Source organism: Bombus vancouverensis, chromosome 5 (genome assembly GCF_051014615.1).
Source record: "Bombus vancouverensis nearcticus chromosome 5, iyBomVanc1_principal, whole genome shotgun sequence".
Lineage (NCBI taxonomy): Eukaryota > Metazoa > Arthropoda > Insecta > Hymenoptera > Apidae > Bombus > Bombus vancouverensis.
The window spans coordinates 4,113,890-4,185,978 of record NC_134915.1 but is presented as its reverse complement, the minus strand read 5'-3'; the positions used below and the strand labels follow the sequence as shown (position 1 = coordinate 4,185,978).

General features: G+C 35.3%; 2 protein-coding genes and 2 long non-coding RNA genes across 9 annotated transcripts; 1 reads left to right on the top strand and 3 right to left on the bottom strand.

The window, feature by feature from the left end:
- Positions 1–4,616: 4,616 nt before the first annotated feature.
- Positions 4,617–9,333, bottom strand: LOC143302727 (uncharacterized). Of its 2 annotated transcripts, none has more exons than XR_013058475.1 (4): positions 9,168–9,333; positions 8,934–9,037; positions 8,710–8,864; positions 4,617–4,768 (listed from the first exon to the last, which is right to left on the bottom strand). It is a non-coding gene; the product is annotated as an uncharacterized LOC143302727 (long non-coding RNA). The 2 variants fall into 2 exon arrangements; XR_013058476.1 differs by lacking the exon at positions 4,617–4,768 and adding an exon at positions 8,219–8,296.
- A 12,583-nt stretch (positions 9,334–21,916) lies between these two features.
- LOC143302738 (uncharacterized) lies at positions 21,917–23,280 on the bottom strand. The gene is made up of 3 exons (XR_013058512.1): positions 23,063–23,280; positions 22,249–22,363; positions 21,917–22,121 (listed from the first exon to the last, which is right to left on the bottom strand). It is a non-coding gene; the product is annotated as an uncharacterized LOC143302738 (long non-coding RNA).
- Positions 23,281–27,574: 4,294 nt separating this feature from the next.
- LOC117159899 (uncharacterized) lies at positions 27,575–32,800 on the top strand. 2 transcript variants are annotated; one of them, XM_033340098.2, is made up of 3 exons: positions 27,575–27,891; positions 30,768–31,299; positions 31,750–32,256. In XM_033340098.2, exons 1-3 carry the CDS (start codon positions 27,810–27,812, stop codon positions 32,171–32,173), a joined length of 1,038 nt encoding a protein of 345 aa, XP_033195989.1. In that variant the 5' UTR covers positions 27,575–27,809; the 3' UTR covers positions 32,174–32,256. The 2 variants fall into 2 exon arrangements, with proteins under 2 accessions (XP_033195989.1, XP_033195988.1); XM_033340097.2 differs by lacking the exon at positions 27,575–27,891 and having other exon boundaries at positions 30,839–31,299; positions 31,750–32,800.
- Positions 32,801–35,207: 2,407 nt separating this feature from the next.
- Positions 35,208–57,940, bottom strand: ChT (choline transporter). Of its 4 annotated transcripts, XM_076618964.1 has the most exons (12): positions 57,760–57,940; positions 55,527–56,675; positions 54,768–55,010; positions 53,451–53,945; positions 52,371–52,523; positions 50,722–51,394; positions 49,673–50,004; positions 46,856–47,226; positions 44,833–45,137; positions 42,623–42,902; positions 40,596–40,813; positions 35,208–39,787 (listed from the first exon to the last, which is right to left on the bottom strand). In XM_076618964.1, the coding sequence occupies exons 8-12, from the start codon at positions 47,127–47,129 to the stop codon at positions 39,071–39,073; spliced, it is 1,794 nt and encodes a 597-aa protein (XP_076475079.1). In that variant the 5' UTR covers positions 47,130–47,226; positions 49,673–50,004; positions 50,722–51,394; positions 52,371–52,523; positions 53,451–53,945; positions 54,768–55,010; positions 55,527–56,675; positions 57,760–57,940; the 3' UTR covers positions 35,208–39,070. The 4 variants fall into 4 exon arrangements, with proteins under 4 accessions (XP_076475079.1, XP_033195950.1, XP_076475080.1 ...); XM_033340059.2 differs by lacking the exon at positions 55,527–56,675; XM_076618965.1 differs by lacking the exon at positions 57,760–57,940 and having other exon boundaries at positions 53,872–53,945; positions 55,527–57,268.
- Positions 57,941–72,089: the final 14,149 nt, after the last annotated feature.

Sequence of the window (72,089 nt, the reverse complement as noted above, 5' to 3'; positions counted from 1 at the left end):
AATCTAAAAAAGCGTAGGCATCTAATGTGAGAGGCACTGGTGTTGTATATGATTCAACCTCGGGATATCTATTTCGTCACATTAATGATAATATAATTGTACACTGTCACTAGGACTTAATAATCATATACTACGAAAGCAATTAAGAGATGATATATCTAAACATATTAGGAAAACAAATTAAGTAGCAAAGAAATATCGTATGGGATGATATATTAATTAAAGATTTCCATTAAACTGAAGAAGGAAAAAATATATTTTGTTAAGTCCAATTGAATTTTATTAAATTTCATTTGATCGAATCTCATCAATGAAAGAAATCAGTAATTATTTTCGAAGTAACAGTACGTAACAGCAATTAATGAAATGCAGTATACGACATGATTATTTATGCTTGTATTTTATTCTGAATGATGATGCGCATTCACGTGTACGTCGTTCACGCAATCAGGCTCACCTGCTCTATTTTTCAAAGAATACGTTAACACAAATTAAAAAATAGTTTCTGCTTTCTAATTACAGTGTTTGATTGTCTAACTTTATTCCAGATTAAAATTTATTTTAGCAAGGTCAAGATCTGGGAATTACGTGGAATAAACAGAGGTACATCGAGCTAATAAAATTGTAGATTACAAGATAGTATGCTACAGTAATCCCATATCGTAATAGCATATACATAATCATATATAGCGAACATCCTATCTATAGTACAGTCAGCTTTGAAAATACCGTTTCACTTGCCATCGCTATACCAAACAGCAGCTCTATTTTTACACTAATGAGAAGCAAATAACGTGTTCTTCGTTGACATAAAATTTAAGGAAATAAAAGTTTCTCCCGGTATACATCGCTAAATATAGTTTCCCTCGCGATTTCGTGCTGGAAGTACCAGCGAAGTCACGTAATTTTTTATTCGACGAGAACGTAGCACAGGACGAACGAAGATCAAGGATACGAGAAATACTGAAATCGCACAAGGTCAAAATAACGATGCAATTCTATCGCACGACTTCTTCGATGACGCGTGTGACTTCATCCATCTAGACTTCGCTTCGTATTTTATTGCAGAGTAAGAAAATTGCATGACTAAACGCGATCCGTGTGAAATCTCTTGCGTAGAAGCACAGAGAACGAGAAGCGTTCACGAACTCTGAATAAACTGTTAGCTCGGAACGGACGTCGTGATTTGCAGAATTTCTCTCGACAAAATAATCGAAGATCAAGAAAGATCGAAAGAAGATCTAAAAGTAGGACGCTTACGTGGATAAATAAATAAATGCAATAAAACATGATTTTTTAAGTATTACTGAATTATAATATGTCACACGCGTAATTCGGAATACGCTGCCGCGTCAGGACACCTGATCCTTCTTCGTCTTTTGAACACGTTATAAAAGTACTAATAATCTTAGTTACACAGATTAATGTCGCTTAAATCAAACTGACATAACAGCTACGTTAACATTATTCGTCTCTCCGAATGAAACGTCGTTTATTACTTACCTACGTATTTTCAAAAGATTTATATCTTCGAAACCATCGGATTATTCCCATTTCTATTTCTTTACTATCTATTTTACATCAAAGTACCTTTACTTAGCCAGCAAGCGACATAAAAGCCGGGAAATAGGTAAAAGCGGATGATAATCTTCCTGCATACTCTTCCATTGAAATATCAATCAGATGTTATGCAATCGAACGAACGATAACAAATAATTAATGCTGCGAGAGAAACAAAATAAGGCGCAACGATTTCAACGGAAACGTATACATATAGAGGACACGGAAACAGGATAATAACGGGCACGGGGAGAGTTTTCACGAGTCGGCTGGCTCGAGCGACTGCGTGTGCAGACGGTTACGTGACTGCGTGTTACGAATGAAGTCTCCTGCGTAATTCCAGAGGCCATGGTACTTTCGACGAGAGCTCGCGGAGAAGAGAGGATCGCAGAGCGAAGAGGGAACAGCGGAGGGATCGATATGCTTTGGCAGAGTCCATCCACCCCCACGTACTTTCTACCCCTATATCGCCACTACCACTGCCACTACCATCGCCACCTCCACGCCGCCGCCACGATACCGAAACCGCTTTTTGGAGGTGCTCCGTTCGCGTTGCAACCCCCAAACGACTCACCTCCGCGCCTCCGAACTCTACCGCCAGCGGGGGTGGTTTATTGATCGCCGTTGGCCACGCCTTCCACCCCTTTACACCACGCCTACGCGTCTCTCCTTTCATCGGAAACGCGAACACGCTGGTGCAGCCGGGTGCACGGCATCCACCACTTCCCCTGCATCGACCTCCACGATTATGAAATTCAGCCGCCAGCAATTTGTACGACCTGCGCCGGTAACTGATCGAATCCCATGCTCCGGCAGAAGCGCCTGCTCTCCACGCACACACCATCTCCCGCACAGTGTTTAGAAACAGCGAACTCCGGCTCCGAGGAAATCGTAATTTTCCTTCTTTTCTATTGCGCGATTTTCCTTTTCCCGCAACTTTTCGAAACGAACGAAAGCGAAAGAGGATAAGAATAAAGTTAGCTTCCGAACGAGCATTATTTTTTTAGTGCAATGTCCACGTGGAATTCAGTAACCTCCGTTTGTCTTAAGATATTCAACGATCTCTTTAACGCCTCTTTCGTAGCAGGTGATATTCGAAATGAATTGTCTTGCGTATTAAACAATTGTTTTGTGTAAATTTTATAGACGAAGATACGTACGTCTAGGTTTCGCAGTGAATAGATTGCAAAAATTCGATGACGTTTTCGAGTAGCTACATGCACTTAAGTACAGTTCACTTTTCACTGAGTGTAGTTGATTTTTTTTAGTACAACTACACGAACTGATAGAAATTGGATAAAACTTCTATCTCACGCAGGGTTTTTTTTAACAAATCCTAGTTTCATTCTCATAGTATCAAATTTTTGTAGTCACATGAAACTATATATTGTTAAAATTATTCGAAAGTTGATATAATTGAATCATAATTAATTATGTATATGATATCTACGATAAATAGTTTTTATAGTTACTATATATCGTTTGAGACCGGTTTTAATTAATACAAGCTAAAGCGATATTGCAAATGTGATGCACGATTCGAGGTCGCAAATTGCAGGTGCAGGATTGCATCGATTGGAAATTTACGGAAACATCGATATGTCGAGGAATAGTAATAACAATAATTAAGATCACACGTCGAGATTTCGAACGTCCCGAGTATTATGTCATCCTATAAATATGCAATGCGATCGTTTTTCGTACATTGCGTAAAAATAAAAAATTTTCTGTTGGCGATTGGTCAATGACACAGTCTCTCCAATTTTTTTATAGTTTTTTTATTACTTTTCTACATTAAGTTTTTTAGATCAAATCTCCGATATTAATCATTTGCACTGTTGTACAGCTCTCGAAAAAACCACATTACTTGCAGGATATCTGCTACCTGCCTGGCAATGCATTCGATTGGGAATATACTGTGTCGAGTGGAATGATTAACAGCATGTAAAACAGAGTATGATCGATGCGAAAAGTCGATGTCTCGATACTAACATCGTTATTTTCCTACCGATATTCTGAAATTTGGCGGTAGCCAATTTCGCTTGAAAAATATCCAGCTTACCAATCCTGCGTGTTTTACCTACGAGTGCTTGGTCAACGATCGATGTATTTATAAACTACGAGATATTTCTCGAACAACAGAAATAAGGTTATTGAGAATGCTGTTTCAGTGACGGAACAAATCAATACACGAGGTAACATAGAAGCAGATTGCGCCCGATTAAACATCAGAGATAAAACAAGTATTTCAATTCGCGAGTATTTTCAGAATAACAAGAGATATTTGAAAGTACGAAGCTACGAAATTGATGTTACATGTTTAAAAGAAACATAATTTTTCAGTACTTTCTCATCCTACTTCACTGACACCATTGTCGAGTACTTCGTGACAATTTCACAAATTGTAAAAGTAGAATACGGAATACCGTATAACATAAAAATAACAAGTATAATATAAATATAAAAAGCATAGATTAATAGATAAATATCTTTAAAAAATTCCATAATTGTCTTTCCAAATACCACTGTACCGTTCCACTTTACACAACCATTTCTCGTGTATAGAACGAGATACCCGACGTTTTTCTCACGAAACATTCGTGATGATTTTTATCTTAATAACGAGATCGTGCAATACGTTTCCTTCTGTGTGCGTAAAAATAACCCGAAGGTGAAGGTAACGCGTCCCCCCGAAGTGGCAGATATTCACCAACGTCGACATCGTTAGCGAGCACGTTGCCGAAATAACATTTATACGTCCGAGGATTATGGCGATGTTCCGCTAACACAGCAATAGAACGTCAGATTATAGATCAACTGTCATTACTTATCTAAAAGAAGAAGAGCCAAAGTTTCGCGTCATCACCAACTATTACACGGATCTTCGTTAATGCAAAATCCGTAATAAAAAATTTCGTGAAATATTCAAAACGGAAGACGGCATCGAGTTATTGCGCAAAGTGTTTCTGCGAAGATAAATATTAAATGGGATGGAATAGAAAATTATTTGTAAATTAGATAATAAGTAGTTTATTTCCGATAGGAGCTCCGCATTTGTTCGAAACGAACCAAATGGCCGGCAGAAATATTTTAGTTCTTACAATAGAAAATATTTAGTTATACATGTATCGTGTGCGTTATATAAAATATTTCGAAACATCATCGCCACTGTAATGGAACGCAACTACCAATGTTATACTGGCAAAATCTGAAACAAATTAGATGATGCATATAGAAGTTACAAGATATTTACTGCAGACATATATTTATTAAAAAATTAATATATAGCGTAATTGCTCCACTGAATAATCAGGTTTATTAATATGATGGCTAAATGACTATTTAAATGCAATTGTGATCTGTACAACATGTGCACTTATATTAAATATCTTGCAGCCTCTATGTATATTTTCACACTGATTTCGAGTTTTATCAACATAATCATGATAGTCGATTTCGTTCTCATTATATTGCTAAAGAAACTTCAAAACGTCTCGTGTAATACACGTAACATATTCGAACCTAAATACAAATTCAAATACAAGTGTTTGAATACTTTCATCAGGCTTATTAATATGATGGGTAATTTACTATTTAAATATCATTCATGATGTCTGTAACATGTGTGCTTACATTAAATATCTTGTACCTTGTATGTATATCTTCATTTTTTCATTCCAAATTTTATCAATATAATCGTGATAATCGAGTCTCGTTACACTGTCTTAAGAAATTTCCAAATGTCTCGTGTAATACACGTAACATATTCGAACCTAAATACTTCTACAAGTGTTTGAATACTTTCGTCAGGCTTATTAATATGATGGGTAATTTACTATTTAAATATCATTCATGATGTCTGTAACATGTGTGCTTACATTAAATATCCTGTACCTTGTATGTATATCTTCATTTTTTCATTCCAAATTTTATCAATATAATCGTGATAATCGAGTCTCGTTACACTGTCTTAAGAAATTTCCAAATGTCTCGTGTAATACACGTAACATATTCGTACCTAAAAGACTTATACAAGTGTTTGAATATCATCCAGGAGGGGAGTTACTGTTTGAACGGCTTAATTTATCCTTTGACCTTTAGCATAATACAACAATCTTATCTAAATATCCCAAGTTTAAGATTTATTATCTTGTTTCGCAACTACAAGCCTTAAATTTCCAGACGACTAGGAAAATACGTTTTGCTACAGTTTTCGGATTATTTTGCTGCTCCAGTTATCGGACTTACATACATACACACATACACACATACATACCTATGTATCTCAAATCCATCTCCATCATTACCAAACTGGGCTGAATCAGCGGTGCAATAAACTTTGATAATAACGAATGGAACGTCATTAAAATTGAATGAAAGGTTAAACCGATTCCACGAAGTAATTGGGTCATACATTTATTCGACTCGTTAAGAAATAGAAACTTCTGTGTAATTATTAATAGTCTCGAACAAGGATCGTACGAAACTATAGTCTATATTTGTTGAACGTTAATCATCATAGGCTGTGCCGTACGATAGGTGAATATTTCTTAAATCCAATAAAGTACCTCTTTTACTATCGTACAGTCGAATCTCTGTAACTCGAAAACTCTATAACTTTACAAGATTACAATTTTGTTTGGTCCCTTCAGCTTTCCTGCGAACACCTCTAAAAGTCAAAATAAAACTCGCTTTAACTCGAATTATTTTCCATGCGTCCAGATGTGTTATTTTACCCCTGTATCTCGAATTTGGAATAGCCAGACATCTTCAAGTCGAAATATGCCTATAGCTATGCCACGTGTCACAAAATGTGAGAAACTAATTGTTCGATATCGTCTCTTGTCTTTTAACTTAACTAACAGTTAGTATTTTCTCTAATATCGCAAAACGACGCAAGCCATGTCGTCCGAAAAGTTTCTTGCGTTTTATAAGGAAATAATGAATGCACAACATTTTCCGTTTTATATTATTTTATCGAATTACGTATGATCCATTTTGTGCTATCGAAATAAAGGTCACAACATTCGACAGATTAGGTTTCATGTTTGTATGAAGATGCATCGTTGTAAAAGACGTGTCTGTAAAAGAAAGACACTTTTCGGACAACCTGACACTTCTTCGCCCTTCGATCACGTGCATATCAACGCAAGCTAATCGTTCTTCATCAGTCGAACACGTAAATGCCATTATCTTCCACGTTTGTAGCTTCCGCATTTGTGTACGTTGAATAAAATGAGTTCCAAGAGGAAGCTTAAAATAATAATTTTTAAAAAGGTGTAAACGTAATTCTACCTTCGTACAAAGCTTCTGTACGTCGAATCTTCGATTGAAAAGCCTCCTTTATTCGGGAATTCAATTTCAACAAGTCGAAAGCTCCGTAACTCGAAGATTTCAATTGAAACGCGTTATGTTATATTTGCATTTGCCAAAATTAAAATCGACTTAACTAAGATTGATTCTTTTTTGATAAATTTTTATCTAATAAATAAAAAACACTTGCGATTATTACTCTCAAATTCGAGAAACTAAATTTTCTTATCTGGAGTTTCATTTGTAGCAAAGTTTCAAATATATCTGAAACTTTCACAGATTATTAGCACAAGTTCTGTGAAAGACACTAGGGAATCGAGACTTATAATTGGAGTGTTTGTCAGAGATACCTCTATCCACAGCTTTGGATATCTGACGGTGTTTGCATTCAACATGAAAATCGGAAATAAATCAAAGTTTGTCGATATCTGGGTCGGTCGATGGGACGTCTGTACGAGGTGTGCTTTTCTTAGAGTGGATGTTATTTGCAATGGATTCTTTAAAGCGAGAACGATGGGAAAACTGTGTAACGGCAAGCCTTTGTAAATTTATTCGTTTTCGCCAAATATTGAAACAAACGAATAAAAGTCACAGTAACCGATACGCTGTACTTGAGTTACGTAAAAATGTAACACTCCGAGCTTTCGGATTTCGTGGATGTAATAAATAAGGAGTGAGACTGATATTATAGTATGTATTTTTATCTATAATTCGTATCTACCTGTAAAGGTCGATTAAATCATTTAATGGCTTAAAACATTTCGTACTTACTGATATTTGCTGTACCAAAAAAAAAATTTTGGTGTAACATTTTTTCACCTGAGACTTCGTTTTCGAGAAAATCGACTTTAAAGATTTGATAAAATTTACTTAAACGTTTGAAATTTGCTTAATTCCAGTCTCAATAAGACTAAATAATTCACAGGTGTATAAAACATGTTTAAACATATGAAAATAAGTCGAAAAGGTAGAATAAATTTTTTCACATTATGCTCTATTTTTGAGCCAAACAATCTTGAAAATGCGTGTGTACATATCAAATCAGTAATTATACATGTTTAAACTTTATTTTCTTCAAACTGAGGCCATAAACGGAGAAATTCTAGTTTACATTTTTGGCTTATTTTCACATAATACAATAAAATATAATAATATATAAAATAATACAATATATAAAAATATAATAACCTCCTGTTGACTGTTTATTCATACCTAATCGATACTTAACCAAGTATTAATTATATCACTTAACCAAGTAGTAATTAATAAAAAATTATATAATATTCAAACTCGATTTTTTCAGAAACCAAACGTAATATGGCAAAATTTTATTGCATATTTTCCACTTATTTTTTTACGTAGGAAAAAGTCCCTGTTCAATTGTAGTACACTCGTCCTGTATGCGTTAAAACGAACGTCGATCCTATATAATATTCAGTTTTGTTTATATATAGGGTGGTTGGTAACTGGTGGTACAAGCGGAAAGGGGGCGATTCTACGCGAAAAAAGAAGTCGAAAATATAGAATAAAAATTTTTCGTTTGAGGCTTTGTTTTCGAGAAAATCGACTTTGAATTTTCGCTCGGTCGCGTGCACTTTATCATGTCTCGTTATAACGGATCTCACTGTAGATCGTTGTCTCGATGGAAAAATTAAAAAAAAATGTTTATTCCTTTCCGCTTGTACCACCAGTTACCAACCACCCTGTATATACATGTAATATAATGTAATAATACAAATAATGTAATATGAAAATACAAGCAAATAAATATGTACAACATATGCAAATTATTATAATTCTGTGATATGTATCATAGAATTCTGTATATATACGTACGCTATGGAATTCCAGTCATCAATGTCAAAACACGTGATCCACGCAGATAGGAAATCATATGCCAATTGCCGTATTGAATCATAGGTATGTATTTGTGGCCAATTATGGCATACTTTCTCCCTTGATTTTTGACCGCCAATGGGAGAACATCCCAGCTGGAGAAAGTAAAACGTATTCGTAAATTTCTGATTTATTGTTAGAATTGGCAAACAGATATTACTTACACAAACAATGCTTCCGGGCAGAAAGAGAGAAAGAGAGAGAGAGAAGTCTGGCTGTGTGATGTCGACTTTCCACAGAAGGACCGTCTAACACGATGTTGCAACACCTAGAAGAGATTTTTTTCATTCATCGAATTTTACACGAAGTGAACTCTCTTCTACGCAAAGACTACCTCCTCTCTGCACAACATAATAAAGCGATCTTTCGAATATTTTGAAATCATTTGTCGCACTCACACGGATTCGAAGTATACAGATTTAATTCGTCTGCAGATCAATGTGCATGGTAACCGGGTTAACCGTTTCCATACGTCGATCAGAAACCAACAAACACATACTTCAGAACTACAGATTTACACGTTTCGCAATTAAGAACAGTCTCGTATAACCATGTTACTCTACCCCGCTGAACGTTGAAACATGCAATCTCTGCGTTACTAAAACTTATTCCTCATTCCTTTTACAACCTATAAATTTCCAGCAGTGCATCGTAAAATTGAATTAGACGGACATACGTTACTTAGAATATTGTAATCTCCATGAGAAACTGACGATTCATCGATATTATCTTCGATGTAAGACAGTGGCTCGCGAGCATATTTGAACACTTATTGGTAGTCTGAAAACTTTTATGCGTGTATGCATTGCACGTGTTAAATAAAATAGCGTAATTTGCAAAATTTGAAATCGATTTATTAGATTGTCCGAAAAATGTCTTTCTTTCGCAAACGTGTTTTTTACAACAATGCACCTTCATACAAACGTGAAACCAAGTCTGTGAAATATCGCGCTGTTTGTCTCAACAGAACAAGATGGATCGTACGTAATTCGACGAAATAATATAAAACAAATAACGTTGCGCGTCTATTATTTCCTCATAAAACGAAAGAAACTTTTCGAACAACCTAATAGATATGTATACAATAAGTGTTAAAATGGTCCCACTGAATATTAAGGCTTGTTAATACAATGGATAATTCACCGATGTTTAACCCTCGCGTTTAGTCCCTCGTATCAATTTCATATACTTTTTCAGTAAAAAATTCTTTTGTTCATTGTCATTTATGAAACGATGTAAAGCATTTTGCCTTTGAAATATAACAGCTGTGAAGGAACGTTAGGATTAGTGCGAATGCGTGTGAACGACAAAGAGAAAAATGAATTACTTGTCTTTTCGTTTCATCGATGCGTTACCACTGTGTCAATTTGACAGCCGAGGGACACATCATCTTGCGAAAATGACGGTTAAGTAATCTTATAGTCTCTGCTATATATACGTATACTTGCAATAAATATCTTCTGTGTATACATATTCCCAGAAATTGCTTCAAACCGTATTAATATAATGACGATAGTGGCTAGAGTCCATTTCGCTGCTAATGAAATTGCAAGATGTTGTGAAATGCACAGAATATATTCATACAATTTTTTAAATATAATTTTTAAAGATTTCTATAAGTATTCAAATACTTCTATCAGCTACATATTGTGTAAGGTACAGTTAATGAAAATCTAAATTACTTCCTGCATTTATTAAGACATTCTCTAATAGTTTATAACGTATAATGTATAGAATGTGAAAAACCTGTTGTAATAAAAAGTATCAAAATTCACAGTCAATAATTCCGTTAATAAATTATCACATATATCAATATATGTATGTTGTGCAATAAATTGAGCGAAAAGAAATGTTGCCTCTTTCTATAGAAAGGAATTGCCTCTACCGTTCTTAAGCTTACCCACTTGCAAATCCTCCGATTTCAACACGCGTGTTTCTTAATTACGCGATACAGGCCAACGACTTGCATTACGGGATTAGCTTTTTTAATAAAGATCAGCAATGCACGTCACGCTCATTGTCACGTCACTGTTCGTTGTACGGTGCACGATCGTGAAAAATCATACGTGCTTCGCGTGCAATTATGTACATCGTCGCTCTTTTTACTGGCGAAACAATTTACCACGAGCGTGTACACGCGGTAAATTGGCACGTCAAACATGACGAAGTTGCAACACATCATTGGCTATTATTGCTATTATAATTTTTATCATATCAAGTCAGTAACTTATCGGGCTACGTTAAGATGAAGGGATAAAGTCGCCTTCGATACAGACGAGATTTTAACAATTCCAGGATTTAACGACTTCTCTAACGCTCCTTTCGCAATTACTTTTCATTTTATTTCCAGACGATGTATCCATTGAAAAATTGCTCGCGTATCTGAAAAAAATACAAAAACTTGTGAGTACAAGATCGCAAGAATAGGAACGATGTTGCAAGGTTTCACGTTATAATGCTTCGACTTTTTGTACAGTCATTTTCAACACACATGCTATTGCGTTGTAGTGCAGCAGGATTCACTTCCATTTTCTACTTCTGCTTTTCTATTAATTCTGCATTCGTTCCATTTAGTTGTTTATATCTTCATTTCGTTTCACTTGTTTACATTTTCACCTTCCTTTAGCTGTTTCCTCCTTTCGGCTTCGAGTAACCTGAAATTGTGAGAAATAGAACTAAAGAAATCCCGCGAATCGCCATCAAAATAGAGTCATCGTAAGCTTCTTCTCTATTATTTATATTATACTCTCCTTTGTTGATATTTTCGATTATGCATATGATCAGCTCGTTGCCACAAGATTGAAAAATCTATATGTTGCTGTTCATTTCTTTATCATTTTGATAGCTTTATCTATTCGTCCAAGCTTTTGCATATCGTTTAACTCATGCGGAATTTATTCGTTCATCTTCCTTGCTTTTCTCACTCGAACCGTGTGACACACTTTGTCCGTCATTATTTCTGGTAATATTTTTACAAACATTACGTTCGATGGCGTTTCCCGGCTTTTTCTCTCGGCTTCTTTCCAATGAAAAATGACCAGCCTTAAATTTCCACAAAGCAGCGTACCGTCCTAATACTTACGTAATATTTCCTACAGATGCTGATTTACATAATATCTTCAGCAGCTCTTTTGTGACACTTTTTCCAAATAAGGCACACACGAACAAATTACACATAATAATGCGCATCTTAGAAGTTTTTGCACTTTAAAACAATAGCGTAGAATACGATGAGAATGTAATAATTGATTTTGGTAATGAATACGGTTCTGTATCAAATTAGTTGTTTCGTGTAATTTGGCATATTTAACAAAACGTAATCTCCCGCTTAATGAATGAAAAATGAATCTCGCTATTTTTCATGAAATTGTTGCTGATATTTTTAGTGTCGATTCTGAAACAATTTCGTTAAGAAACTTTTTCGTTCAAACTTTAATACTCGATAAAAATTATACCTCCGTTTCAGGAAGTACATTTTCCTACGTCTAACTATTATTATATTTTATTTACGATTGATATCGGTATAAAAATAGCTTTTTATTATCATTGTTGTTTATAGTATTTTATTATTACTTTATGCAGTTAATATTGCAGTAATTATACAATCAAACGTGCATTACAGTATTATGTGGTATCATTAATATTAATACAAAAATATCTAAAAAATGTACATAATTATTGCGATTTCTATCAGAAATTCTCTACAAATGCGTAAACGATCGCAATCTTCAATTATAAATCTTTAATTTAATAACACGAGCGCTATAGAGAAGATATCTTCTTTCGTTTAGATGCCGCTAATGCGATATCGATACGCTAGAATATCAATTCCACGACATTTCATCCGCTCCAAATGGCTCTTATTACTGTACACGCTCTTATTAAACACATCCACCTGGAATCGTTTCGCGTTCACCGAATTCTATTTACTTCCTCCGTGATCGATGCTTTTACAACGCTCGGCGTTGATGCTCAGCGATATTTACAAGTGCAAAAGAAAGTAACATCCAACTAACATTCGCTTGACTAACGCTTCGGTGAAAGCTTGAAACTTTTTACCGTATTTTATACTTGTTTTAAGATATAAACTGACATTCTACTGACTCGATGCTTCGAATCCTCTTTTAATGATAAAATCGTGAAGAGCATATTAGCTTAAACGTGGCAATTCGTTACAGCTGCGGTCTATTAACGGCTTAAAATTTAATACTTTCTGGAAGAAGATTACTATCCTAAAATTTCAAAGTTGTTCGCATGCCTGGTTACTGTACCTTACACAAAAACCAAGTTTTATTTCAATAAACTGCATCCTTCACTTTCGGTATAATTTATTGACGCTGTATATTTATGATGTATGTATATGTTATAAAATAAATATGTGCGTATCTGCATTGTACGAGCGAGGAATGAAAAAGAAGAAGACAAATGAAAAACGCCATGGGACAAGCGTATCACGTATGTGTCGAATGAATGAATGTACAATAAAACAAATTCATTCCTATTTGAGATGTATAAGAGAATAGAGCGGTGTGCGTTAATACTTCAAATTATTCTGTCACGTATAAAATGTTTATTCTGTTATATATAAATTTTGTATTTAATAAAAGGTTATATTATTACTTTAACGGTATATAGAGATGTATACAAATTATTATAAAGTAAAGTAATTGCGAAACTTACTGTATTTGCTACGAAGAAACATAAGAAACTTTCAAGCTCTTCGTCGTTCATCAAATTACTTTTAGTCGATTTTATAGCGAACTTCATACTGGTTGACTCATTTGCTATTAAATTTAATAATAGTATCATGGAAAAGTCTGTGTGGTTTACAGTCAGACACAGTATAGTTTTATTATTAGATTATATATGTATACGTATGTGGCAAGAATAGTGCAGGTTGCGAAAAGCGAAATGCATCAATCCACGAGGATGCAACGTCATCCACATCAGGGAAATTTCCTTTCTCCTTTGATCTCATTATCTTTCTAAAACAAGCAATGCAGGTTAATCTCGTTCGTGTCATTGATCCATTAAGCATAATGAATGCTCAACATACACAGACAAGTATGCTACGATTCTTAGTAGTAAGTAAAGCAGTTACTAGTAGTAGTATTTAATAGCAAAGAAATGTATTGTCGGGTTTAGCGTAGTAGATATATGATCGCATAGTAACCATAAGTTGTGGAATACGCGCTGAATTTTAACAATTAATACGCTAGGGCTAGCTGCTAAACAAACTGTCAACAGCATTTTTCCAAGTATTTCTGTAAGCCTCATAGCATACTCTTTCAATTCGTATTACAAAATTACCTTAAACACAAGTGTACCTATTTTTCTTTCGCTCGAGTCAGCGACCTTCCAGTTATGAATAAATCAAGTCTGGAAAAGTATAACGATGTTAATAAAAATTTGTCAAAAGACGGTTTCCACTGTTATCTCGCAATTTTCTAGGCGCAGCTTTCAATTTAAACATCGTATTCCTTCGGCTTAAATATGCTACTAGTACGCCTTTATTCACAACGACACAGTCTACACGGCGACATACAACTTTGAATTATTTTACTTGACCTGCAGTCTGGAGAACCTTGTACCAAAAAAGGTTGCAGCGCGACTTTCGCGAAACGTGAATTACATTCAACGGTTAACATACACGTCAAGCACCCTTGTAAAATTAAGTAGGAAATAATTAAAATTATTAACCATTATAGTAACGATGCATATTAGAAGACAAATTTGACACAGTATATAATTAGCATAGCTGATACTTTTTATTAAACTGTAATTTTTTCATAATATTTTATATTATTTAATAATATTATGTATCATATATAATTCATACTATATGTAATGTACTAATTATATGTCTATATGTTCTAATTGTATTATATCAATTTTTCCTATTATTTATAAATCACATGTACGTATTATCTTAAAATTTCTAAATATATAATATGTATAACTCCTTCCAGATCTTGCGCGTAGAATTCATTGAAATGCGTAAATACCGAAACGTAACAAACATTTTGTAGAGTTAAAACAGCACATGTTTAACCAAGAATAATAGTTCGAACATTTTACAACACAAAGGCAGATTTTCAAAACCCTCATCCTCTTCATAATTACGCATGTATAATTAAAATAAACGTTTTCACGCTTCACTCTCTTCCCTTTTAAAATCTACCCATATTTGACTGACAAGAACAGTGTTTCAAGTAACTAATAAAAATAACATAAAACGTGCATATATTAGCATTTAATCGTATTTGTTAATAAGTTAAATAGGTCTATACCATTAAGTACCTTGAAAAAAGAAAAAAGCGAATATACGTGTGAATACTATTTAAAAAGAAAAAACATTCCAATCCATTTATTACTTTACCCAAATTGTTATACGATGGAACCTGGATTCATCAAAGAAACAACTATTAATTTATAGAATTTCATCATCGACTTCTACTCGCGATTTTTCTAATGCCATTAAACATCGAAGATTTAACATTCGAATAGATATTTTTCGCATACAGAATTTTTTTCATAAAGGAATTCAGCATTTCGTCCTTTCGAACATCGGAGAGAAGATAACATTAATTTCACATAAAGTTAAGCATCCATAACGAAATTATTCCTCCTCTAACTCGCGCATCGAACAAACGGGCGCCAAATAATTTCCATCTTTGGCTTAAGAAAGATATGGTTTAACAACGTACATCGTGTGACTAATTACAGAAATATTTTGATTAATCAGAATTAATTAAAAGGAAAAGTGGAAAGCAAAAACAACGCGAAACCGGAACTACGCACGTAGCACGCAACACGCGCGTTGCACGTGCATAATCGCATGTGGTTTGGATGCACCTCGTGTACACATAGTCGTGGAGACGCATGCAACATGGGAATCGATCGACCGCTTGGCGACGGGGTACACTTCAGGTGGACATTTAATTACGAGTTTGCCATCTGCCGCTGACACCGTCCCAATCGCCGTAGTGACGTAATCGTTGCCTCAGTATGGATCGAATTAGGCTAAAACGTTTAGTAACGTACAGTAAAATTCAATTTATGCGAACAAGTTGATAATCAGTTTTAAAAATACTCTCATATACACTTCGTTCGTAAGTATATGGACGGTACGGTGGATTTCTACTAACAGTAAGTATCTGAATATTACCTTCAACGTGAGTTAAAGATTTTTTACAGACAACACTGTAGACGCGAGGATTAAAAAATATTGGTTTCTTTTATGATATAATGTCCTATGTGCCAATGGAAACACCGTTGCATAGAATTTGAGGGCAATTTCCGATTTGTAAATAATTACGTATGTGTTTAAAGGAGATACCATGTCCAAAATCGCCTCTGTGTAAAACTGTGAGTTAAGCGCATGCACGCAAAATATCATCAATTTTCTAACAATTTTTGCTCGAAACACTATAAACACGCTTTTGTAGTAAAAATAAACATCTTGAACTCTAGAAAATGTATTTTTTGTTTTTATACAAGCTATTTGAGGATAAGCAGGATTGGTACTTACAGTGCCTGCACATTTAAACGAGTGGCACATTCTCTAGTTTAGTTTTCTCTACGACTAAAAGCCATGTAGAGATTCTTCAACGAATGCAATTTCTCTGATGAATCTAAATTAGCGCAAAAAGCAGAAAATTTTCCGACGCATTCGGACTATTGTACGTTTAAGATCTTATAAATCTTATAATTAATCAATCGATTAATCTTCTAATCTTATCTTATAATTAACATTTATTTTATAATTTATTTTATAATTATAATTATATGATCTTATCATTAATAAATCAGAAGAAATTTTGGAAATAATTTTAAATCAGAGATGCTATTTTCTCTCTGATGCAAAATTTAGTGTTTGACACTTATGGGGCTGTCTATAGGAAGTCTTCACTTGATTAGAATCACGAAACTTGAATTCAAAATCTTGTAAGCTCTCGAATCTCTGAAACTTGAAACGCTTACTTTTCCTTCCCCTTTTTAAGCAGCCTAGTTTGTCAGAAACTAAAATCTTAAAAAAACGTATTCGCAGAAAATCGAAATTCTTTGAGGTCAAAGTCATCGATACTAACACTAAAATTAATCCAATACTAACAATAGTCGCTTTTCAGGTTTATGAGAAACTAAAATCTTAAAAAGCTTTTTTTCAGAAAATCGAATTATTTGTTAATATGAAAATCACCAATACTAACATTAAAAGTAATCCAATACTAACAATAGCTGTGTTCTCGGCTTTATAAGAAACTAAATTTTTATTTTTTCCCAATAAAAACGATTGCAATGGATTGATGAAGTCATACCAATTAAAACAAGTCCAAAGTGTAAATACGAACTCGGTTCGATCGTTATTAGTCAAACAAGAGCAAGTTTGTATCGCCACAACATTCTCGCAAGTAATTTACGCAAATTATCATTTACTCGAGTTTCGAGAGTTTAACGTGCCGTCCTTAATACGAATTAATGGCAAACCAATGATCAAAAGCAACACCTTCACTATCTTCATGTTTTATTATCACTGCCATATCAAGTTATCAGAACTGTTCTATTCTCCGATATGTTTCAATAAATGCAATTCCATTAACACTTTGAATGCCACGCTGAAATCACATGTTTCGCTGAAATCACAGGACGCCACGGGAGTATTTTTATTATTCAAAGCATATAATGGCAAAATAATAATAAATTGATGATATAAGACAACATTCTTCATCAATGGACCGTTTATCTTATTGGTGGTCACTGGTGACCACCGTGGCGCCTTGGTAACAGTTGATAGCAACATATCATAACAAGCCTTCGTTTATTTCAATAAACCATTCGCATTCGTTATTTCGTCGTAAGCAAAACGTCCAAAAAATATTGTTGAAACGTGTAGAAAATATTAGTAAACATTATTTGCTTATTCTATATATAATAATAAGGTATATTCACACTTCTAGCTTCAATTATATGATTATAAAGCAACATTTACAATTATTTTCTGAGGTGTGTTTATAATAATATTCGTAGATTACCCCTCAAAGATATGGATGCAAACACACTGCACCGTTAGATGCAAGATTTGTCCTCATTTTTTTTACTGGTGCTCTAATAAAAACGTTTAATTGTTCAATGGGGTACTTTTTATTTCAAAGTATCTTCTATTTATCGGTTATATTCAAAATGCTCTGTCAATTTTCATTCAATTTTTACAACTGTAAGAAGTTCAAGCGTGGCATCACAGGAGAAACCGTAGCCGGTCATATATGACCAACGTGGCAGTCAAAGTGTTAAGAAACACCGAAACAGCTAGAATTCGTGTACTATACATGCGAGTGGAAGAAATGTTTAAATCTGCACAATGTAGAAACTTGTCAAGTTGTCTCGAAATTGAGATACAAAGGCGCGACGCTAACCTGAATCGAAATGAAATTAGAAATAGAATGGAGAATAAAGGTAAAGTCGTGGCGCATCGAGCGAGTTCGCTCATCGACCGGAATAAATCATACTGACGCTTTTTGTTTCTAGGCCCAAAGCGACACGATTATTATGAAGCCGACCTTTCGAATTAATAGACGCGGATCGTACCTCGTCGACCGTATCGCACAGCCAGTTACGACTTCGAAGAGGTCGTCGCGAAAACGCCGACGACGACGACGACGCGTCACCGAGTTCTCGAAGAAAATTACGAACTTTCTCGTGGTTCTCTCTAGTTTAAGGTGTCCGCTGATGAGACTCGTGGGAGTCGACCGATATCCCAGCTACCGTTCATCATCGAGCAGACATTGTCTGCAACTACTGGATCTTCGATGCGACGAATAAAATCGGAGCAACGATGGTGCTAGTCTAAAGCTAAATTGCCAAGTTACATTCTAATGTGTATATGTACAGTGACTGACGCAGATGTTTGAACATTTAGCACGGAAAGATTTAACGAATATGTTACGCGTTCCACGGGGATTTTTACAATTCCATTAGGACTATACCGGGAGATTATAATTAAATAATAATCAAAAATAAGATAATAATTTGAAACCAGTACGAAGTCGTTCGTAGAAGTTACAAGATTTTTATTGCAAACGTGCGCTTGGTAAGAAATTACCACGTGAAACGTGAAACGTACAGTTAACGTTAAAGGTGGTGATTCTTCTCAATATGGAAAAAACTTTTTTAATTTAGAATTTCAAAGATCTGAAATTAATACGCGATGAAGAGGCTAGTACGAAAGGATTCGCAGATGTTAAACGTTAATAATACAAAAATTAACGTAATGACAGCTTCTGTAGTTAATACGTTCTACGTTGCTTTTGACAGCGAAATTTCACTGAAATTTCCTGTAAAGGTTTTTATTATATTATCAGGGAAGTTACGTAATTAGGTAGAATTTACAGCGAAGTTTTCTCGCTGAAACTTCTTTTACAGACTTCTATTAATTTATAATAAAACGTAAAAATGAGGAAATTTCCAAATTACGTCAAATTTCTCTGGAAATGTGGTCTTCATGGGAGATAACTAACATTGTTTAAGAAATTAACAAGTTAGAATTGCAATTAAATCAACTTCCAAACAACCAGGTTACACAAAACTTCGAAAAAGTAGAACTTTTAAATTTCATCGTAGCCATAAGTTAAAGTAATATAGTAGGTGTTACGTTACAAAACACACGCTAATCGCTTTTATAGTAATCCTGACTCTTGGCAAATAAAAATGCATAATAAAAAAAAAATACTTAACATATCACTTTAATTTAACTACATGTGTCTTTTAAACATTATGTTCGTGAGACAACTTTTATTACATTCTGTTTTTCTGCCATATACACAGGGGAATTATCTTTTAAGAAACAATCTCGTAGATTTGTAATACCCATCTTCCTGTTCAATAACAGTCACTTTGTGCCACCCTTAATGGATTAAGACAGATTTCGATAAAAACGATCAAGTACGAACAATCCCATAATTACAGCGAAACTGTAATGTAATTTAGGAGGAATTTTTTGTTCGTACAGCTGTTTCTTCAGCTGAGCCGTAATTTCCTACTTCATAAACGGAAAGGTTAAAGAACATAGCGGCCAAGCGAGTAAAAGGATCACCTTGGTTTTCACAGGTAATTCTTCCGATCACGGTCTGCGATTATAGAACATTTTTTTTATTTTTTAATAACCCGCACAGCCTTGAATAGATGAAAACGACCGCGTCGACTTTCTTATATCCGTAATGGTATTCCATACGACAATGTGTACGGCGTAAAACGCAGATTATTCTTTATTAATTATACCTTGAAACGATCAACGGTTTCGCCATGTGACGTACGTAACGTAAAAATGTTACTTAACATGCTACCCATTCATGATCTAAGGAGAAGGGAGAAAAAGAAATCGTTTTCAAGATCGCTCATCGATGATGTTCACGGCTAAATACAATCGACTGTTTCGATATCCATCGCTATAGAAAGGCAAGTCGTACATGTGGTGACAATAGTAATGGCTATGTAGTTAACGCTATGAGACACATGTACTACTTCTAGCGTCGTGTACAAATGCGTTATACTGCAAAAGTTTCGCATCAGATCCGTTGCTGAATTTGTAACGACAACTAAATACGTTTTTACGAGATCGTCTCGAATTATTGGAAATTATAATCCTCGAACGGACACATAAATACGAATTGAAATTTTTGAAATTGAATTATTGGACTTCGGATGGTCATGCGAATTAATATTTTTGTAAAAATAAATACAGGAACGTGAGCGAAAGGTGAATAGAAAATTTTACCTTCTAAATATCATAACGCTCAGTTTACTTTGAATATTTTGCGAGTTTTATTATTTTCTTTGCTATTTATTTTCTTTTGTTTTTTATTTATTTTATTTATGCGCGTTATATGCATCTCGCGTATTCGTGATATTTGTTACGTTATGTCTATTTCTGGTTCGCGAATTATGCGTGTTGCAATAAATAGACAACGCTGACTTCGATCTTACTAACATAAGATTGATCTCTGGAGAAATGAGCGCTGTTAAGACAGCAAAAGAGCAAGACGTTATTCTTGAGAAATAACGATGAAATAAAAAGGATGAAACTAATAATGAGAACCTTAGATTCATTCATAAAAACTAAATTGATTTGTTATCTGGCAGGTGATCTGGTTAAGTAAAACTTTTACACGCTATTGTATGGAATATATGTTTAAGAATATATGTTTAAGTAGCTTAACTGATTCGAAACATAACTATGAATTGATACACTGTCTAATAAAATTATTACTTATTTTGTCTTGACTGCAAAGTAAATCAAAAGTTTAAAATATCGTACAATTTTTCTATTTTAAATGCAAAAAAGATTCGTGGAAAGATATTTTTACTCCATTAGATTGGAACACAAACGCATTAACAACAATATTAATCTCATCCATTGTTGAATTATCAGATAGCTGGAGCATTTACATTCTACAACTTACATTAGTTTTGTGAAAACAGTAGCGTCGAATACAATGAGAATATAATAGTAGATTTTGGTAATGAGTACAGCTCGGTACCAAATTAATTATTCTACATAATTTAGCATAGATCGTACGATACTTTAATTGAATTTAACGAAACGTAATCTTCCAGTCGACGAATGAAAAATGAATCTACTATTTTTAACGAAAACTACAGCCTGACATTTCGAGCACAGATTCTGAAACCAAATTTCACTGGGGAATTTATTCGTTCAAATTTTAATATTCGTATTTTAATATTTCAAAATCGTATTTACGTTTCAGAAAGTACATTTTTCCGATGCGTAATTATTACTATATTTTGTTTGCAATTAATATCGGTAGAAAAATGACATTTTATTATCACGCAGTTAACGTTGTAGTAACTGTATGATTAAACATCTATTATAGAATATTATGTGGTATTATCAATATCAATACAAAAATATCTACAAAAAGTACATAATCATTACAATGACTTCTATCGGAGTAATTTTAAGAACGAAGAAGATTACAGTTTGTTTAACTGACGCTCCATATTGCATATTATAAATAATATCGTGCAATATTTCTATTCTTTAAGAAAAGATTGATGATTTACTGAGATAAAACAAGGCAGGTGAGGAAATTACTCAATTGACCAATTTTCACTTTTCAAACTTGTATTTCCATTAATGCAACCACGTACAGATTGTGATTTCAAACTTTTTCTCCATCTTACTCACAGAATATGGCATCGCACTAATTACTTCGTTAGTTTGATATCTAATACTGATATCGAACATCCGATCATCTTCACAATTACGAATCCTAATGAAAGTTAAAAATACAGTGCGCGTATCTTTCAATATTTTCCGTATGAAGATCTTTCCAGGCCTGAAATATAATATGAAAGAAAATAATGAAAGCAGATATTCATTTCACCTATGTTGCATATGTATTAAATATCATAATGAAAATACTTTACTTTGTACGTTTTTGTATCTTGTATAATATTACGTACATTTTATGTATTTTGTGCTCTCAAATTTTTCACAAATACGTAACAATCCGCAATTTATATATTAATTAAAATTTCGCATCCGAATTGACACGTAGTAGCTTTATTTGCTTCGTAACTGCAAGGCAGAAATAAAAAAATTTCATGGAAATTCGTGTGAAGCTACAAATATGAAAAAGTAAATGCAGGACAAACTACAAGCCCTTAATTAAAAGTCCAGATCAAATTAAAACGAAATGTTGGAAAACGTCGTAAGAGTAGATCATAACACAGACGTACATAGCTTATAACACGGATAACGAAGACCCGGTCAGCAGCAAATACAATTTGTATCGCAGCTTGCTTTCTGTCTGATTATTGAGATATCCGGTTTTAAAACGTATCAAGTTGTTGAGTAAATCAACGGCGTTCTTGGCAGTCGATATATTCTTACTTGTGACTCGTGAGATTAAAGAAATTTATTACAAATTTATTCTATTTGCTGTTTCATCTATTTTTATTTAGTCTATTCTTCTAGTCTATTTATTATTACTCGCTACAAATTATACAACGTCTGTCAAATGATAAGATTCTGATAAAAATGACAAGAATTGCGATCAGATAATTAGTGCCACGGTTGTGAGTCGCTGAAGAATATACAAAAGATTTTGTTCGTACGTTGGTGTGCTCAACTGTATCAACCATTCACCGAACACCATAATTCTCACGCGTTCGAAAGGCGTCGTGAACGCTCGTCGAAAAAGAGATTCATGTGCGTAGCGAGGTGATCGGAACAATCGAGACAAAAAGGGTGGAAAAATCAGGCGTTGCAACACACCGGCTGTCATAAACGAGAGTGGCGACGAGGCGAGGAAATCGGCTGTGTGCCGGTCGGCGGAGCATCCTGCTCACGGCGTCGTAATAATAATCCCTTTAATCAATTAGCTCGACGGGAAAATGAAGCAATCGACGTGGCGCGGAGACTATGTCGGCGCGATGCACCGCGCTTGCCCGCAGAAAACTACCGACCACGGATATTAATTATCTAGGGCAGAGATGCGCACAATGCTCCGTCTGTCTCAGCTGCGATTGGTCTGACATGACTTTCGCTTTTTCCTACCCCACGCTAATCTAGCCTCCTTTCCATCTCCACTTCTTCCTACCTAGTCCCTGGGCCGTTCATCTGCTGCGTGCTATGGAAATCACGACGCGCCGAAAACGAGAACACGGCGAGCGCTGTTCGCTTTTTCCTGGAACGGAGACGTCGTCCTGCTCGTCTCTCGACAGAATTCCCCTGGCGCCGTGCCGCGGTTACCATTGTTCCAACGATGCAAATCGCTCAACTGGATCGAAAGGAGCTCAACTCGCTGGCGATCAACCGCGACTCGGTAAACGCGATCCTTCGCTGTAAAATCTTTCAGTTCGTTTGGATGACGGAGGCGAGGATGATCGATAATTGGCTGGAAAGTTTTATCGCTATCGTTAGCTTGGCAATTAAACGTTGAATCCTTCGGGCGAATTTATGAACCGTCGCATTCGCATCAGAGTATAAATTAGGATTTATCGATAGATTTCTAGAGGCTGTTCGGAGAAACTGCTTCGAAATCCGTAAAATTAGCGTCGCTCGGACATGATGAGCGTGATGAATGAAGCGTATAGCCTGGTTGATGTAAAGTAAGCATATCGATCGACTCGATGATTGTTTCTTAATTGATTCCTCTATTGTGCTCGAGTCTGTACGACTCGATAATTTAACGTCGATCAACGTAATTTCTTTGTACCGAATTCTAATGGAACTAGATTTGCTCAATACACGTACAAATTTTTCGTTATATGTATCAGGAAGGTACACGTTCGTAACAGTTGCGTAAGTTTTGCTGCCATAATGCACGATCAGATAGTTAGCAAATACGGAATTATAAAAATATGTTTTAGGAATAAATATAGGGATACTCGCTATTGGCTTCATTCTATTTCTCGTAATTGCTTAAAAAGATATTAAATAATTTAAAGTAAACGATATTTTATATACTCTTTCTTTGTTCCCTTGACGACAACCATTTTCTCGGAGATATCGTCAAGTTTTAGAATCGTGTATTAATAACAATTCGGAATAATTTAATCTAATTTTTATTTATTAATCTTAATTTACTTTCTGTCAACCTCTCTCCAGTATTTCAAGAAGCTCGGTTACTCTCCAAAGGATCGCAGCTCTATCTATAACGGTAGTTTTTGAAAGTTCTCTTTACGAGAAAAAACTAAAATATCAGTTCACGTGAGACTAACGTTTAAGCAGTTAACACGAAACTTTTGCATAGCGCTGTATCGGTAACGCTTTAAGATCGTTAACAGATACGTATGTCTGGGTTCAAGAAACGGAACGTTGGTAAATTAGCCGAAGAAAAAGCGCAAGCTTTCGTTCTTCATCACGTGAGAGATCTTATCGATCAACGCACGCTACAGCATCGACTACTTGGAAGTTCAATTTTTGTTCTTTTTTTTCTTTTTGGTTACGCGGCGGCCGGTGTTGCAACGGTCCAATCAATGACGTGCCCCGATGATAAACACATTCGAATCTGGGCCAACAATTCATATTACCGCAACGTTGTCATAGCGGGTGCATCTCAGCAACTGTGGTACGCTAGCATCGGCTACGTTATTACTACACGAGCAATAATAAATCGTCGATTTAGCAACGTTCTTTCAGCAATCAGTGAGAGCGCGCTAACTGCCGCGAGTGTTTCGCGAACATCGCCGTGTACGTCGGCGTAAAAGGGAATTAGAAAAAAACGGAAGGCGGAACGATATAGATCCGTCGAACGTACTTACGTGGCCGAAGATCGAGAAGCCGAACGTTTATCTAGAATCGAACAGTTAAACAGACTCGTGTATGCGGCCGCGATTCCCACGTTCGTTTATTTCCAGCCCGGCAAGGAAAACTGAAAAGGGTAGGAGCAACGAAAAATTCGCGCTCCGCTGAACGCGAAGCAAAATCCACGATGGTTGGCACGTGGTTGCGGGTAAAACGTAGAACCGTGACAGAAATCGATGCATCATATCGTTCTTCCAATTTGCAGCGTCCAACTAGGCGAATAAATTTGCACGGCACAGGCTCAGATGCGATCTGCCGCTGTACATCATCGAGACAACGAAGATCGAGTAAGAGGGTACGAAACGTACGAGCGACGCGGCGGTAATACGTCGATTTGCTAGATTGCGCGCTAGTCGTTCGCCTCGCAGGAGCATCCAACTGTATCTGTATTCCATCGACGATATCGTCATTTTCACGAACAACTTCGTACACGTAGGCAGATCGTGTCCTCGGCCTAGAAATCATGCCCATCGTCATCCGTGCTCCGTATATCGCAATGGGTCAGAGCGAAACGTGTTCCGGGCAAATGCTTGCCTAAGTAGCGACGTTAGTCGTGCTTACCCATGCAGCCGCTAAAGTTCTTAATCCTAATTTAGCGGGACTATGGCTAGCGATGAATCTTTGCCGGTTGCGCAAAAAATATGGTGTAACCGGCGCTCCGCCATCGCCAGGCAATTTATATTAATCGAGCGTGATTATTAAATGAAACGAAGATTCTACATCCGACCGCCTTTATCGTGATTATTCGCGTCAGCGAATCTTTACGTTTGCGTCTGTAGGAATTGGGAACGACGATCGCTTGCGAATATCATCACGCTGTTGTCTTCTTCGTGTATTATAAAAAAATAAAAACCTATACCAACGTACTCTGTTTGTGTCACGTTATATCTAATTACATCCTAGTTGTACCCTGTTATGAATTATAAATATCTAGGTATAACGGTAGTCGCACGGGCTTAAAAAATATCAGATAATGTTATTAATTATGGCTTTATCCAATTCATGGAAATATTTATAAACCTTGAATAAAAAATGAATTTCCTATGTGCTTTACTATACCTGATTACGTATTATACATATTATGATATGTTATAAATATATAATATAATATAAATATGTATACATATTTAGTAGATGTATTAATATTTACTGTACTTGTTAATTACTATTGACCAGTCAATATGAATAATGGAATTATACGATTTGCAATAATTGAGTTTCATAAATACATAAATCAAATCAAATCATGCTTTTTTAATTTATTACTTTATATTAAGTGATATAACAAATTCGTACACTTACACTAATAAATGTTACGATTGTCTTATGTATAATAGTATAGCACACGATCGTTTTCTGAAAGACAGAGGAAGTTCCTCGATTTGATTAAAGGCTAATCGTCAAACGATATAACAATCCTACGATTGTTTCATACTGAAAATACGTTAATATAGTCTTTTAAGGAGCAATGGGAGCCAATGACTATCACACACACGTTTTGGAGAAACTTTAGGAGAAACTCGTTTTAATGAAATTGAAACACATAGTTGAGAATAGATTCCCGTAATATTTGACACGGTATTGGCCAACTACTCGGTTACTTATAATTCAAAATACACAAAGCTTTCTATTAAGAATGCAACTACTTTCCTATTCGATAAATCAACGTAGAGGAACTTTTGACGTCGTTATATTCGCATCACGATTGAAACAAACGAGCGCCCAAAATTTGACTAACAATAGGAATTAAATTCTCACTCTGAACAGGCCAGCGTTTTCACTTCCGAAGCAAGCTTGTAAATCATTCGGAGAATACCGAAAATTACGCAAAGTCGTCCGAAACTAAGATCAGTCGAACTGTCCGGTCTTCTTCTCTTCCTTTTAAAAGCTAAACTTCTGATTATCGTATAAATGAGGTGACAGAAGCCCGAGTCAAAGGGCATCCTTTGAAAAGTTCACGTTCGGCGAACGTCGTTGTAACCAAAGAACGCAACGAATAATCTACATAGATATTTAATAAAATGACGAAACGTCGAATAACTGGCACGAGATGAACAGGCATGTCGGTGCCTCGGGTGATCGTTACCGTCGTCATCATCTCCCGATCTCTGCCATCGGCTGTGACATCAAGGCCGCGTCTGCGGTAATTTATCATAACAAGAGCTTTAAATTCGTGATGCGACAAGAAAAGGCACGAACAATACGAAGATCGAAAAGGAAGAACAGAGACGAACAGGTTTCGATGTAAGAGACAAAGAAAGGAAAAAATGGTAGAGTAACAGCCTGACCAGGGTCAACCACGATGCCAAGACGCATCTCTTACCGATCCTCCACCCGAGGTCCTCGATCCCCTCCTGTCCTCCACTTCCCTCACTGTCTTTCACCCCACAACTCGCCCCCCTCCCACGTTCACCAAGAAGTCTTGCCTACCTGGTAGCATCCTCTTGCACTCGCGCGAGGACTTTCTCCGAAAGACGGTTAACTATATAAGCGAGATCGACGATGTTTGAAGCACGTTAGACGAAATCTTACGGATGCGTCGAGTAGGCCACATCGCCTCCGCGCCTCTAGCTCACAGTTGATTCTATTTCTTCGTCCTATTTCCTACGTTACACACGTGAGCGTATCGAGAAGTCCTCTCGGGGTAAAAGTTCGTGCATGTGAATCGGCTTCGGCTGTATCTTGAAGCTACATCAACCACTCGTCAGGGATCATGAGGCCCGCGAAAACATGGGCTCCCCTGGCAGCGACCGTGCTCGCTACGGCCCTGCTCTTGCAACCTATCTACGCCGAGGGTAAGAATATTTAGAAAAATTCCATACCTACGCGAAGAAAGTAAAAACATCCAGAACAATTAAACGAGATCGATATTTTTGTTACGTAGAATTACGAATACTCGGCTGAGAATATCCATTAAAAGTAAAATATAACGCGACATTTAACAAAGTGTCGAGCTATATTAGTTACCAAACTCGAGATAATAACTTCAATCGACGTAAAAGTTGGTACTTTCCAAGTGGCAACGTTGAAAAACCATGTCACGTTGAAACAATCGGTTCAACTATACTTCTCTGGCTGTACGCTAGTTACGATCTGAAAAAGTCTCGTAAAAATAAACCCGATTTACGATTAAAAATCGAAGTCGCGAAGCGAAAGTATAATAGTCGAGGCGTTTTATTACCCTTCGAAACTACTTGACGGAAAACGTGCCGAAGCGCGTAGAAAGTCGAAAGCCACGAAAAAGAACTAGAAAGTTTAAAAAATTGACAGAAAGCGACATACATGATAGCACGATGCTTCTGATTAGCGTATACGTAGCGGAACTATCACTTTGCACTGATTGAACCGGGTGAAAGATAAATTACACGCGGTCGCGCTGCTCTAAGTTTCTCCTCGTGGTCGAACGTCGTGCGTTCGTTACTGAATGAAAATTGAACGTGAAATTGAAAAATTAGCACGCGGAAAAAAATAGAAATCGTCGTCGCTGCTTCGAGCAACTGAGAATGAAATATTCAATGGACGAGGCGCTGTGAATTATCGATACGGCTCATCGACGATGTCGCACGTACTAGTAAGCTAATGTGAAAATTGAACCGATATCTCGCCATCTGACACACTTCTTCTATAGTTGCGAACGAATATAAACCATTTCGATAAAATCAGATATTCCGCACCGGGCCATTTCAAAATTAGATTCGTCTTTTAATCGATCGGATAAAGAGAGGAGACTTTTCAGCGCGACATTAAACAAAGTATACTTGCATATATGTATAAACAGTATGTATGCACATATTTATGTATATGTATACAGACATATACTTTATATAAATACATACATGTATACATAAGTATATTGTATATAGTACAATAGATATTGCACAATATATAGATATTGTACACAAGATGATAGGAAGAAAACTCGATAATATATTTCTGTCCCTTGATCTTTACGTCTCTCTATAACTAAGAAGAAATATTTTAACGTAAAATAGCTGTCAGTGGAGGGAATCTGTTTTGTAGAAACCAAATAATATTTTAATATCTTTCAACAATTGAATATCCTGACAAGCAATATTTTAAAAATTACGCAAAGCGTGGAGAGATACGCGTTAAGCTGCAAAATTGAATAGAAGAACAATTTTAGGATCAATTGATTAATTTTATTAGGTCTTGAATATTTTACCGGTACATTAATCTGAATTTTAAAGCTGCTCTTCCATTTTTTTCTTCTTACAGTCTTCATATAGTTTTCGCAGTAAAGAACTTGTATTTCTCATCTACGGCAAGATTCAGGAAATATTGTGTCATTATGTAGCCATGATAAAATATAGAGTAGGAAACTTTAATAGTTCTTCGTTTTGTTTTTACGAAATCAAAGGCCTCGATGCAATTTCTATTTTGATATTGCAAGCGATGTAATCATTATCATTAAAAGTATTACACGAGACAAGCAAGTTTCTGAATAGGAACCGTTACAATCTACTTGCGATTTTGTTGCAATCAATTCTGTAGTTTATTTTATCGAAGAAATCTTAAATTATGTTTAATGAATAGTAATCACGTAAGTACTTCCGTGCTGGCTGAATTAAGTATCAAAATTTCACTTTACGTAAGAAACTATTTATTATGCAATTACTTTTGAGAAATTGAAATTCACACATATTTTGATTTACATTCGTTTTAATATACAAGAATTATAATTTTCGTTTTGTAAGAAGATTAACTGAGAATCAATTTTGTAACAAAATTGCCTAAGAGTAAAAATTATTTAAGTTTAAATTAGTTAAAGTACAAATATTTTGTTGTTATTCGTATACTCGGCGAAAGGCATCGTTTCACTTATTTCATGACATGGCCTGAAAACAAGATTGTAGTTTTTAAATAGCGAAATAAGTCATTAAGCGAACCTTGAATATTCAATTACGAATATTCTTCCGGCAATGCTCTGTCAGGCAATGAAACAATAAAGGACAGTAGGGGAAGTTCAGTCACGAACTTGATTAAAGACAATGCGAACAGATCGTGGCTCTTGACCTCGGCAATTTCAAAGGTAGTGGTATCTCAGTAGATTCGCCGAGAAGGTTGTAGATGAGTTTAGAGAACACTGTATGAAGTTGTAAACTACGATCACACGACATAGTTAACAAGGCGAAGTCATTTAGAGATCTCCCACACTTTCACCGACTAATGACAAAGATAAGAACAAAAAGACACAAGGAGAATCATGATCTCGTTAACGTTGTAATGTAACGTATGTAATAGAAATTTCGGAACCTACAAAGAAGACAGGACTTCTTCCATACAGTTGCAATATTTATATATATAGTTATGAGAAGAAAATACAAAAGAATAATTGCATAACAATAATAGGAAAATATATTATTTGTAACGTGATATAACGAAATTCACATATTAAACAGAACTCAGATCAGCAAAATGCTTCCGATAGAAACGAAATAAGAAATACTCGTACAAACAAATCTAACAATATATTTGCGACTATGTTTACCAAATATGTTTACGTCATTAGTGCAACATGTTGCAAATATTAATATATCTAAATCTTATTTTACTAAAAACTAAAACAACGGCGTGAAACTACCTGGGGATCTGCTTGAAGGTCGTGCGTACAAGTTGAGAACTCCTGGTGTGAAGAAACGTTTATTTACAGCTCCAATTTCGGGTAGCTACTTACCACCATCAACAAGCTATGGGACACCGAACTTAGGAGGCGGTGGCCCATCCTCCATCTACGGTGCACCGTCTGGTGGTGGTGGAGGCGGCGGCGGCGGTGGTGGCGGTCGTCCTTCCTCGAGCTACGGAGCACCATCCAGTAGCTATGGAGCACCATCCAGCACCTATGGCGCTCCATCCGGAGGAAGACCATCTAGCACCTACGGAGCACCTTCCAACGGTGGTGGCAGACCATCTTCGACCTATGGTGCACCATCAGGTGGCGGAAGACCGTCTAGCACTTATGGCGCTCCTGGAGGCGGCAGCGGCTTCGGCGGTGGATTGTCGTCGAGCTATGGCGCACCATCGCGTGGATCATCGATATCCGCTAGTTACTCAGCACCTATTTCTGGAGGTGGTGGAGTGTCCACCAGCTATGGCGCGCCTACTGGAGGCGGCGGTGGCGGCGGATACTCAAGACCATCTTCCACTTACGGTACACCTAGCACCGGTGGTGGCAGTTTCGGAGGGTAAAATATTTTTTTTACGATATTTTTTTCATACTCGAGTAGCTCTAAGTGAATTAGGATTAAATCGTTTCGAACGAGCACAGCACGTATTGCACACATTAATCCTACTACGGTTCTCCAGCTTCTCTAGTATTCAAATCTCATTCTTATTTCAAGCGAAATGGATTCGTAACATTTTATGAGAAATTGTAGCGCAATATCAGACGAAAAATTCATTCCTGTCAATTACGATTCTTTCGTATCTTCTTTAAATTTGGAAAGAATGCAATTCTATCGGAAATGGTCGAAAGAACGCAGCAGGCTTGAAAAATTTAGCGAGACCAGCCTGTTTTTAATTTATTCTAAAACTTTCTTTCTCTTTTTCGTTGTATATAATTCCATGTACATAAATATGTATCGAGAAACTTTGACAACCACTAATCGAAATGTTGGAATCGTTACCGGTTCTAGTTCCGGTGGATATTCTGGAGGCGGTGGTGGTTACTCTGGAGGCGGAGGTGGCTACTCTGGAGGTGGAAACGGTGGATATTCCGGTGGTGGTGGCTACTCCGGCGGCGGTGGAAACGGTGGATACTCTGGCGGAGGTGGAAACGGAGGCTACTCCGGCGGAGGTGGAAACGGAGGTTATTCCGGCGGAGGTGGAAACGGTGGCTATTCCGGCGGAGGTGGAAACGGTGGCTATTCCGGCGGTGGTGGCTACTCTGGAGGTGGCGGAGGTGGTTACTCTGGAGGAGGCGGCGGTGGCTACTCTGGAGGAGGTGGTAACGGAGGTTATTCCGGAGGTGGTGGCTACTCCGGTGGCGGTGGTGGCGGTGGCTACTCCGGCGGCGGAGGTGGTCAAAGTTACGCCAGCAACGGAGGTTACCAATATTAATCGGAAGAAGTTTTCATCTCGCGCGACGACCTTCGACCATGTTTCACCAATCATCAACCACCATCGAACGGGCCAAAAGAATTTTAACACATCGACATCCTCCATGTCACGATCCAGACACAACAAACTCATTCCAAACGTTGATCTTAGCCAGACCAATGGAACATCTGCCGATGAAACGAAAAGGAAGGAAGCGGAATCGGAGGTCATTCTCGCGAACCTAAAATCATCGCCCAAGTATTCAGGATCCGCATTAAAAGTTTAACAGTAACGCGGTAACGGCCGCTGCCTTGCGAGAACTTCAGTGTGTATCGTAGCAGGCGTATTTCTGAAAGCAAACGGAAGAAAGGGAATACGAGAAACTTAAAAGATTCGAGACGCTTTTGCTTACCTCTCTTCCTATTTGCTCTTAGGAAGCCGTCCGCTGATAATACTTACCATCGCATCGAATCGAAAGGAGCGAATTTCGTACGCACGAGAGTCTCTGAAAAAGGCAGGCAAATTGGAAAGAAAGAAAGAAAGAGACACGAAGATGAATTCGTTCCTCGTTCAGAGCCTGTAACTTATTTATTTTGTAAAAATGCTTTTTGTACTAATAAAGCCGCTACGCTGGAAAAAGAAACGTAATCACGGATAGAAGTTCATTGCGACACGACCTACCCTTTGTAGCTAGAATAAAGACCAACGACTATACATATACGTAAGGCGATTGAGCTCGTCGTAGGGTTAGTTGGGCGACGTAGTCGGTCGGTCGATTTATCGATTCCCTAACTCGAATACCGGGAAGGCATGAATAAGTAAGAGTTCTTTCTATTTCTGTCGTAACCTAGCTAAAAACGCGTATCGATATCGGGACCTACGGCTCCTACGTTGATTCGCTCAAATTATAACGGAATGTATCCTGACCTATTTGCCACTCCCTTTCTGCAATGGATGTTCAACGTTAGGTAATGACCACGTTTCTCGAGAATAATTGTTAGCCTCGTTTCTTCAAAAAACGAAGGTCTCCTCTTTAAAATCCGTTCAGAAACGCGAAGACGATGAATTTAATTCGCTACTGGGGATGCTTACGCATTTATGGGAGATTCAAAGGCATTAAAGCACAAAAAATGCATATATACAAAAATATACGAAATATGCAAAATATTCGTCATGATATCTAACGAGTAAAACAAATCTCCGAGTAGGTTTCATTTCTCCAATTGGGTTTATAAAAATATAAATTTTCATATATCCGCGATATATTAACCCTTTGACTACGGCAGACTTTGAGACGTACCAAGCGTACCATACGGTAGTTCTGTCGCGACTTACACCAAGAACAGTGAAATTTTTTGTTAGGCTTACATTTCTGAGAAAACATATTGAAATAATTAAAAACACTGAATTCCATTACGTTAAAGCAATATTGTTTATTCATTCATATTCTCATTTATTCGAAATCACACGTTTCCACAGAATCAGAAATATGAATTATCGTTGTTTCATGTTTGCATGTACTTTTCCTGACCTTTCTCTTATCCCAATACTTCGTTTCAAGAATATAAAAGACATAACTGGAAAATAAACATATTTAAATAATATATGACTGACGGAATATGTAATTGTCGAATTAGCATTCACTTACATCTGGTTCAAGTGAGATTAGTTGGAATTGCGGTCGATAAAATTTTCCGAGAGCCTATAGGTGTCTACAGTACCATAAGAGCAATTCTTTTAAGCGCCTTTAGGCGCCTGCAGTATCACAAGTGCAAATGTAATAAGTGCCTTTAGGCGCCAACATTAGTCAAGGGGTTAACCGGGTTAACGACTGTTAATCAAAGTGAAAGTTTTCGAAGCAACGTAGCGTTTTCAATTTCGTGTTTACGTGGCCGCAAATGCAATTCTTTCGCTGCTGGGGATAATTATTAAAATAACAACTCTGACTTTTTCGTACACTTTTTATTTTTAACATTTACGATCAACATCGCGTTCAATTTCTCAATTATACACGTATAATATGTCGTATAATACAGTATCGGTAACGCTTTCGTAATACATATACATAGATATGTTCTTACGGGGTAAGTCGGGCATTTTTCTTTGTTTTTACACATAATAATACTCTATGATAGGTAGGCGTCCCAGGCTTGCGAGATAGGACGAAAGTTACAATAACATTAGGTACGCGATTCCGTTTCAAAGCAGGTGAGTAGTTATGGAACACTGCGTTTCCGTAACGCTGCGTATTATTATAGTAACGAGTTCGCATCACTAGCTCGATTGAACCTTTCGTTTCGCGTTCGGCGTTCAGGCAGCCCATCGTTCGCACATTTCTTCTTCGCTTTTTAATTCGTTCGCGATACACGCGAGCGCTGGTTTCTCTTCTCCTCTGGCCAGATCGCTGGATAGTACACCCGAAATTAAAGAGAAATTAAGGAGACACTCGTCGCTCGCAAAAAATGAAGAGGGTCTCCCTAATTCTGTGGAGTTACGAAACCATCGATCTCTTTTTGCGAGAGGATAACCACGCTATATATATATATAAATATATATATGAATATATATATAAATATATATATATAAATATATATATATAATTATATATATATAAATATATATATAAATATATATATATAAATATATATATAAATATATATATAAATATATATATATAGTACGTATATATACATGTCTTATATATATTTTTTTATCATGTTTTTCCCTTCTTACGTACTTTCTTACCTTACACGCTAGTGTACCTAATATGTGTATGTATAATGTAGAGCACGCATCATGATATGTATAGATTTTCCGTTACATCGTTGATTACAATGCATGGTATTTGATATGTACGTGACAGTGGCTGTCTCACAATTAACACGTACGCCACTAGAAATACATCGGATCTTATCATATAGATTTATCTACGCAACAATATTCATTCGCATATCGCGAGATTCTCTTTCTTTCCCCTTACACGGTATGCCGTTTCAATGGAACAGGGTGAATTGACGAACCAAGATATGCTATAAATTATTACATTAACCTGTCGTCTCAAACGAGATCCTTTTTATATAGTTTATACTAGATCAGAAATTTAGCTTCTATCGAGAATCGAGATGATATAGAGTAACTATTATAAATTATAAAATATAACTTTGTCTATCGTATCATTAAAATACTGGCGATGAAATAATATAGGCAATTCTGAACGTGTAATTCGTATTCTTCCTCACTTGAAGCATCTTCGGTTTCGCGTTGCGGCGTAAGTATCTCATTGACAGAGTAAAATCTTTTAACGATGAGCCAGCATGAAACCAAGCAAACTCATTGAACCCGGAATTCTTTTTTTCTTTTGCTGTTTCTCGCCTAATTGTTCCTTCAGTTTGAGCTACGTGCAATTCCAATCATCCGCGGAGGAACGTTTTACGATCGTCTAATTCTGTTTCTGGTTGTAAAAAGGAGATAGCGAAAAGAACGCGGTTACCAGCTACAAAGTGGCCACACTGGCGATATAATAACGATAATTCCGCTCTCCGTTGTCTGCGAATAGCTTGACTTAACCAGCCAACTCATCGCGGACTTAATAGCCGAGTGAAAGTCTTCTGTCTGTTGACAGCAACCGAATGAAAACACACAGAAGATGCGTCTGTGTATACATCGTGATGTACAGGAAACATTCTCTTTCCTCTGTCATTTGTCTAGATGTAATTTCACCACCGTTGGTCGTGCAAAGACGCCTCGCTTAACGAGCGCTATATCTTCTACGCCAGCGTACGCTTAAAAGCTACTTCCGTACGGAACTAACGTCGTTATTTTCTTATACCGTTACCTCGTGATTAAGAAGATGCTTCCTAAGATCTGACAGGTTAAATGAATAATCCGCGTGTAACTTTTAACCCTGTGGTTGGTATGGCAAAACGACCACATTCTAATGATTGAATACCCCTAGTTGGGAAGGAGGATGGTAAACGATAACGACGAATGAGAGTTTGCTTATTTCCAACGACGATTCGTGTCTACTTTAAAATAAAACTGCTACGATTTCATTGTGTGCGTTATTCGCTTGAGTCGCGTAAAATGATTGCGATCGACCGTGACGACCAATGAGAAGGTTCGAGACAAACGTCGAAAGAGCTTGGACGTTCGCGTGACAGGTAAGAAAAACTCGCACACGCTTCGTTTCGCAAAAAAAATTAATTTTCACGCGCGTTTTTGTAGACGTAACGATCATACGTTTGTCCATGAATATTCATTACCGAAAACGGTAAATGAGAAACTCGTTAAGAGGTTCCGCTTACGTTTCTCTTCAATTACGTTCACCGTTCATCGTCCAACGAAACTTTCGACCGTCAAAGAAGGATATTCAGGGACGTGGGAAAACATTGTGAAATTCGGAGACTGAGTAGGAACTACTCGCTTAACAATTATACACACACCACTTGCTCTCGATTTCTCTGTTACATTTTTTCTTTTTTTTTTTTATTTTTCTTTTGGCGATAAAGAATGGGATGAGCAACTATAACGAGCAATAATTCTACTACATAGGCATTACCGTGTGGCCTTCGTGAACAACGTAACGGCTACGTTAAACAATAACCTACCCGATAAATCAATCATGAGAATTAACAACAGCGGCGATAATTCGCATCAGCGACATTAAAAACTACGACTTTAGTTTTCGTGTATGTGTGTGTGTGTCTGTGTCTGTGTCTGTATGTGCATATGCGTCGAGAAATCTGATTCTTTTTCTCTTCTGTTCGATACTGCTAATTCACTCGCAATTCATTTTAATCCCGATAATGTTAATTATATTATACATTTTATATATATATATATATGTATATATACTATATAATAAACACAACGAATCTGTGCTACGACCGATTTGTGTACACGATTATCCGTTCACTCACGCATCGTGTTCGATCGTTAGTTTATTCGTTTATGTCGTTTATGGACGTTTAGAAATGAGTTAGTACAAAGATGTGAGTTAATCAGTGCAATACTTTATACAAGAACTTTTAATCGGTATGATATTTATCAACTCGAATATTTTATTTTTTATGTTCAATTGATGTCTTTTAATAATTACGATGTCGTCTTACATCGTGATCTACATTTACGATATTTACGATTTCCTATAATTTTTGTATCGCGTTTATAGTTTTACGATTCATTGTGCTTATCAGACGAACGTAAGAATTTTATAAAAATCGACAATTTATCGAGGCAAAATGTTATTTAACCCTTCGATCTAACTCCGAGGCCAGTCGTACATCGAATAAATAAAGGACAAAAGCTGTGGTTTCGAATGTAACATCGGGCTCTATATCGTTGATTGAGTTGAGATTTACATGCCTTCAAATCACCGTCATCGATGCAAAAGAAAAATTCGAGTTGGCTGACCCCGGTAGTTTTAACGCGTGAGTCACGAAAAATCTCGAGAAGTTCTACGAGCGGCTAAGTGACATGCTAATTTATAACGCCTAACTCCGCTTCGTTTTTTTATAGTATAAACGAACGTGCATACATCGTGTGTATTGACTATGTTTCCAGTCAGATTAAGCAAGGGAAGAACGATGAGTCGCAAGTACAAAAGCCTCTTAACGTCTTTTTGTTTCTTTCTTACTTTTATATTTTTTTCTAACATCGAGATTCTAAGATGGACTCTAACCGATGACGGTATATTATTAAATACTAATACCATGACAATGAATAAGACGAAGAAAGTGGAACGATGCACGTGGAAGAGGACTAAACGATAACGTGATCCGTCTAATTTAACTCGTTCTAAAAACTTTGCATGTAACGTTCATCTATAGACTCTATCCTATCCGACGATAGCCGCTCGTCCAGAGTCAGTGTCTGATAAACTGTTTCAACCGACATTGAAACTCTCGATGATCTCGTTGCTTTCCCCTCGCGTTCTCACGATTTCTGAAATACGCTTGATGGTAACGAGAACGAATCGGTCGTGCATCAAGACGCTGGTTTTCCCAAGCTGGTTTGATAAACTCTAAATTTCTTATATGTCTATACACAATTACATACGTACGCGCACATATATAATTGCATATAAATGTAATTTATATACGTATAAGTGTATGTGTGTGTGTGTTTGTGTATGTGTGTTTGTGTGTATATTTCTCAAAAAGGAAACAGATTACTAGGCCTAATTGGCGGTACAGGCAGAAATTACCTCGCCCAACTATCCAAGAAGCTCCGATATTTAAGAGTATTGCACTTTCCTTCCAGTTCCATTTTCGCGCTCATTCAACCACTTTTATACATTTCCTTTCTTCTATTGCTTTCACTATTAAAGAGAACGCATGGGCATTCTCAAACAGGTACACATCACTATAGAACTGTAGCTACGTATAAACACAACCATGAAACAAGATTCGTGAAGAACTTGGAGCAGATTGGCATGTTTCGGAGCTTCCTAGACGTGGGGAGAGGGGGGGAGGGAGAAGAAGCGTGAAAGCAAATTGGGAAACCGAAGCAACAGAATCAGGATTTCTATTCTTCGACAAAGTTCTCTTCAACGAGGAGAATAATCGCGCGAAATAATACTTAACGATCATACGTTCGATCTCGTACAAAATTAATCTTAGCAACGAACGCGATCGATAAAAACTGTTCGCTGTATATTCATTTACATTATAAAAAATCTAAATTGACGTTTCAGGCAATTTCACAACGAATGTTCTGACACGCATTTGCGCTCTCCCTTTATCTGTCCATGCAAAACACCGTTCCCAGATATAGAAACTATCGAAAAGAGTTGGAAATGACGTATAGAAGGAAGGAACGAAAAGAACTAAAAGACTGAAGGAAAAGAAGAAGAACAGAAGACAGACCTGTACCGCCGCACTTATTGTTGGTCACAGCATCCGATCACGGAACCAGGAATTAGAACGCGGTGCTGGATTGCGGCTGTCGTGGCACGTTCGGTCCATGAGGCACTAGGTGCGCTCTACCTCCGCCTCCACCGCTTCCGGCCACGACGCCATCCGATTCCCCGGCTATCTTACATCCCGGCTCCATGTCGTAGTCCGGCTCGAGTGCAGGATTAACTCGGCCGTTTGATTCGTCTTTGCTTCCGTAAAGTCTGCCAATACCGGCAGCTAGGACAGCCATTTGTTCGCCTTCTGCCGGATCTGGTCCGACTCTTTCGACGTCTTCCGGTATGTTGACCACGCATCTGAAGAAGTCGTATCCAGGCGCCAGCCTGCCCGTCAGGAAGGCTACTTGCGTGCCGTACGACACGCTTATCAACGTCACCAGCGATATCAGCATCGCCATTGTCCTGAAGGGGAACCCTTGAGTGTTTGTCTCCTCGTCATACCCCGGATAGTGAATGAGCGCGGGTAAACCCATTAACGGTTCGCCACCGCTAATCCTCACAATGAAGGCTATTATGTAAGCAGCTAGACTGCCGTAAGTGTTGCAGTATTCTTTGAAGTGGACCACCATCAACAGCTGAGGGAAGAGGATCACGTAGACCAAGTCCGAGCACATCGACCAGAGGCCGTAGATCGAGGGTATCGTCAATGCCATCACTGTGCTCAATATGCCGACCACGCCTATTCCCACTCTCATCACCCAGATGATCTCCATTTCCGACGCCTGTTTAACGGGGAAATGGCTAGTAGAGAGGGCGGACGTCGATTCGATTCTACGATCGGCTGCATCGTTCGAGGAAGTGGATTGGCGGGTGAGCGAGATAGAAAGGAGATTTGAGGCAAATACGAAAATATGGGATGATGAGAGCGCGATGCTGGTGAAACATCGTTACGCAAATACGAACCAATGAAGACGTTTTCTATGGTCGGGCAAGATGTTCTATGACACGTGGAAGTTTTTGACACGGTTACTTTTACTCGTGAATGCACAACTAAAAATTATGATCCTGAAGGAAATCGATAACACGTGATCCATATTCATGCGTACGTGAAATTCTACGATTCGAAGAATCTGCATCTCGCGTTGAATACTAGAATGCAATATCGAAACTGCATGATCGTTGCGTTACTCCGACGGAGCCGTCCGATACCTAAAGCATCGTTGTGGTACTGTCTTTGCTGACTTATTTGTCAAGCGACGAATAACTAATGCAGATTCCAATTTTGTTACGTTCGTCCCCGTTTCAAGAAGTAACGATATATCGCTCCTCGAACAATTACTCGAACGTGAAGCACGTTCGAATTTTGTAACCACTTTCCTATAAATAGTCAGAACCGAAGATGGAGAACGCATGATGGTAGTGATGACGATGGCCATGATGAAAATAATACTGATGATGATTCGTGCGACACATGATGTCAAATAAAATTTAAAAGCGATGACAGGCGAGATTGCCGAACGATTAAATGCATGACACAACACGAAATTAAAAACAGAAAGTCGACCATCTACGTAAGAACGAAGAACTTACCCTCTGACGGAAGATTAATTTATAAACGTTTCTGGCGAACATGGAACTAGCCGAAAGGATGCTACTATCCGCTGAAGACATCACTGCTGCTGATACTGCGCCTAACCCAAAAAAGGAAACGAAATCTGGCGTCAAATACTGCAAAACCATTGGTAGAATCATGCTTGTTTCTGCCTCGGTGAAAGGATATGGACCGGTGTATCCTGTCTCGTTCCAAGCTACAACAGATTTCGAAATATTTTTCGTTGTTATATAAACGAATTGATAGAAAATTATATACCATGTAAATATTTTATAAAAGGACGATACCCCAAACAGTGAACAAATCAACTTAATTTAATACGAAGTTCAATTCACGCGAAACGTCTAATAGAGGGGAATTTAATAATTGAATTATTGGCCTTATATTTCTATATCGATCTATTAACAATTAAATCATCCAATGCTACAAATGTTTCAGAACGAATAAAATTTCCTACAGGTACTGTATCATTTCCCAGTTTATAGAATATCTTGTTTTATCCTAACGGCTTATCTGCCCTAATATATTTCCCCTGTCATATTAAATGGAAGGTGTTGACGAATACAATGTCCATTATATAGCAAAAGTACAAAACAAATACGCTATTTGACTAGCAGAGAATTTTGATGGTAAAATATGATAAATTAGATAGTAAAAATATTGTACCATATTTGAACAATATTTTACGTTCGAAGATTCTCACGTATAATATTTCTTCACTCATTCTCTCAAATTCGTCTACAAATTTAATCTTACATATACACGTAACACCTATATTATTACTATACATGTACGTATACGATGTGACATCATGTCTGTGCTTTTTGTGTCGACGTATACCTCAACCTGTAGACACGTGTAGATAAGAAATTATTTCCTTTCATGCCTCGGAATAAAAATACACAAGATACCGATACAGCGTATCGCATTAGTTCCAGCGATTCTATTGTGCTGTGCGTTAGTGTACGAGTCGCATTATCACCCTCACCCTCGTTCCGAGAACACCATATGACAAAATCCCACGCTATTGTACACGCTGTGGGATATCAAGGCACCCTTCGCCCACACACCCTTCCGTTACAACACCGACCTGCTTAGCCCTGGAACCTTGTAAATACCAGTAGTCCTCTCTCTGCAGTACTACCAAATGTCAAGTAGCCTAGGAACGCGAATGGGGAGGATGACGAGCAAACCGGGTCTAATTCAATCCCCTTTAGATTCGGGGACCCACGAAACATGTTTCTCTCCCCTCGAACGAAAGCAGAAGAGGTTGCTCGTAGGAAGACGCCCGAACCATTCGTACAACGTCTCGTTTACTATTAATACGATGAGATTGGAATTTTCTTTATTCTAGCAAACCATAGAAAATGTACAGCTGGGTCGTGTTTGCGAATGACGAAACAAGTTTGCAAAACTGATGCACTTCCTATGTGAGGAATATTCTACGATAGAATTTAGATTTATAGAGTATCTGGTGGTATAAATAATTCCGAAAATTATAATTCGCTGTTATAAAGCACGACGTCGCACAGAAGATACAAGAATGGTGCAGTAGCGCCTGTAATAGTACGAGCACCTTCGACTCGAAAGAGAATTCTATACATAAATACGTATATGAACAGATAATGCAAGGACAAAGTATAAATAAGGATTATAGAGTGAACTATTATAATATACGTGCATCACTTTATAAATATACTAGCGAGAATTTTGCGCATGATTTATCACGGTGTTTTAAATACTTCGATTTCTTTAAATTTCACAAAATTGTAGAATCTAGTTGAGAAAAACGGTAACGAATTTTTGAAATGTTCTGTCTTAGCCGTTATGTTAAAGAAAAGGAATTTGATAATGTAATCAAATAGATACAGATCGATAACATAGATTTGAAAAAAGGTGCAAACGAAATGTTGTCTTGTCGTAACAATGACCTTAATGGGTTCGTGCATGTTTAAGATAAAAGTATTCTAGATGTGTATCTTTAGATTAATATAATTTTACTCACGCGTTGCTTTGGCGATTGCACCAATTAGAACAGGTGGGATTGCCATGAGAATACAGCCTACCGCAGCTACGTAACTCAACACTTGCGCCCTTCCAGCCGTTTTCGAAGATAAGACCCGTTGAAAGTACACTTGCCAAGGGATGCCACCAAATATCAACAAAAGCCCATAGTCTATGTAGGACCAATATTCTCCTGGTTTCACTTCGCCAATCCAATCCACGTCCATGGATTTAAGGGATTGTACCTTTGGATTGGTCCAAGCGAAAGGAATGCACATCCACTGCAATCAAAATTATATTATCCTCTTTAAAAACTGGATACCACATGACACAGCATATTACTTTTCGTTAAATTTAAATGAAAAAGTAAGAAGATATGTTCTTAACGTGAGAGCTTCTTCTAGTGGTTCATTGTTAATCAAATAACTAGCATAAAATGTAAGATGTAAATTAATATTTGTATTTAATGCAATATGTTTTCTGTATGAAATATAAATTCCACTATTTTTTAATTTGAAATGTGATTAATTAAATAACTAACATAAAATGTAAAATGTAAATTAACATTTGTATTCAATGCAACATGTTCTTTATATAACATATAAATTCCACTATTTTCTAATTTGAAATGTCGTTAATTAAATAACGAACATAAAATGTAAGATGTAAATTAATATTTGTATTTAATGCAATATATTTTCTGTATGAAATATAAATTCCACTGTTTTGCTAATTTGAAATATTTCCTTCTTTGGAAGCAGAGAACGAAGTAGATACCATTACTTTGCTATTAAAATTAATTGGATGCAAATTAAATGGAAGAAAGATAGAAAATCTTGCGATAAACTACAAAGGCGGCTTTAGAACGATTCTTATCATTGAGTAAAGTAATTACAAATGAATGAATACAGATTACGTTATCCATCCATTGACTTGTAGAAATATTAAAGACAATTATTTCCAGGAAATCTGGTACTATCGTGATTAATTATACTTAATGGACAGGTATGAAAGAAGATTATACAAAAGAAAGTAAAAAAAAGTAAAAATATCTGTAAATTATAGATTTCAATAGCACATTTTACAAATCTAGTGAATGTACTTATTACAATTTTTAGTAGGTGAAATGAATCTCTATTTAGGTTTTATTTCTTTAATCGTGTTTATAAAGATATGAATTTTCATAAATATCGAATGAAAAAGAGATATTTAGGAAACCATTTAAAATATCAAAATATAAGGAAGCATATCTTTGAAGGACGATAAAAATAAATTGCAACTCTAAGACAAAAAGTTCTAGGTTACTTGCAAATTCTTTAATCTGATAAAACTTATAATAAATGATAGTTTGATAATATTCTTAGGAGAAGAAGTAGGTCACTACCTACGTAACATTGAATGAATTTGGTAATATAAATACTTGCGGTACTTGAGCCCTCGTATCGATCAGCAAAGCCAACTTTACCACAGGACTCAGATAATCGAGCGACTCAATAACGTAGAACTTTCTGATCTAATAACGCATTGCCTTAAATAGAAGTGATTTATCAATGATACTTTGCAAGTGCGATACAACGCTATATTTGTCTTACGGCTAATTTTATTTCGCAGAGTCGAAAATAATACGGCAATGTAATGATATATTTAGAAAATTGTGTTTAAGGAATGAACGAACACGTTTGCTTCTAAGACAAAAATATGTAATTATTACAACGTACTATAAGTGATTACAAAATACTGAACACGTTTGTAAAAGCAGAGAATAAAATCGATGATAACCTTCACGTTGTAACCCTGCATGATAAATTTCCCCTAAGGGCTTTATGAAACAAAAGTTGCTGTAAATAAATATAGCAACCTATAGAAAGAATGATTTCATTCCCTGGCGAGCAAGGTAGAAAGATATCGCAATAAATTCAAATCGAAATGTACCTAAAGAATATAATAAATATTCTTATCGAAGGATATGTTATATATCAAATTTCATGGAAAAAACTTAGCGTATGTTGTTATGAAATGAAATCGAAAAAGAACACCCTAATAATATATTATATTCATATTAATAAAAATATTTTTCGCTATTTTATAAGCTACAAAGAAGATTGTTTTCTTAATATATCAATATTATTGAAAAACACGTATTATAGTGGTATGAAAGAACGAGAAGTGTGTACATATTTCATGGTATACGTAAAAACATTCGCAACTCACCAAGCCTATGAAGATGCAAAAAAGTTGAATAACATCGGTATAAGCAACAGAGTAAAGACCACCAAAGAGTGTGTAGAAAACTGCGATACAGGCACTCAAAATGACCGAGGTTCCCTGATCCATGTCGATGATGACCGCTAACGTCGCACCCAGAGCTGCCAGAATACCTGCGGCCCAGAAGACCTCGCCACAGAGGGCAGGAAGAAACAGAAGACCTCCCATACGTTCACCAAACGCATCTTGAAGAGGATCTAACATCGTGACGTACCCCTGTTCTCGCATTTTGTTCGCGAAGAATATACCACCTGTAACACCAATCAACGTGATACCAATTAGTACTGATAACGTGTAGCAAATTATAAGAGTATGAAAAATAATTATAAAATATATATATTTATTAAATAAAATAATTATGGCAATTATAAAAAATATAAAAAGGAGATACAAGGATGCACACTACCATTCGTAAGTCACAGGATAATTAATATATTATAAGAAGTGTTCAACTATATATAATATAAGCCCATTTTATTAAAGTTAGTATTTGAAATTAGACTGTGTCTCATGATTTATCCAAAATACACAGAATATCCAAAGTGTAGGATTGATTTTACAATTTAAGGGCTGACACAAATGTTCATTTCTTCGACTCTTTTACTGTCAAATATTCCTTTCGTCTTATCGATGAAAATTCTTTTTTGCCAGTTATTAGCAATCTAAACACGGATTTCGGATTTTCTTGTACGGAAAATACATATAGTACTCCGATATTAGGATCCATTTTAGTGCAAATATATACATTTGTTATTTAATTAGTCGATAATATTTGAAAGTACACAATGTTGCTTGTAGGCAACGTCGAGTGTGAAAGGAAAGATCGTATTCATAAAAATATGAATTTGCACAGAGAGACTATAGTCTACATTCTACATCATAAGTCGGCATCATGTACATATAGCGATACATTTTTTATACAATCATTCAGTGAATAGACGCCTATAGTTTCAATGGATGGTTATACACATGTTTATTCTTTCTCGAGGCCATTCGACTACGTTAAAAACTTATTACGCGTAGGAGTCTTGATTACAATCTATTACCTTGCTATACTACGCCGTAAGAACTAGCAAGTTTTCAAACGACCATAAGCTTTCTCCAACTATGAAAAAATAACTGTCGAGAAATATCTTCAATCGAATCAAGCGGTATACATATACTATATATTGTATATTGTGTATTAGTTGAGTCCTTATATGTATATATATAAACAGATACATCGGAGTCTACCTTTATTATAAGTTCAATTATCCATCAATTTCTGAGTAGTTACAACTCGAAATGCCTAAGCTTTTGAGAACTGGTACGTATACATTGTAATATACAAATAAGTAATAGCAACAATTTGATATATTCTTCGTATTATATATACATATATTTAGAGTAGAGTATCATCGTGGTTGGAAATCAGAATACCTCGACTTTTCAAAGTATCATCCGCCTAGTTTCATAATTGAAGAATATTTATAGAAAACATTGTGAGTACCAAACTTGAAAAATTTTGATTTCTTATTGAAAAATGTTCTACATACCAATGAGAATACTGTAGTATATATAAATTATTTCTTACACTTTGTTTATGCCATCTATCTAAATGAATGGAGCATTGATTTCTCTTTACAACTAAGAGATACAGACTTTTCTACAGATGCATTTTCCTTTTTCATGAATTTGGACTACATAAAAGCATAAGATTTCTTTTCCTCCTGGAAGACTTGTTCCTCGGCACTTACAATGTCTTCTACGAGCACTCTTCGATTGATTGAATTATAACTTTATTCTCTATCGTGATACATTTTCGTAACTTTGACAAAACGCAAGAAGTTTTCTACAGCAATAGAGTGCACTATCTTAGAAAAAGTAGCAATAAACCATTATGATTCACAGACATTGAGACCAGGATGAACGTGTTAAGAAATCGGAGGAAACGAAGAGAATTGAAATTTTGACGAAAATTGTAACTTACCAAAAACGAGGCTAAGGGCGTATCCGAACGGAGCCTGACACCAAACCAGACCTCTCGTGTAAATAGCTTCGGCAGTGCCGTTGATGTATCCGCCGCCGACCCAGGTCGCTGTCATCGTGAATATCCCGACGAACAGACCGATGGAACGACCTGCCAGCATCACTTCCTCCTCGGAGTCGTTGCCAGCTTCCTTTTTCCTGGCCGCCCATATTCCTACGGCTAGGATAAGCGCGTAGAACAGGATGATTGAGACGAGACCCGCTATGTTAATCATCTTCGGAGAGTACGGGTCCACTTGCGTGAACTCGAACTGACGGAGACGCAAGTCCGAGAGGTATGGCGGTCGATCTGATTTTGGGAGATTCGGATACCTGTTTACAAATGGGAAATAGGTTCCATTCGTAAAATAATTCCAGGAATTGTCGATATCGATATTACAATACTAACGAACCTTAGGCAAACTGGCTTACTTACGAACAAACTAAATCTTTTTGCTGTTGCGAGTTTTCAAAGAGTTTGAAGAAATTCTACGATACTTGTTAGTAAGCTGCTGATAGTTGTTTGTGTAAAGTTATATTCCTATGTACGCGGCTCGTAAAATTGGAACTGAGTGGAAATTTCTTTCGCCGGCTAATCCTTTCGAGATGAATTTTTTTTTAACTATGAACGCAATGTTATATAGTAGTATAAGATTATAATACGCTCAAATTTGAAAAAATATGGATTAATCCTGCTTTTTTAAATGGGATGTGTAGTTTCATTCATAATAGGATTTTATGTCCAATGAACTTCACAATGGTATCAGGACAATTATAACAATCCTCTTAAAAGTTGCATTGTAACACATCACGACATTAATCTCATGACGGTTAGATATTACGTGAATACTGTATTTTGAATATTTCACGTATCTTCCCACACTGTATACACATACTCTGCAGTTTTTCACCTTTGAACTCGGAAATGCATAAAATTCCACGGTCTACTTATCGACGTATTTAAATGCAAATGTTCGAAACTCTTTCAATACAGATGAAAAGTTGAAAGAAATTTAAGAAGAAAATTTCCCTTGTGTCGAGAACCATCTAGCTCGTCACGAATTGAGCACGAATTAAAATTAAAATCGAGAAAAGTAAGAGAGAAAATGAAAAGCGATATATTATGAGAAAGTAGCAATTATTGAAAATAACTGATATGAGAATTAGTATAGAAGTTCTTAGGTTGCTATCAAAATTACATTAACTGCGCGGTAAATGACTCGATTAAATTAATAAATATTAAATATAATATTAAAAGATCAAATATATTAAATACTAAAGTCGATAAATGAAGGATACCTCTACCAATTTCCAGTCTCAACTGAATAAATATAAAGTAAAAGAGTTGCATAGTTTGTATAATAAATCAACGCCGTATTGCGAACTTATTGCAGAAGGCTATTTTTCATACAACTGAACTCATTTATCCATTCATGAGCTTAGTTATAACTAGATCGTCAGATTAGTCTCAATTTAAACAATTTTTGGAAAGATCCCCGAATCTCGTTAACTTAAATTAAATAAAATTAATCAAATCCAACTAATAAATTGCTTTAAAGCATGAGTTAAAATCGTTTTAATAGGGAACACTACTGATTAATTAGATATGTAATAATTAATATCATAACATTCTCAAACGTTACGCGTTATTAGGTACCCCAGAGAATCTATATTTCGCTTTGAATTCAATCATCTTGGTGAAATTGCACTTTGCTTTTCTAGTCAATTAATGCGGCGGTCGATCCGCTCGCACCTAATGCGTGCAGTTAAGTGTAAATTCCATGTTCCTACCCAGAAGGCATTTAAATCGCCCGGTTGAGTTCACCCTCTAATCCCATTAGTCTTGCTTCACACTATATAGGGCTAACTCTTCTATTAAACAAGAAAAAAAAACGCATAGCTTTACTAACGTAAAAAAGCAAGAAGACGTAAATAAAACACAAAGGTTCAAGGCCTTGTCAATAAATGCAGCGGAATTAATAAACAAAGCTGGATTATTTGCATCACTCTGTTAACACGAGGTAAATATCTTCGTTCGAAATGTTGATACTACCTGCATATTACATTGGTACCAAACATTAGTTTGCACGGTAGCAAATTGAAATTGAAAGAATGAAATGTCGTATTATATCTGCTATCTGTTGCATTTCTCGTCAGTACAAAAGCAAAGTTCGGGTCGGTGTTACCACGACTAATTTTTTAAATTTACATCGTAACACAAAATTACTATAAATTTACCGTGTATCGTGAACACAATTTAACACCACATAGCAATAATCAGATAAATTATAGTAACTTCATAAAATGTAAATTATTGAAATGTAAATTACTTAGAAGTGAAATATTCGTAAGACTTTAACAGGAGAAATGCAAAACTGATATCGTGTTTGCATCTATTCAAAGAAGAAAATTCCGAGGATTAAATAACAGCAAGATTTCCAATTGCGATGGCTAGCCGACGTTTGATATCTCACGCGATTTACGAGAAAATTTCATAACGAAGTTCCAACACGTCTGATCGATATTCAATTTATACTTTGTACATTCATAATTTCGACAAATTCATTTTTCACAAAATCATATTTCCCAATTATCCACAGAAACAGCGTTAAGGTATATCTTCTTTCAAATTCAAATCTCCGATAAGTTCCTTTTCACATATACACGAAGAAGAGATGAAAGCATGGGGAATCAGAAGAAAGTAAAGGAAGCTTATGCAGCAAAACATGCATGTCGAGGAATTTTCGTGCGTGGATCGATAAGAATAAACTACTGGTACCTCTGAAGACCCCGCGGGGTACAATCACGAAGTAGTGGGGGACAGCCTCACACGGGTACCGGCGGCATGTCCTGATGACGGTCCTTCCAGACGGCCGACGACGACGGAGGGTTGGGATTTGGGGGGCAGCAGTCACCCCACCGGAGCGAGGTCTTCTGGGAGGGGCTATTCCTTGTTCTAAACGCGAGGCCGCCCATGGGCACTGATGGCCATCGATTTTCACCCAACTCACCAAGCGTGCTGCTACTCTGCTGCTGCTTTTCCTTCCTTCTCGAAATTTTGCTTCGCCTATGGCACTGATACCGATCGTGTCGATCAGTACAGTTCTTCACCTGAAATACATTGAGCTGGATCCTCCTAGGTACGTATACGCGTTTCTTCCAAAATAAAAAAAAAAACGAGACAAGTGTGACAGTGGAGAACGAACTTCTTCTGTCGTCCAATCTGATCTGCTTGAAGAGCTACCGAATAATCGCATTACTTTTACTTGAGAATATTCTTAGACGAGATCGGTTTCGCACGGGACACCAAGATATTTTATAATTTCAACGTTCCAATAATATCTGTAATAATTTGAATAGCGGGTATCAATTTTTCATATCGACTTATTATTAACTTATTTCGATTTATTTTACTGTTAAACGGCACCACGATAATAAATGTTATACTTGTACGAACGTAACCAGAAAATACCATAACCGCGTGTATATGTAGAGAGTACACCTCATGTAACACAGATAAAACCAGGCACTAGTCGGTAATTCTTTTTTCCTTCTGGAGAAGCCGGATAGACGAACGTTTCTTCCTTTTGCGTTTCATAAATACCTACAAGGTACGGAATCGATAGATCGCACTACCTTGGCCGGTAGGTAACGGTATCACGCATTTATGTCACCAACTGAACAACAACAGCAGACAACGCGGAAATGAAATTGGTCGCGTATACACAAAACAACTCTACCTCGGTTCAAAGCCATCAGCGGGGGTCTATGAAAACCTCATTCTTCAAACAAGCTATTGAACTGCAGACTTGAGAAAAACGTACTTACAGGTGCACCAAACGATGTTTGTGATCTTCGAACGTCTTTCTACCACTCGCGCACGTTCCAAGCGTCGCAGGTGAAGAGCGGTCCGTGAACAATTCGACGGCTTCTTGTCGATCACTGTCGCGCGTCGACCATTCACAGTTACGTGAAACTTGTTCGAAAACGATAGAACAACCATGAAAAAGCAAGGAATCGCGCAAAGGAAGATGATAAGGTGGATACGAGAACCTAACGAAGAAACGTGACGGAAGTAGCAGAGGATGACGAGCAACGAGTGCAATGCCCGTGACAGTTGTCCTCGTCCTCGTCTTCCTCTTTGTCGTCGTCGCCGTCGTTGCCGTCGTCGTTCTCGTCAGAACGACGCGCTCTCGGTGTCCTTAACGGTCGTGGAAGCCACCTCGTACTGAACAGTCGGTATCTTTCTCGTAGTCAAGGACCGACAGCGGAGGAATGGTTCCGTGATATTGATTCGACCCTCGTGACGTCATACAGACTCACGGGGGTGCGTCCTACCCTCTTTCACTGCCTCCATCTCGCTCCCTCTCGGCCTGTTAATTCGCACCCCTCTCTCGTTCGTCCACCTCCACTTCCCTCTCCGTGTCCTCACTCCTCTCTCGAACCCCTGACGGGATCGAAGCCGGGGGCGTGGACTCGGTGAAGAACCGCGAGTCTGCGCCTAAAATACCGCGACAGACATATCAGCTCCCCATGGCTCAGCCGTATCAACGGAAATCTCGCTGAACGGGTCTCTCTCTCTCTCTCTCTCTCTCTCTCTCTCTCTCTCTCTCTCTCTCTCTCTCTACAGTGTATAAGTATCTCGCCATATGATTACGGGCAAGGTAGGCTAGTTCGACTAATTATGCGAGTTAAAAAAAGTCCAGGTAGGTAGAAGCGCGCCGAGCACCATCGATTTGACCTGCCACTTCGTTCGGGTCAGTAAAAATAAATAAACCCGATTTGACTAAAAATTGTATGGCTTGGGACATTCTAATTGTTGAATTTTCAGATAGGATATTTCGTTTCGTGGAGAAATGTATTGCAAATGTTTTAAGGTAAGATCGTTTCTGAACGACTGCGCGATTTCTTGAACAGAAATTAACGAAACGTGGAAAATTATACAGAGTTCGCGATACGATATTAAGAAACACCGATATACGGAAATTTGTTGCTATGCGTTGAAAATAAAGTTTGCCAAGTGTTTGTTTGCAATGTGAGTCTCGTGTTCTTTCATTCACCCTATTTATTCTTTTATAGACGCCGATCGATCGAAAGAACAATCACAGTTCTAGATTTGTACAATACATCTTGAACCATAATTTATGATATCCACGAATAGAGTTAATGAAAGTTCACAACTCAAAATAAAATAAAAACCAAGAATAATTGAATTGTGTATACGTGAATTACTAAAATTGTTACGTGAACAAATTCAAGTATTTTATGTGCAAGTAATCACGCAACATTTTGCTATAGCCCTATTTTTATTTTTAATTAAATTTTATAGTTGCATTGACTATGATCGTGGGCGACTTGGGGGAATTACATATTTTGTTATATTGAAGTAATTATTTTGTAGCAAATGCGTTAAAATATTCGTGAATATTTATTGACACAATTATTCATGACGTAAAAAATGTGGGTAACGTAGGTACCATTGAGCAGCTGTACGGGAGAGAGATCTACCGCGATGTGTGCAGGTCTTCCAGGTGAGACTGCGCGTACACGTAGGCGTAAACTGGAGGAAGGTAATGGTCGAGCATCGCATCAATGAAGGTGGAAAGGCGTATGACCTCACAAACGAAACACTATAAAACGCATAAACCTTGCGTTATAGATTGTAATCGTTGTTGTGCATAATAATGAATGAATTGACGTATACTATGTATAGTATTATTCAGCACAATTATATTAAAAAAATGATGGAATTTTAGTAAAGAGGATGGTTTCGATAAAATTTATAGAGTTTATGTTTTGCCTCGCTTTTCTTAATGCGATATTTGCTTTTAATATTAAAATCTTTATGATTTATACAGATACCTAGCTGTGTATCACGATTGGAAATAAATGAATACTGAAAGACATAATACTCGTATATGAAACGTTCAACAAATTCAATATTTTTCATGATTTCATTTGAGAAAGAAGATAATGCGTACATCTGTACTATATTTAAAATTCTTTTGTATTGTGAGACTTTTATAAAACCTTCTTGAAAGACTACAAACGGAGTAATATAACAAACTCCATCGGGTTATTACCTAATATAGCGTAATTGTTCTTAAATAGAGTAATTTTATGCTATTTCCCTAGAAGTTACATTTATACATTTTATAATTCGCAATACTTTCTATAACATTCTTTTAGGAAGACTATTTACGTGTTCTTCATTGAATAAATAATTTTATTAAAATGTAAAAACATTTTTTGTTTAAAAACTTGATTATCTTAAAACCGTTAAAAAAAATTATTATTAAAACTTAATTACTATCATTACTATAAATCTTTCACAAAACTTTGATGTACTATATGGGGATCAAACATTCGTTCAAAGAATTTTACTCACGAAATTTTCACAGAAATTTTCCATTCGCGAGATTAATTTATCACGGATTTGGACAAGTAATTAAGAAACGTGATTGAACGAATCAATCGCTAATTGTATGGTAAAGCCAAAATCCGTTTATAAATTGAAACGGTATCTAGATAATTGACGAACATAAATCATTTCTCACATTCTAGATTTGTGTTCTGATTCGTATACGACTTTCGCATGACTCGTGTACTCGAGACGAATCATTCGTCGTCTTAAATAAAATGCATTCTTCGTGCAAGTTCATCCAGCAAGATATGGCCAATGCTGACGTCAAAGATGAAAAAGGCTGAATACGGGAAAAGCTATTAATGGTTGAGCAACGAATTGCGTCGCTGCCACGCTTGCTATAGGTCAACAGAAAGCATAGACAAATATAGTTGGTCTGTCTCGACCGGTAGACGACACGCTATAGTACGACAAAAAGCAAATATAGCAATTGGCTGTTCAGGCTAAACAAAGATACTCCCAGAATGAATCGCGAAACCGAATCTTTCTATATCTCTTCTGCTTCTGCATGGTCGATATCACTTGACCCACTCTTTCGGATCTAGAAACTGCACCTTCGCTTTTATATCCCGACTCCAGTACCGAACCACCCTCGATGTTCAAGAACTCGATTTTATCACAGAGCATCCTATAACACAAGACGCACTTAATTACAATAAATATATATAAGGAGAATTAAAGATATTTTTGGAAAATTTATTGCTTAAGCTTTTAATAAGAGGTCGTTGCCTTGTAATAATGAATAAGGAATAATCAAACATTCTGTTTCGTTAGTAATTATAACGTGCTTTGTCAATATATGTATATGTTACTGGCAATGTGTAAAATACAGATATTTTATTTAATGCCTGGGAAATCCATAGAACTCCATAAATGGGAATGAAATTGAAATAAATTGGCATAAATGGGAATGGTGCAAAGTATGAAATGCTTAATATTTCACAATTTCTTAAATTAATTAAATAAATGTAACAGTCGTTCACTCTTAGTTTCCGAGATATTCGCAAAAGACTGTCAGTACTACTACAGTGAATGTTGTCTATAATTGTGAGACCGTAGCAGCGTATGCGTCAGAGCCAGCTTTACAGTGGCCGAATAAAAGATAACACCTAACCCAAACTTATATAAACTATAAACAAAGAATAAGAATTTGGTTTAGATGAAATAGTATTATTATTATTATTATTATTAATGGGCAGTATTATTTTAAAATATGGAAAACGTGGTAACTATTTAGAAATACTGCTACCTCACCGATTTCGATGATTTTTGAATATGTTGTAGATATTTTGAACTAATACTAACGCATATGCTGTCATGGACGCACAATTTTGACAAAATTCACTACAGTAGTACCGACAGTGTTTCCCGAATATCTCAGAAACTGGAACCAACCTGCGACTGTATGTATAAGAAAAAATTCTTCAAAATGTTGAGTTCAACAACATACCTAAATTTCATCAAGATCAGCGAAGTGTACCCTTACATGCACAATCATCGCCCCTTCCTCAATAAGAGAAGTCCTGTATTTTTACTTCGTATTTTACTTCTTTGTACTTTACTCCTTTCATTTTCATATACCTTGTCTTTGCCACATATCTTTTGAACAAAGGCTTTTTCATAACTCCCTTCCCATATTTTGCATAACTATCACTTCTTCTTCCTTATAATGCCGAGGTATTATATACAATGCCTGGAGAAAGTATAAAATATATTAAAATAACACGGACACATCATCAAGTAATATTATATACCATTTTATATTATTATATTAAATACAATTTTATTATGTTAAGTATATTATATAGTTTAGTAATATATATAGTTAATATTGTAAACTTTATATAGATTTTTAAAGGTATTTTTGTTTATAAATGAATTTAGGAAGAGATTCGTGGTTTTTGCTGATAACAGCAACACACTTTATCTTGAGAGAGAAGTAGTCTGAAGCAGAAAAAATGTTTGTCGCATGATGATATTTTTATAATTTTTCGAAATAAGTTTTGTCACGTCTTATATACGTTATCGTGTCGTTACATTTTGTACCATGGTTTATTCATATTTTAACCGACAGATACAACAATTTCTTTAATTTATTAAATATGTTCATATTGCCTAACACTCGTTCGCAAGCGTTTGATCATGCGCTCTAATTAAAAAGGATAAAACAACAGACGCTGCTAAGCAAAGGGGATTCGATTAGGGTTACCTCCTCTGTCAAGTATCTCATGAAAAAGTCAAGCAGTCCACATCGTACGAACTGGGGAATTGAAAATTGCCACGTGTCAGGTGAAGCACTAGACGACAATAGGCACGTGCAGTCTGGAATCTCGTAACCGGATACGCTGGAACCGGGTTCCACGGGTATCAAGGGTGGTTCGAGTTCGTGGCTCTTCCAGATATAAACTGAACCCGTTGTGTTACACGTGATGTTCTCGTAGATTGCAAATGGGTGTTGGGTTCGAAGTACAAGTCGCAATCCTTCATGCATATAACACGTTGTCGTACATCGTGCCTTGTCTTTGTAAAATTCGTTGCATAAATTACTATATCGCAGGTCAGAAGCAAAGAATATAATAAATATATTTCTGTAAATTATCTTAAAAAGATTCAAACAGCATATTTTAACATAAAATAATTAAAAGTGGGAAGAACTTGTCAGGTCCAAAGATATGATTAAAGAAGTTTCTTAGAAGTCAAATATGTAATATAACTTAAAACAAATAATATTTTAATATTCTGACGAGTTATCTTTAAAATTATGAGAAAGGTGGAAGAATATGTGTTTAGTGCCAAATAAAAGGACAGTCTTATGCTATAGACTGAATTAACAATGTACTAAATTTTAAGATTGCCCTCCTGTAAGAAATGGAACATTATTATATTACATAATTATCAAATCACCCTAAAATTTTCAATTTATTTAGAACAATTTATATAGAACTGGATACACCACGACAAAATCTAATTAGAAGCATGCATAAATCAAACAAAATTGATTAATAAAATACTTTCCCTAATAAAATATAAGATAGAAGCACCTTATACATTAATAACAATTATCATTTATTATTATTTACAAACACGGAGATACATATTGCGATATATTCTTGCTCTAATAGAATTTTCGCATTTGTACGTATTTATATTTGTACATTGTGTTCTATGTTACTCGTTATTATCTGATAATGAAACAGGGACTAATGACATACCTTGTTACCATAGGTTGACAGAGATGAATGAAGTAGCCTTACCTCACATGGGAAGTCCTTCCAAAGAGCTCTACAACTCTACTACAGGGCAGAGTTTTTTTGGTGTGACAGTAAGAGACCACAGAAATTCATAGAACAGTGCTTCACTACAAATGGATATTTGTTACCCAAAAATGAGCTGTTTGTAGTTAGTTTGAAATAGACATTTTCAAAAAATATAAATATTTTTTTGCAAAATTTCCATCACTATATTCCAGTATATATATTTACTATATGTATACGTTCGTTACGTTTATATCAGTATTATCATATATAATCTTACATAATAAATAATGTTTTTATTATGTTGTAGTATGATATGATTTGATTGATGATTCGATGATATGATTGAGTATCATGATATACTCTCTAATGGCCGTAAGATATTTATAATTTTAAATCGATAAATAAACCGCATCACTTAATCACAGCAATGAAGAAAAGCGAACGTTATGAGTGTTTAATAAGAGAATCGTTTGTTACAATATAAATTAAATTACAGCTCCTTCAATTAATACAGTTTCTTTCAAGTTTACGATATTTGAGATTATTGGACTTACTGTGCTATTAATATTTTAATTTACTCTGTATATCTTACTTGTGATTTATGTTCATAATTTATGTAAAACCAAATTCAATTTCTAGACTAAAATAAATAAATACATACAATATTATAATATACATACATGCATATTAACCATTTCTATAGTTTCAAAGCTTTTTCCAAAAAGTTAAATTTAAGGAATTCGCTTAATTTGAAGAATTTTCCAAAAAGATACCTTTATGGAAATTTTTTTACAAGAGAATCAAACTAAAAAGATTATGTTTCCAAAATTTAATCTGATTTAGTATCACATATTAATATGATCAGAATATATCAACGTTATATCTATCATTATAGAAGAAAATTTATTTTAAAAAAATACAAAAATATTGAAGTGGTGAAATAAATAATAGTGTTAGTAGTTACTTAATTCATTTACAAAAGATAATAGAACAAAATGGTAGATATACATATATACCACTTATTAAATAGATCTCACAAACTTGTTACATGATTCAATATTTTAATAGCTTAAAGCAAAGTTGAAGCACATTATAAAATATCATCTTACGATAAACAATTTTAATAATAATAAATTTATTTGTCCCACTTAAATAGCACAGTAATGTAAAAGCTTCTAATCTTACCACATCGAAGACTTCATCTGGTGGATGAGGCAAAACGAGCTTCCGATCCTTTACATTCGACGCATTGCAAACAGTCCATAGGATAAGACAACGCAACCATTTTTGTCTTTGCCTCTCGTATTTGTCATTTCCGAACATTTTGGAATTTGCTAATTTTATGAGAAATGATGTTGAGAATCACCTGGTTGCAAGAATGATACCAGTGTTAGCGAAAGTAACAACCTGGCAAATGCAACGAAGTGAAAAAATCAATTTTATTTCTGAAGAAGCTCCGAAAGATAAGAGAGACAAGTAAATTTATATTAAATTCATTTAAAAGCAAAAACAAGTATAAACTCTATCGATGACGTGAATTACCTACCAAAAAATAATTCATCAATTTTCAAGCTGGACGTCGTTGAAATTTAATTTAAATTAATATCATAATTAATATGATCCATAACAATCTTAGATCGTTATATAAACAAAATGTTTATCATTATCTTATAAAATATTTAAATTAATGCATTCCCAAACGTTATTGTTAATTACACAACTATGCATATAATTATAAGACCATAAATCATTAAAAATACTAAAAGAATGAAAAGAGATAGTTATGGGAATTGCTGTACAAAAATGGCAAAGGGATGCGAGAGAAGGAGCACAATCTAAGATATATCTACAATAATTACAAACACGTATAATTTAGCAAGCGTGAGTACTAACGTTCTTATGAAATATTTATCTGCGTAAGGATTCTCCACGTGTAAAATTTAGTAGTACGTATGTTCTTACACAACGCGCTCAGATCCAAGAGATTCCAACTAATCCTTAATTAAAATTATAATTGCCCAACAAATTTTTTCTTTTTACACTACAAATTCGTGAGTTTTTAAAACTCGCGTATAATTACTACATGCAATTTTAATCACAATGACAATAGCACATTAAGATGGTTAATGATTAAGAGCCATTATAATTACCAATCCAAACGTATGTATAATATTAAAGTTTTAACGTTTTGCAGAGATTACAAAAATATTTAAATACTGAATTACTTATTATATCGATAAGTCTAAATATTCAAAGGCCCATTTTTAACATTTATTACATGTTTAAGATGGCTATCCATGATACATACTAATATTTTATTAAGTATTATATGTACACGTTAATTCATACGTAAAATGTACGTACATACATATATGTGTTTGCAATAAATCTTTTATAACTTCTATATACATTTTCAGATCCTCAGAAATTTGGCCAATATAATCGTTACAGCCGTGTTTCATAACATCGCTAATGATATTTCTAAATGTCTTATGTAACGCATATAATATGGAAGTTATATGATATAAAAGTTATATTATAATAGAAAAGTTTTCTAGGACAAGTATTGAAATATGTACTTCGTGGGTCGATATATTTCTACATATTAAATCCGATTGATTGCGATGTCGATCAATCACAACCTCGAAACGAATACACATCTCGACGCACGATTTCAAACGTCCGGCGACCAGTAGCTTCTCAAAAAATGTGCGATTAACGATCGACACGATTTTTCTAAGGTATAATATTTTTGCGAGGCAGAGGGTGCCTACGTTTGCTACGTTCAACAAGGGAAGAATAAGATGTTCTCCAAGTAGGAAGCAGTTGTCGATGAACAAAGTGGGTCACGAGCTGCGACCTCCGCGTCTTTTACACAACCTCGAGGATTCCGCTTCTCCACTTAATTACCTTCACGTCCTCTATGCATGCGACGCGAATTTTAACACATCAAACGCAGCTACCGTGACGAGGAAAAATATTTCAGATAATGGAGGAACCAAGAATTCTTCACGAAAAGGAAGTTGTACGAGATCCTCCGATTAGGAAGGAAAAATGCAATTTTCTATAGGAACGGTTTTTAGTATTTTTTAACATCCTTTGCAATCACTATCTCGATATCATTATACAATCGGTATTTCAAAATTTACTCTTCCCATTATTTAGGAGATTGAACTTTTTAACTTTTAAAAACTACTAACTTTTTAAAAATTCTATCGATTAACTGTATTTTGACGTGTTACTGGAAATCTCAATGAGTGCTTTATCGCGTTTGCAATATTAATTAATTTTCTATTGATAAATAAGAACAAGAAAAAAAGATGGACAATTCCGGTGTTACTATTCCAAATTATTTGTGCAATATTGATAGCTATATTAATCTATCCACTCACATTTATATGTTCGCAAAACTAATAACGGTGCAGTGCAGTCATATAGAAGGCTATTTGAACTATACCAGATGATACAGGAGCAGGAACATGTTTCCATAGCCCAGTGAAAGAAGATTGGACATGATATAAGCGCAACACTACTTTAACTAATTAGTTATTTACTAAAACTAATTAAAACAATTGCAATGGAAGAACGCAACGCTAATTCTTAAAACAAGAATAAAATAAATATCCATATACATATAATGAAAAAGCTATTTCACATATCGTGTTACTACAAACTGCGATATTACAAAATCAATGAAACATTTAACATCTCTAAATCCAACTTTAAATAAAGAAATTTTAATGGACACAAGAGAAACTCCAATATGAATTACTCTCTCAGAAATTCTGGCTATTCATAATCAAAATTGCTACGGACAATGGCATTATGGCGATGGCATAATTCGTAACATTAAAATAAACACGATTATCATCTTTCCGCAAGTCTAATTCAAACCTTAATCAGTCCCTCGCGACGCTAACAAAAAGCCGCGAAACTTTTTCGCAACTCTAATTCAAACCGTAATTAATCTCTTGCAACGCTAATGAAAAAAACCGCGATTTATATGATGGTGGACCGGCGTATACATAGACCGAAAAAATACTACAACTACAAATGCTAAAAGAGAGCGTAGTGGCAAAGTAATAACGAGAATGACTCTCCATGCTTTGGCTGATCCAAAGAGTGGAAAGCCATTAGTAGTTGTGTCTCTCCTATGGTAATTTTTCCGGGTCTCTTCGGCTCGTAACGTCTTCTTTTTTCGAATACAATGCCCACTGAATCTTAAATCTAGCTCGAGACTTTCTAATCGGGAAACAAGGAACAACTTTTAAAGATAAAATAAAATATAAATCGCGGTAGCTAATCCAAGTGCACATTATAGTGATCGCTGTTCATTTGCATACTCGAGTAATACACGTAATCGTTTGTTTCGAGATCTACTCACGACCACAATCGCGAAATTTGAAAAATTGGTAGGCAAATCAGCAACCAGAGGCGAATGGTATGTTCCACTCGTGACACAAGCTTCGTCGTCAATCTTTTAAATCAAATTTATTGAAATAGATTGGACCACGCGAGAACGCGCCTACCCGATCAGAAACTATGCCAACCTGTCCGGCATTATCTATTTATAATTAACACTCACGCTAGAGGGTATGCTACCTATCCTATCAAGTCCTATATTTAAAAAATAACAAAACAGATATACCAACACGCTCGCTCCACGCTTCTCACACATAACCCGAACGTAAGAACCTACACTAGAGAGACGTCCCGGAACACCTTCGACACCGGAGTTTAGCACACAACTTTCACACTCTAATTTACATACTATTTTCCTGAAATCAACTGACGATGTTTAGAGACCATTTCATAAAAATATCATGCATGTTTCAACCTTAATAAAGTATATTTGAATTTAAATTTTAATTAAATATTTATAATCGTATATAATCATGTATATATCATTCAAAAAAATAATTTTACTAGAATAGATCATGATATCTGAATCAATTCTATCTAACTATCATTGTAATTTAATACTAAGATTAATATTACTATTTATAATCTGCTATACATATTTATTAGCATCGTTATTGTCAATTGTAATTGAATTCATATTTGCGAATTTATAAATATTTTTAAATTATAATGAATAGCAAAAGCGACGCAATTCCACAGCCTAACCACACAAACGCGCGGGTGCACACACTCACACGCAGTGCAAAGCACGTCGTGCACCATACTAACGCAACATCAGTCACTGAAAAATTGTTAAACTCACAAACTAGTCATCATGCCCATTGCTTTTCTCCCACCCGACTAGAACCTAGGCACGTGAGTACCTGGAATTAAACATGGAAGGGATTAAATCTGAAAATCGAAGGCTAAAACTATGATTAGCAATCGTATTTACATCTATTACACTTTGCATCTAACGGGACAATTAATAAAACATTATATGATATTATATAATACATTATATAATTATATAATTAATAAATCACTTCATTCAAATTTTAATGACTCTACTTTACATTTTACTTTACTTTATCCATTTGCAAATAATATTTATATCAAAAACTGTAAATGAAATATTAATAAAAATATTCTTGAGCGATTCCTTCGTCAAAATCCATCTTTGAAACACAAAGAGTCATTCAAAACTCGTTTTGATTCTAGAATCTGCCTGTTGCGAAGTGTCTTCTTGGACATAAAATTTGGTATATTTTAACGGACGGACAAAATTAGAGTTTAATACCTCCATGTTTCATATTTGAAATTTTACTGAAATTATGCTGTATATGGAACTCAAATAATAAAGCTGTTTCATTGTAAAATAAAACATAAAATTAAATATAATCATCACTAGCATTACAATAATTTCAAACATAATCGAATAAAAATTTGCATAATAAGGCAGTCAAATGGTATCAGGATTTCCCACTATAAAATATTTAAAAGGCTCATTTCGTTATTTACTTCAATATTGTTGTACATGCTTGTGAGGATTATTTAATCTGTATAACATATTGAATATATGTAATTTAATTTTATAAATAATTTTAACATTTTATTATTCATACAAATTCTTCATGTTGTAATATGTAAACATTGTACTCATATATAAATGCATTACCACCAACATTTAAAAACGCGATGTACAAGGAAACCTATCCTGAACTAACAAATAAAATACAGACAAGAAAATGTTACTATTCACAGGTATAATAAATATCCGTGGGCACTATGCTCGTCAAAAATTCTACGTAATATAACCAGTCACCCGTGACAATTCGGACCTTCCATCCTACAACATGATTGATAGACGAGAGGAACAAAAATGCATGCGACTTACGATTATATACGAACAACGTTATCATCGATAATGTTGCCCAAGAGAAATTCTCATTAAGTCATCTTAAGAGAAATTCTCATCAAGTCGGAATTGTCGAATTTAGTGAAGGAAATGGAGGTTGGAAGAAACCTATAACAAAGCATAAACTATTATTACTTGTTGTTAATATTAGTGTTAATTATTTTGAAAGTTTGTAATGATAAAAGTTTGATTTCTATTAAATAATGAATTTCGTGTTAATATTCAATTGAAGAATAAGAGGTTTACACTTATTGAATTTTCAATTAGATTCTATTCTGTAATTAATAATAATTATTGTAAAATATAAGGAGGAGAATTAAACGAAGTGCAAAATAAAATTTTATTTACATTCTTGACTTTTCAAGCACCACTAGGTCTTTTTCGAGGAGCAAGAAAAAGAGGAAGCAGTCAAATACCTTTAACAAAATGTAAATTATTATAATTTGTTTTGAAAGAAGTAATGATTGTTCGGAGAATTTAAGATAATGAAATATAAAACTTTACAGCAAAATTAAAATAAAATATCGCATAATTATTATTACCGTAAAATCGAACGATTATTATCAAACTATATTTCTTTTGTTAATGATATATGAAAGAAAAGAAAAAGAAAGTAAAAAAGATCATCAAGGGAAAAGAAGGAAAGAAAAAAATCGAGGGCAGTGAAAAGGAAAAGAATTTCACTCCAATAATGATTTGTACTTCTCGACGTAACTTTGATTGAAAAACAATAAACATCTATTCACATTAGAAAACGACAAATCACTATAAATTGTATTAGATTATGAATGTAAAATGTATGAAATTAAGATTCTCACTATTTTGAAGGAGTGACTTGGTTTTGTATATTAAATTTTCCACATTTATGACGAACTCTCGACAGTTGCTTCCTCTTCTCAATATGACACCACGCGAAATGGTGCAATTTCAAATTTTAATTTCAAAATTTACCAGCAGGGTGCGTTTGATGCAGGAACGTTATCTAGTTCTCTCAGTACCCGGATGCTATTCAGATGATTGAAATTTCGATATTCATCTAAATAGAACTCTACATCGAAATACAATATATCAGTATAAATTGTGTTAATTAATCGTTTTATTACTAGCTATACCTAGGGTATAGTTAAATTGTTTCTTTCTAAATGACAACGATGAAAATACGAGAATTTTCGTAATCAGCCTCAGGCATTAAAATAAAACGAGAATGCTCATGGATTTCTTCGTCTGCAATATGTTAATAACTGCAAATATAGAATAATTCAAATTAAGATTCTCACCATTTTGAAGCAATGAGATGGCAATGTGTATTAAATTTTCCACACTTATGACGAACTCTCTGCAATTGCTTTTCCCAACCTTTCAATACGACATCGCGCGAAATGATCTAATTTCAAAATTTAATTTCTATTTCTGCCACCAGGGTGCAGATGATACAGGTAACTACATATCGTATAGTATATATACGTATTATCCCCTCTAGTATTATGTTTATCAAAAGGGTAGTAAGCTCTTGATACTTAATCAAGTGGTTTTGGTATTGTGATATTAGTGTTTGATATTTATGCTGTTTTTTTGTATTAAGAGGTATCGCTATTCTGGCATATTGTCGTCTTAAATATAAAATATAAGTGATGGATAATTCTACGGCACAAAGTGTAGAACAAACTTTTGGTAAAACGTTTCTGCAGTTCGTATTTTTTTTAGTTTATTATTATCTTAATTACTTAATTACTTATTTACATTTTTGTACTCTTAATTCTTTTCCTTTTTTCCCAATTAGATACTGTTTACATAATAAAATATTACTCAAACGTGATAAATGTGGTGCTTTTGAAGTGTCTGGGACATCAAATAATATTAGAACTTTATCAGACTGTTTATATATTATTGACAACATTAAATTGGAAACAAATAAGAAACTAAAAAAGTTACAAAAAGAAGCATTGACTGCAGACTATTCACCCTGTATGTATTATTTACTAAATTTCATATTTATGATATTTCAAATAAACTTTGTTACTCATATCATTTATATCATTAAGTATACCTAAATTTATGTAAACTCAATATGATTAACAATTTAAAAATACCATAATATAGATTAATAATAATAGATTACTATTTTAGATTCAGCTCTAATAAAGGCTAGAACTAAAACGAACAAAAGTAAAGTGAAAAATATTTTTAAAAGAAAATGTGTATGAATTTATGATAAATGAGTAAGGAATTAGATATTTATTTATACAACGCATTTTCATTATAAATGTTACACAAATTTGAAAGACTGTCTTCTCAATAAATATAAAAATGGAAATGAAATATATAACTTTATTGTAAAAAATAAACTATGATAAATAATATTGTTGTTAACACATTGAATGCCACAGGAGTCGCCAGTAACTGGCATTCAACTTGTCAGTAGCACTTTGAAGACCACTGGTGACGACGTACCAAGTTTAGTAGAAACACATAATTTGAACAAATATCAATAGTTATAAATTTTATTACCATTATTAACATCATTACTGCAATGGTGTGATGAGATTAATGCGGTATAAAACATATAAAAGTAGTTTTATTTATACATGAAATATAAACCTATAATATTTCAACATTATATGTATCACATAATAAAAAATTCATCATGGTACTACAGGCAATCCCTGCAAAACTAGCATGGCATTCAACGTGTTAATTATTCCATTCTATTTCAGTCCTTATTTCACTTTTAGAAAAATTTAAGAAAACTCATGAAAAATTCCATTATTTTAATGTTTTGAAGCATTTAATCCATAAAAAATAATTTAAACAACTAAAATCAGAATGTAAATATAAGTTAATAAAAAGCAATTGAAGCCACGTTTTGATATTATATTCTTTAAAAATATTCCTCTGAATCTATTTAGAAAGTTATGAAATTTAAGAAAAGTACAAAGAAATATATTTCAGGTATTGGATATATCATGCTTTAAACTATTTAATTTGAAACCTTTTATTGAAAAATTAAATGTACATAATTACATTCTTTTAACAAAATTAGTTATATTTGATGAATTTGCAGCATACGAATATATTTTTATAATATTTATATCCAACTAAATAAGGTAGTAAATATAAACGAAACTTGATTGCTGTGGCTATAATCAAATTTTGTTTACATTTAGCACCCCCTCTTGTTGAATAGACCTTTTGTCAGATTTCTTTTAAAAATATTACATGCTTATTTTCGTATGACATCAGCTTCTGGAAATAATAATGGAACATTATATAGCATACATTCAACTTGGAACTCCATCCAAAGGAAATTTAAGAAAGGAATAAGTTCAGAAATCTTGCAGCCTGATACAAAATGTAATGAATGGAAGCCGCTAATAGGTAGATATATAATAATTTCTAAAAATTCTGAAAATTCTACTACTTATATTTAAGTCAAAGTATATCAAACCAATATATGTAATTACACTATTTAAGTATAAGTGAGTAATTTTATATTATGGCAAGCAAACTGATTAAAAAATTATTTTCTAGGTATTGTACCATTTACCGTAAGAAACCTGAGATAAATCATTTGAATATAACATTCAAATTTTTAAAACAGTTGCATACTATAATATTTAGAATCACTAATTTTGAAAACAAATGGGGAGCAATTGTTCAACACAGACATGAGACAGTAACAACACATTTATATTTTATATCCTATGATGTAACAGGTCTTTTTGCTCCTAAAATATAAGGTACAGTTACTTTCAATTTTATATTTTGATATATTTAGAAATAAGTACCAAAATTCTTACTTTATATTTTAGAGAAATTATATAACATTAAACAATCACTCTCTTCCTAAGAATCTTCTTGAAAATTTGATACTCAAGTATTTGTAATAGTACTATGCGATTATAAGTAAAAGATTTGTTGATGAGATTGTATGTTAGAAACAATATTTTGCTGATCCAAATTTGTTATTACCCCTAACATCGGGTACATTATATTCAAGTACAAATATGAATTGGCAACAAGTAAAAAAAAGCTGGTTACTAAAAAAAATTTCTGCTCATTTCTTGTCAAAAATTATGAAAAAAAATTTTAAGAAAATTATGTTATTAAAATACTATAAATATTATCTAAAATTAGTATCTGAACTTACAAAACATGATATTTTAATTTATAGGTAAAAATAGATGAAAAGATTAATGTCATAACAAAAGGAGTGGTTCAAGGTTCAATTATATCACCTATTTTATTAGATATATATTATAATTTTATATTACATAAGGCAACAGTTATAAATATGTAAATGATATTTTATATGTTACTGTAAGTGAAACTTATAAGATGGTAAGATATACAATCACCTAATAAACTCATAAATATATTGTATTTTATTAATTATTTTTTTTCATGGAATAGATTTTTACAATTAACAAAAAAGGAGTGCCATGATATAATTGTATTTTTAAATCATCAACGACTCAAAGTAATATGGCTTATGATGGAACATAGTTGTGGACAATATTGCTTACATTGGCTATAAAATGAATCATCCGTTTTAAAAAATTTCATTGACAATATTACAACTATACAATGAAATTTTCTGAAGTGGGTGATCTATATTCTTTAGTGTAAGTAATTGTGTGAACTCATGTATAATAATAATAACTTATTATATTTTGGGCGTTGTGCCCATTACAAGGAGATTTTCTGGCAGTATTATCAGACAGAGTATTATTTTTTCTTTATCTTTCTCTTACAACTATTCATACCTTATTTTATATAATCTATATTTTTATTTGTATAAAATTATAAATTCATTATTATTAAATATACGGCATTAGATATGCATTAAGCAGTTAGTGTTCAAAATCATCCACAAAATTCAGAAACAGGGCGATTCATACGAACCTGCCGATCCTCGCATACATTGCGTCTGCACAGGCCAGGCTCGAGCATTGATTTGCTATGATATTATCGATCATCGATCATCGTTATTATTAAGTTAAGCACGTGGAATTTGCACATGCATTGATCGTCTCAGGATATTTTAATACGAAAATAAGATATTTATTTAAACAAATAATATATAGACAGAAAGAAAATATTGAACTAATCAAAAACAAACTAAACATGTCTCTCTCTACACGAGGACTTCTGATTTCACTTTTAACTTCAGTTCTGCCTGAGCCGCCGAGCTAGATAGATGTGAGAAACTGTGCTTCAGTGAAAGTGCAACAAGCAGTGAATTTAAGTGAACGAAAAGACAACAAACACTGACAAATGGTAAAGCTACAAAATGCAACAGCAAATACCACGAAAAATCACCACGTCAATACCACGTCAAAATAACGAACGAAGGTGAAATATATTACATAAATAAAACTATAAAAAAAATGGAAACGATTCAAAACCAAGAAGGAAACAGCTATGATGACGAACTATCATACCAAGATGAACACTGGAAGACAGCAACAGTGCACAAAACGCGTAAAATAATACCAGGTTCAAGTGCCATGAAAACTTCACATGCAGAAAAGCAACAATGGCTACAAGATATCCCACTCCAAAATTCATTCGGTTCATTAATAGAAGAAATAGATACGGACCCAAAGGAAAAAGTCACAACTCGTATCGTTAAATCACCGCCGATCTACATAGATGCCCAAATAATAGATCCACTAATCAAATACACACTAACAATAGAAACATCAACACTTTTGGTAGCCAAAGTTATGCACAAGTAACTAATCAAACACCACCCTTAAACAACCAAAACAACAACAATAACACTACAGAAATCAAGGAACTGCTCAAGCAATCCATCAAAAACATTGAAAATCTAACAAAAATGATAAGTGAGCAAAATGCAGTACTCAGACAACAAATTGCAGTCATGCTACAACTACTTACAAACATGTTAAGTAAAAAATAGAAATGGACACGCTGAAAATAATAGCTTGGCACTCCAATGGCCTACAACAATGTGCCCTCGAAACAAAAACATTTCTGTATAACGATAATATTGACATATTACTTGTTTCAGAAACACATTTCACACCAAAAAGCTATATGAAAATACCATATTACACCATCTATGATACCAAACACCGCTCAGGAAAAGCACACAATGGGGCCGCAGTAATAATAAGAAATGATATTAAACTATTTATGTAGTCAAATTAGTCAGGAAAACGTTCAAGCAAGCATCGTTACAATACAAACTAACAGCAATTACTTCCAAATGTCAGCAGTACATGCACCACTACGATACAAAATGACATTACAAAAATGGGAACAGTATTTTCAATCCTTAGGTAACAAATACATCGCAGTGGGAAACTTCAATGCAAAGCACACGCTATGGGGCTCAAGAATTAAGACACCTTGAGGTAGAACACTAGAAAAATATATTAGAACTAGTAATCTCAACATGTTATCCACAGAAAGACCAACTCCTGACTTGCTTGATTTTGCAGTTATAAAAGGACTAAAGGCAAACAAATTAAAAATAATACCCAGTCTTGAGCTTAGCTCTGATCATACACCGATAATAATAGAATACACAAGCAAACCAATATTTTATAAAATCCAAATCAGAGTCGCTTTGCACTAAAAACACCAAATGGCAAACATTTAAAGAAGTAATCATGAGCAAAATCAACTGCAATATTGCACACCAACACCGTTAGAAACCGAAGCTACGCGCAAGTAGTCAACCGGTCGTCACCCTTAGACAATCAAGAACAGAACAACCACAGCAACGACGCTACAGAAATCAAAGAGTTAATAAAACATTCCATAAAAAACACCGAAATACTTACAAAAATGATAAGCCACCAAAACGAACTCCTCAGACAGCAAACACAGCAGATAACAGTCATGTTACAATTACTTACTAACATGATGAGCAAAAAATAAAAATAGACACCCTTAAAATAGCAGCCTGGAACTCTAACGGCCTACAACAAAGGGCCGTAGAAACTGAAACATTCCTGTACAGTAATAACATCGACATACTACTCGTAACAGAAACGCACTTCACTACAAAATGTTACATAAAAATACCGTACTACATCATATATGATACCAAGCATCCCTCAGGAAAAGCACACGGAGGGACCGCAATAGTAATAAGAAACGACATTAAACATCACTTACGCAGCCAAGTTAATAAGAAACATATACAAGCAACTACCGTTACTGTACAAACTAGCAGGAACCATTTACAGTTGTCAACAGTATATGTACCACCGTGACACAAAATTACATCACAAATGTGGGAAGAGTACTGTCAACACTTAGGTGACAAGTATATCGCAGCTGGAGACTACAACTCAAAGCACACACTATGGGGATTAAGAATCACTACACCTCGAGGTAGAACCTTGGAAAACTACATTAAAAACAATAACCTCAATATATTATCCACGGGAAGACCGACATACTGGCCGACAGACCTGAGCAAAATACCTGACCTACTTGAATTTGCAGTTACAAAGGGGCTAAACGCAAATAAACTAAACATAGCACCCAGCCTTGAGCTTACCTCCGATCATACACCCATAATAATTACATACAGAAACAAACCAATACTTTACAGCAATTCAGAGATACTATGCAACAAAACCACCAAATGGCAAGCTTTTAAAGAAATAATCGAGAGCAAAACCAACTGCAACATCCCATTGAAAACACCCGAACACATCGAACAGGCAGTAACAACATTGACAGAAACTATCCAAGAAACAGCATGGCCAACCACTATACCTGAATCAACCAATAGACAAACAAAAGTAATTCCGCCTGACATCCTCGAAAAAATTAGAGGAAAAAGAAAAGCGAAAGCAAAATGGCAAAAACATAGAACAAGAGAAAACAAAAAACACCTAAACAAACTTGCAAAGGAAATAAAAAACAAAATAAAAGAACACAACAACAACAAGTTCACAAAGTTCATAGAGTCACTATCTGCATACAAGAACTACAACTACTCCCTATGGAAAGCCACAAAAAAAAAAAAGAAGACAATAAAACTGGTCTCAGCAATCAGAAGAGCAGATAACACATGGGCAAGAAGCAACGAAGAGCAAGCTGAAGAATGTTCCAAGCATCTATGCAACACATTTACACCACATAATATCAATAACAGCAACCACAATAGTCATACGGACGAGGATGCGCTAACCACTAGTACATCAACTGACAAACACTACACCATACCCAAAACAACAGCACAAAAAATTAGAAACATAATCGAGGAAACAAAAAATAATAAAGCACCAGGAATCGACCTAATCAATGGCAAAATCTTGAAAACCCTTCCGCCAAAAGCAATAAGACAAATCACAATAATAGTTAACACAATACTAAGAATACAATACTTTCCTAAAATTTGGAAACTGGTACAGATCATAATGTTACCTAACCCAGGCAAAAACCTACATGAAACTAAATCATACAGATCAATTTCATTCCTTCCTGTGTTCTCTAAAATACTAGAAAAAATAATCTACGACCGGATAAAACTAATAATAGAGAAGAACCATCTAATACCTGACCACCAATTCGGATTCAGAAACAAACACTCCACAATAGAACAAACGCACAGACTCGTCAATGAAATCCTACACACATTTGGGACAAAAGTTGCCTGTCCGTTTGCAAAAATCTTAATTGCCGAAAAAACCCAGGTTTTATAGCGGGTCCCCGGGCTACCTGGACTTGTGCTGTGTACGTGCCTCAACATCTGGTATTCATTGTCCGAAGGGACCGTTGGAATGTTTTACTGTCAAGTACCTCTATGAGTATTTCTTTTAATGAGGGTCATACTATAACTCCGCGCCTTTGTTAGACGAAACGCCCGTCCCGTTGACCGCGGCTACGTTCGGCGACTGATGGTCGCCTTGAGCCCAAGTTTATTATCGTAGATCGCAAGCAGGTAGGATTGGGTAAAGTGACGACAAATCGTTTAGTTATAACTGTAAACTTTAATTACAAGTTTATGGGTTTTTTCCGAGGTTCCAGAAGGAAGGCTCCGGTGTCCTTTCATCCCCGACATATATAAAATGGTTATAAAACCAATCTGGACGTACGGAATAGCACTATGGGGAACAGCAGCAATGAGCCATATAACCAAAATAGAGGCACGCAATCGAAAATACTCAGAACAATAGTAAACGCGCCATGGTACGTTAGGAACGAG

Bases quoted from the DNA above. Each gene is read 5' to 3' on its own strand.
- ChT (XM_076618964.1), bottom strand. From the start codon at position 47,129: ATGATTAACATAGCGGGTCTCGTCTCAATCATCCTGTTCTACGCGCTT. The intron at 45,138-46,855 runs GTAAGTTACAAT...TTGGTGTTACAG, and splicing joins CGCCCTTAGCCTCGTTTTTG to GTGGTATATTCTTCGCGAAC. The intron at 39,788-40,595 runs GTAAGTTCTTCG...CCCGTTAAACAG, and splicing joins AATTAATCTTCCGTCAGAGG to GCGTCGGAAATGGAGATCAT.
- LOC117159899 (XM_033340097.2), top strand. From the start codon at position 30,936: ATGGAGCACCATCCAGCACCTATGGCGCTCCATCCGGAGGAAGACCAT. The intron at 31,300-31,749 runs GTAAAATATTTT...TACCGGTTCTAG, and splicing joins GGTGGTGGCAGTTTCGGAGG to TTCCGGTGGATATTCTGGAG.